This window comes from Coffea arabica, chromosome 3c (assembly GCF_036785885.1).
Source record: "Coffea arabica cultivar ET-39 chromosome 3c, Coffea Arabica ET-39 HiFi, whole genome shotgun sequence".
Classification (NCBI taxonomy): domain Eukaryota; kingdom Viridiplantae; phylum Streptophyta; class Magnoliopsida; order Gentianales; family Rubiaceae; genus Coffea; species Coffea arabica.
Genome location: NC_092314.1, coordinates 42,667,320 through 42,731,873, shown reverse-complemented (window position 1 = coordinate 42,731,873; position 64,554 = coordinate 42,667,320). Strand labels below are relative to the sequence as shown.

Below are 64,554 nucleotides of genomic sequence, written 5' to 3'. Positions count from 1 at the left end.
CCAAAGGCATAAGTTAGCTAAGACATCCAGATACATTTCATCAGAAGACACCAACTCCAAAATCCAAACCAATTCCAGTCAAAATGGCCAATTACTATCGCAGTTTTCGCATTTTGATCAAAGCAGAACAGCTACAGTAATTTCGTCATATCTCACTCTACACTAATCCAAATGACCTGAAATTTTGTAGGTACCTTTAAAATGTCATTCCCTACAACTTTCATGTTTTGAGCTAAGGCCAATTCAGCCTCTATCTAGTACCTAAAAATTCGGACAGAATGTACCCTTAAGAACCCTAGATTTTCCAATTTTCTTCCAAAACAGAAATTGGTTGCAATTAATCACTTTTCCCACCTCCTTAAGTCATTATAGATCATTTCTATACATCATAGAGAGCCACACCATCATGCTTGAATTAAAACAGAAAATTCCCCAAAAATAATAAAAAATCATCAATTCAACCACAAATCAAGAATTAATCCATAAACTTGCATCTTCTACTTCCACTAAGCATGATTTGAGCATCAATTAAAGAAGGAGGGTGGTTCTTCACAACTTACCTTTAAAACAAGAGAGAAAGAGCTATGGGTCACCTTAACCTTCCAAATAACTTCACACAACAACTCACCACCACTACTTGAAGGTGTTTTATGGAGAAAAATCAAGGTTGGATGGTTGGTTTTGATGATTGAAGCAAGATTGAAGCCAAAACTTGAAGAGGTTTTCTTTCTTCCTTTGAGAGAGAGGGCCGGCACTTGAGAGGAGAAAATGGTGCAATTTTTGGTTAATTTTGTGATTTATTTGGTCAATGGTAAGACATGGAATAGTAGTCTTAAAGGTAACCCAATCAAATGGTGACACTTGTCACCCAATTTAATGCAAGTCTATCACTTTGTTCCCTCTCACATCAATCCAAATAGCTTCCTCTAATTATCTCTTAACACCCGATACAATAATTCCAGTATCCAAAACTTAATCTAGTTGGCCGAATTTTTCCGGACTTTTCGCACTAGTGGGTCCCACGTCCGGTATCTGCTCTTAATTTCTCAAAATCTATTCGATACTAGAAAAATCATCTAAAAAATTATAACTGCTCCTTAAATTTATCTAGAAAAATTTTCTAATCACGAAAATGCAAAAAACAAGTCATGAAAAAAATAATAAAACTTAGAAAAATGAAAATTACGGGTTCTCACAGGAATGGATTCTTATTATCTCGGATTGGCATAGTTAATTCTACAACTCAAATGGAATATAAAGAAGCCCTACAAAATTTTGAGTATATTTATACAAAAAAGAAACATGCTTTGGATTACATTCAAACTACTTGGCTACCTTATAAAGAGCATTTTATGAGTGCATGGACAAATGAGTATGCTAATTTTAGAAACGTGCTACTTCAAGAGCTAAAAGTGCACATGCTATGATCAAGAAATACTTGCAAGTATCTAGTGGTGATCTATGTGAGGTGAAGAACAAAATAGGTCATGCTATGAAGCATCAATTTCAAGCAATCAAGATACAACTTGAAAGTGAAAAGACTAGAGTTCTGCATCGCTTTCTTATTCCTTTTTCAGTGAACCTATCACTCGCGTGCCTTTGTTTGCATTAGATAAACTTTAGAAGTAGTATGAATTAGCTAAATCTGACGATGAGTTGTTACCTTGTGAAAATTAATTCATGACTACGATGGGTCTTCCTTGTGCACATGAGATGAGGAACTTGAATTTAATTCAGCTTGACAGTATTCATTCATAGTAGAGACTTGATATTATGTCATTCAAGGATAATGAGAAAGTCCAAGATATTGAGGAAATTCCTTTCAAAGTTTGATTGGAGAAGTTACATGACAAGTTCAAGAATGGCCATTTGACAGAAAAAGAGAAACAAGAAACAAGATTTCTGAACTTGTGAATGAAAAAACTCCAGTGGTTTATGAACTTGAGATTCGCACTCAAAAAGGATGTCCATCTCTATTGAAAAGAAAAAGAAGTACTAATCAACAAGGCGTAATCCTTCAACCTTTGAGTATGTTGAAAATTCAAGAAGGTGTAGCAAATGCAAAGGTTCTGGTCATAACTCTTACACATGTGAAAAGATCACAGACTTTTATATATCATTATTTCATAGTGAAATGATAGAAAGCAACTCAATTGGCACTATATCTAGTGCAGCTGATGACTTCTTGTGGAGCTAGATTTTGGTATGATTTACAAGAATTGGTATATGTAAACACCAAAATTTTACTATTCATTTTATTCATATTTTTGTTTATTTTACTCATTTTTAATTTTTAATTTTTCATTTTATATTGAAGAAAATCATTTCTTTTATCAAACACAAAAATTTTAGCATTTTTATTTCATTTTAGTTAATTTGTTTATTCCATTTTTTAAAGAAAATCATTGAAAAAAAAAAGAAAGAAAGCCCACGCGCGCGTGCAACCTTCATTTTCACAAGCCAGCGACGCTACAGTATTGAAAATGCAGAGGCAAAATTCCAGCTCCTTTTCCACTTGTTTTCTTTCATTTTTTTTTGCTCCATTGGATCACTCTAGTACCGGCCATCTGGCCTTAATCCAAGAAGCTTAAATTCTTGTGGAACAAGAGCCATCTAAGGGCTCAAAACAATCACGAGAAAGGAGGAAGCAAATTTCAAAATCCTAGCCTTCTCTCTCTAGTTGCAGAAGAAGAAAAATGGTGTACTACTTCAAAGCGAGACCTGAGGCTGGTGATTACACCATCTTCATGGGTCTCGATAATTACGAGAGCGAGGAGCTCATCAAATACGGCTTCCCTGAAGACGTTTGGTTCCATGTGGATAAAATGTCATCCGCCCATGTCTTTCTAAGATTGCACAAGGGCCAAACATTTGATGATATATCAGAAGGTGTACTAGAAGATTGTGCACAATTAGTCAAAGCAGATTCCATCCAAGGAAATGAGGTGAACAATATTGATGTTGTTTATACTCCATGGCATAATCCTAAAAAAACTGCCTCCATGGACGTTGGCCAAGTTGTAATAGTTAGGTTTATTTTATTTCATTTTCCCCATTAGATTGTAGTTAGGGCCCCAAATGTAATAGTTAGAACTTTTATTTGCTTTAATTACTTGTGTGTTTTGTATGCTATGTGTTACTCGCTTTCTTAGAATTTGCATCTAGATATCATACCTATGTGTTATGTGTTTATGTGATATTATGTGTTTATATGTTTTTATTATGTTTTACATGATTAGTTAGTTATAATTAATGTGTAACATCACCACACTAGTCCAACGTTAGTTGTGGCACCTTTTTCGACTCCACACTAATCCAACGCTAGTTGTGGTCCTTTTCCCAATTTTTTCACTAGTTCAATGCTAGTGAGGACTCATAGATATGGGTTAGTCCAATGCTAGACCCTTAGGAGCCCTGCGAACTTTAGATCATGATTGTGTGATAAAATCACTTCATCTCCTGCATATTTTACTTTCTAAGGTTTTTATCATGTTTGCATGTTCCCCTTATACATATAACTCTTATCCCATATTCCCCCTTATATAGAACCCTTATCCCATATTTTCCCTTATATATATCCCCTATTTTTATATTTTTCTTTATATAATCCTATGCATGAGACATGACATTAGATTTGCATTTCATATAGGGAAAATTAGAGATAGGTTAGTACATTTGCTTGATAGATTAGGAAAAAATCCTTTGGATATGAGATATAGACGAGTTTGGTTTTCTATCTTTAGCACGCTCGTATTCCCTTTATTAAAGGGAAAATTGAGTCACGAACATTAGTTTCCCGTACCCGTTATGATGCATCCTTTTAGATCATGTATATTTGTATATTATTATTTTTCCTTTTCTTTTTTTAGAGTCTCATATTTTTGCATTATTCGTGACTTCTTCAAAGAGTTCCTATTGGGCATCACAATTAATGTGATTGGCACCAATTAAGTTTTGAAAAGATATTTTGACCCCCGATACCCTCTTAGATCTAGGGTTTACATTCATATAGTACATCCAAATGTGATAAATCTTTAAGTTAAAAATAAGAAAATCTTTGACTAAATCACGCAACTAGCCGTGGTTAGGTCGAAAGGGTGTCTCGGATTTTTATCCTTGCCTTCCTTTTCTTCAAATGTGACTCCCGAACCTTTTTTTTTTATTTACGTAGACTTAGAGTCGTTTAAAAAGGGTTTTCTACTTTTTCTTTGAAAATTCATTTTTAGGTGATTTGGTACACCTTATCTTGATACCAAATGGCGACCCTGATTTTTATTCAATAACCTTTTTTAAAATATAATCTGGGCCCAAATTGTCGCATTTTTAAACCCCATTTAGGCCCTTTTTATTTTTCTTCATTTATTTTCTTTAAAATCAAAAATTCATTTTTCAATCAAAATTAAACCAAAATTCATTTTTTCTAAACACGTTATTTTTTCTTATAAAAATGGGCCGCGACAGTTGGCGATTCCACTGGGAACTTAGAGAGTCTGAGCATATTGATTTAGTCAAACCTTTTGACGGGTATTTTACATACATGCAAGTTAAAAAATCGAATTACACCCGTTTACTGCAAGTATACAGGTCAACTAATAGTTTAGGGTATATATCGGATCGATCCCACAGGGAAGAGTGAACAATTATCGGTATTACTAAAACTTCTTTATTATTTAGACTATCAATGAATTATAACAAATTTAACCTATTGAAATTATACAAAATGATAAATAAAAACTCCTTGGGTTGTGGTATCCCTAACTACTCATGCAAGTGCTATATTTGGATCATTGAGTGCTACATCTAGGCTAGTTATGGTGTAATTTCCTTAAACATGTGAAACCTACTTTCATAGTGAATCAACTATACTCATAACTAATCCATACCTATTTTCATGGTTATGGAATTAGCTACAAGTTCATTTCTTCAATGAAATTACATGAAATGAATCACTAAAAACCACACAGGTGCATCTCTACTTTCGTGAGTGTACTCCCTATGTTTAGCACTTCTTGAACTAGTGTTAAATCTCAATTTTCATTGCAGAAATAACACCTTAGATAATCACAATCAATGGTACCAGATTAATCATGATTTAAAGAGTCAAAGTGCTAAATAACTTGCTCAAATCATAGCAATCAAATAATCAAATAATAAACACTAACAATTATAGAAAGTTCAACCAAACCCAAGGCATAAACTTTAGAGACATATATTAAACACAAAATCCAGAACTTGTATATTAACTAAACTTGGAATCAAGTACAAAAGATAAAGAGTTTGGAAGGAATGTAACCCTTGTCCCATGAGCTTTCTTCCTTGCCTTCTTCATCCTCTTTCTTCTTCTTTATCTAGCTAATAACAAGAATGGATGAACTATCCTACTCTATACTAAGCTAAACTAACACTAGGAAGATGAAAGAGCTACATTTCTGCAACTTCAAGCTTCTCCCGTATGTCTCTCCATCTCCCTTTGTTTTACAATGAATTTGACTATATAAAGATGAAAGATTGGTCAAAACTTGAGGTCTACACTTCCCTTTTACAGTTGAGAATGTTTCTCACATGTCTAGCATCACATGTGAGTTGGTGGAGGTGAAATTGAGTTTTACGCGTACAAATCAGCCTTTTCTGACCACAATCCAGCCAGAAATCTGGCCAAATTCCGGCCGGATTGCTACAGTGACCATTTGGTCACTTCTGGTTCAATTTCCAGCTCTGCTCCGATTTTGTATCAACTTCCACTCAACTTTTCTTGATGATAAAAGCTGATTTAGCTCTTGACCAAAATATGAAACTTGTAGCCCCTTGAGTTAGCTTTCCAATGCATCAAGAATCACCTCATTTGGATCTGTGTAGGCTGAGAAATACCGAAATACCCTTACCTGCTCATTGCCCTGTTTCAGCTTCGACCAGTAGAAATTTGCTACTGTAATTCAGCTTTTTGACTTTGAAAACCTTCAAACTGGATTTAGATGCCTTCACCAAAGCAAGAAAAATAAATGCAAAGGAAATGCAAAAAGATTTGATGCTGAAAGCCCCTGTTGAGTGATGATAAAAGTCAAACAAAGTCCAAGATCTTCAAATCCAAAATTGGGGCAATTTTTGGGAAGAAATGCGATTTTCAGTGCAATGTTCTTAAAAATCTTATTTCTTTAACTATCATTTTCAAGCCACATTACAAGTTTATAAAGTCCATAGCTGACTTATCTTTCATGACAACTCAAAATAAGGATTATACTCCTAAGAAATCTACCAATCACTCATGATCATAAGGTCATAACCAGTTTCCATATGTTTAGCTGTCGTTTCTACCCATATGTTACAAGCTTATAAAGTTTATATGTTGACTAAGTTTTCTTAAGAAATAAGGGTGACAAACTATTTGTTTTCATTAAGATATGATATTGAATGGATTACATACAATTTGGACACAAAAATAAGACAGATCCTAACATCTTATTTTCCTTAATCACATCAAAATAAAAAATAATACCCACTTGATTGGTCCTGAAAGATGAGCTAATAAAAAGTGGTGATCCATTACCCTAGGCATCGATGCTAAAGTGAGAAAGGAATCTTTTGTAATTTGATATTATTTTGAGAGATTCATCATGAAATTTGCTGTATGAGTTTAAGTAAGACTTTTAATTTTTCTTCACATTATATGTTGGTATGTGATTACTTGCTAGATTTTAGGAAACGCAGTTTCTTATTTTGTTTAAATAAATGGAGAGTCATTCAAACAAATTTTTGCAATCAAATGGGCCCACACTGGGGCAAAATTTTTATTTGTGAGATTTCGCAAAATAAGCCCACACTGGGGCAAATTTTTTTGTAATACATTTGAGGATTTTGCACAAGAGTCAAGTAATATACTTTCGAATCAATCACGCTACTCTTTTCATGAGTAGTAGTTGCATTAATTTTTAAAATAAAAAATTTAAGTGCATGTTGTACTTTCGTAAGCCCCCTGTGCAGGTATTCATGGCTGAAATCGATGAAGAAACATCTAGTGATGTGGAAAGCCGATACCGAAAAAAAGAGAAGAAAGAAGAAAGAAGGAAAAAGGGTCCGACACTGGGGCAAATTATTTTTGAAAAGATTCTCTCAATCAAAAAATTCCAATAATCAAAAAATCCCAAAAATAAAAAAACCAAAAATCAAAAAGTCCCAAAAAAAATCAAAAAATTCCAAAAAAATCAAAGATCCCAAAAAGAAAATAAAAAATAAAAAATCAAGTTTAATTTCTTGTTATTGACAAATCAAATTTAATTTCAAGTTTAATTTCTTGTTGGTGAAATCTCAGCGTCCGCCGCGCACCCTTCTATCCCCCCTTCTTGACAATTACATTTAATTTCTTGATCAATGTTACGGCAGACTTTAGTTGTATCCCACTGACCATTTTATTGTATTGAATTGGGAATCTCAGTAGGTTTGGGAGTATTCCACTGACCGTTTTATCGTGTTGGACTTGGTTGTTGAAATTGGAATCTCGGTAGGGTTGGGAGTATCCCACTAACTGTTTTATCGAATTGGAATCTCAGTTGGAGTTAAAATTTCGGCTGGTTTGGGAGTATCCCACTGACCGTTGTTTATGGAGTTGGATTTGAAAATTTGGCAGGTTTGGGAATATCCTACTGACCGTTTATCGTATTGGATTTGGAATCTCGACAGGTTTGGGAATATCTCACTGACCGTTGTTTATGGAGTTGGATTTGAAAATTTGGCAGGTTTGGAGTATCCCACTGACCGTTTATCTTGTTGGATTTGGTTGTTGAGGTTGAAATTTTGGCAGGCTTGAGAGTATTCCACTGACCGTTTTATTGTATTGGATTTGGAAATTTCAGCATTAGATTTGGAAGGACTCGGTAGGCTTGGGAGTATCCCACTAACCGTTTTATCGTGTTGGATTTGATTATTGAAGTTGGAATGTCGGTAGGCTTGGGTGTGTCCCACTGACCGTTCTATCATATTGGATTTGAAATTTTGACAGGCTTGGGAGTATCCTACTGACCATTTATCATGTTGGATTTGACTGTTGAAGGTGGAATTTCGGTAGGTTTGGGAGTATCCCACTGACCATTTTATCGAGTTGGATTTGAAATTCCGGTAGGTTTGGGAGTATCCCACTGACCGCTTTATCGAATTGGAGTTGAAAAATTGGCAGGTTTGGGTGTGTCCCATTGGCTGTTCTATCATTTTAGCAAGCTTGAGTGTGGCCCACTGACCATTCTATTATATTCTATTTGAAATATCAGCAGGACTGGATTTTATCCTGCTGGTCGTTTATATCCCACCAACTCACCTTTTATGTTTTCATGTTCCAATTCAAGACAGAATAATTACAGGTAGGTATTTGGTATCTACGTCTTTGTCTCGAGTTTGTTCGAAATTTAGACAAAGAGGGGCAAACTGTAGACACCAAAATTTTACTATTCATTTTATTCATATTTTTGTTTATTTTATTCATTTTTAATTTTTAATTTTATATTGAAGAAAATCATTTCTTTTATCAAACACAAAAATTTTAGCATTTTTATTTCATTTTAGTTAATTTGTTTGTTTCCATTTTTTTAAAAAAATCATTGAAAAAAAAAGAAAGGAAGCGTGCCATTCCTACATTTTCACAAGCCAGTGATGCTACAGTATTGAAAATGCAGAGGCAAAATTCCAGCTCCTTTTCCACTTGTTTTCTTTCATTTTTTTTTTGCTCCATTGGATCACTCTAGTATCGGCCATCTGACCTTAATCCAAGAAGCTTAAGTTCTTGTGGAACAAGAGCCATCTAAGGGCTCAAAACAATCACGGGAAAGGAGAAAGCAAAATTTGAAACCCTAGCCTTCTCTCTCTGGTTGCAGAAGAAGAAAAATGGTGTACTACTTCAAAGCGAGACCTGAGGCTGGAGATTACACCATTTTCATGGGCCTCGATAATTACGAGAGCGAGAAGCTCATCAAATACGACTTCCCTAAAGACGTTTGGTTCCATGTGGATAAAATGCCATCCGCCCATGTCTTTCTGAGATTGCACAAGGGCCAAACATTTGATGATATACCAAAAGTTGTACTGGAAGATTGTGCACAATTAGTCAAAGCAAATTCTATCCAAGGAAATGAGGTGAACAATATTGATGTTGTTTATACTCCATGGCATAATCTTAAAAAAACTGCCTTCATGGACGTTGGCCAAATTGTAATAGTTAGGTTTATTTTATTCCCCATTAGATTGTAGTTAGGGCCTCAAATGTAATAGTTAGGGTTTTTATTTGCTATAATTGCTTGTGTGTTTTGCATACTATGTGTTACTCGCTTTCTTAGGACTTGCATCTAGATATCATGCCTATGTATTATGTGTTTATGTGATATTATGTGTTTATATGCTTTTATTATGTTTTACATGATTTGTTAGTTATAATTAATGTGTAACGTCATCACACTAGTCCAACGCTAGTTGTGGCCCTTTTTCCAATTTTTTCACTAGTCCAATGCTATTGAAAACTCATAGATGTGGGCTAGTCCAACGCTAGACCCTTAGGAACCCTGCGAGCGTTAGATCATGATTGTGTGATAAAATCATTTCATCTCCTGCATATTTTACTTTCTAGGGTTTTTATCATATTTGCATGTTCCCCTTATACATATAACCCTTATCCCATAATTCCCCTTATATATATCCCCTATTTTTATATTTTTCTTTATATAATCCTATGCATGAGACATGACATTAGATTTGCATTTTATATAGGGAAAATTAGAGATAGGTTAGTACATTTGTTTGATAGATTAGGAAAAAACCCTTTGGATATGGGATATAGACGAGTTTGGTTTTTTAACCTTAACACGCTCGTATTCCTTCTATTAAAGGGAAAATTGAGTCACGAACATTAGTTTCCCGTACCCGTTATGATGCATCCCTTTAGGTCATGTATATTTGTATATTATTATTTTTTCTTTTCTTTTCTTTTCTTAGAGTATCATATTTTTGCATTATTCGTGACTTCTTCAAAGAGTACCTATTGGGCATCACAATTAATGTGATTGGCACCAATTAAGTTTTGAAAAGATATTTTGACCCCCCGATACTCTCTTAGATCTAGGGTTTGCATTCATATAGTACATCCAAATGTGATAAATCTTTAGGTTAAAAATAAGAAAATTTTTGACTAAATCATGCAACTAGCCGTGGTTAGGTCGAAAGGGTGCCTCGAATTTTTATCCTTGCCTTCCCTTTTTTCAAATGTGACTCCCGAACATTTTTCTTTGATTTATGTAGATTTGGAGTCGTTTAAAAAAGGTTTTCTACTTTTTTTCTTGAAAATTCATTTTTAGGTGAATTGGTATACCTTATCTCGATACCAAGTAGTGACTCCGATTTTTATTCAAAAACCCTTTTTAAACTATAATTTGGGCCCAAATCGTTGCATTTTCGAACCCCATTTAGGCCCTTTTCATTTTCTTTATTTATTTTCTTTAAAATCAAAAATTCATTTTTCAATCAAAATTAAACCAAAATTCATTTTTTCTAAACACGTTATTTTTTCTCTTAAAAATGGGGCGCGATAGTGTACAAACACATTCCTTTTCATTGATTATGTCTATCCCTAACATGAGATTTTTTTTTCTTTTTTAGACTCAAATGCATTAGCTGCATGCATCATGGAAGACAACACACGAGAATTTTTTATTCAAATGGCATTATGGGGTTGTGATGGGTTTTATTTTATATAGTAGGGACATTTAGATTTCAATTTTCTATAGAGAATTCATATTCAGTATTTGTTTGGATATCCAGTAGATATCCTTACATATGTTAATTTCTAAATTTCTTGATGTTTTTCTTCATTCTTTTTGTTGGCATTGGTTGAACAACATTATTATCTCTTATTATGTATGAGAAGATAAGAAATGTTTTGATAATTTTTTGCTATGCTCTGGTACATTTTAGTTGATGATGATAGTTGCTACTATAAGTTTTCAATATTGGAAGGTAAGGACAAGGGATGATAAAAGAATGCAGTAAAGTGGGGGGAAAGGATGAACTTAATTAACTCCATCTTTGTCGACCACAAAAGGTTAGTTTTGGTAGTGAAGAAGTTCCTATGAAATCCTGATAAATATTATGGGTTTCATAGACATTTTGATGTAAATGGTGTGGATTTAAACTAGAGGGGTATGGATTTAGCCTTACCGTATGTTATTTTATATTTTTCACTTAACATAAGATCCAAATTATTCTTTTCAATCATATACTCATTCTCAAACAAGATCAACAACAAAAAATCAAAAAATTTGCAACCAAAATATTATAAAGAACAAAGTTTAATATCATAAATATTCTTGTCAACATATTAACATTAGTTGCTAAGATTTTTATGGTATTAAAGTTCACTCTTTAAAATATTTTGGTTACATTTTTTTAATCATTTGTTGTTGATCTTGTTTGACAATAAGTTTGAAACTAATTCGGATTTTACGTTAAGTGAAATATATAGAATGATATACTATTTTTGATACCATATATGATTTTATTCCTTACGATAAATAGTAAATTCTAGTATTTTCTTTAATGTTTGGGTTAATATTAGATTAATTAAACAGTTTAGTAAATGAGGGACGATGGTAGAATCATATTATCTCGCTCTCCTAACATAACTTGTTAATTGTTGGTTGGATCTAAATATTACAAGATAATAAATCTTTGGGGAGGTTGACAAAATTTTCAAAATCTTAAGGGAGGACAGTGAAATAATCAGAATCCTCAGGGGAGTTTCCTAAAATTATCCCACAAAAACAATTGATTAGGTGGTAGAAAAATTATAAATATTATGGGTTTCATAGACATTTTGATGTAAATGGTGTGGATTTAGACTAGAGGGGTATGGATTTAGCCTTACCCTATGTTATTTTATATTTTTCACTTAACATAAAGATCCAAATTATTCTTTTCAATCATATACTCATTCTCAAACAAGATCAACAACAAAAAATCAAAAAATTTGCAACCAAAATATTATAAAGAACAAAGTTTAATATCATAAATATTCTTGTCAACATATTAACATTAGTTGCTAAGATTTTTATGGTATTAAAGTTCACTCTTTAAAATATTTTGGTTACATTTTTTTAATCATTTGTTATTGATCTTGTTTGACAATAAGTTTGAAACTGAAAAGAGTAATTCGGATTTTACGTTAATTGAAATATATAGAATAATATACTATTTTTGATACCATATATGATTTAATTCCTTACGATAAATAGTAAATTCTAGTATTTTCTTTAATATTTGGGTTAATATTAAATTAATTAAACAGTTTAGTAAATGAGGGACGATGGTAGAATCATATTATCTCGCTCTCCTAACATAACTTATTAATTGTTGGTTGGATCTAAATATTACAAGATAATAAATCTTTGGGGAGGTTGACAAAATTTTCAAAATCTTAAGGGAGGACAGTGAAATAATCAGAATCCTCAGGGGAGTTTTCTGAAATTATCCCACAAAAACAATTGATTAGGTGGTAGAAAAATTATAGCCTGGCTAAAAAAGAAAATAAATTTTTATTCATTTATTTTTTATTCATTTATTTAGTTTCCCGTATGTGTCGTCCGGAGTCCAATCCCCTCCTCCTTCTCTCTCTCACACAACAGACAGTAAAAAAACCTCTAAATTCTGCAGCTCATCTCAGAAGCCTCTGATTCACTATAATATGATGATGGCTCCAATATAGACTTATCACCTGTTTTGAATACCTGGGTTTTCTTCCAAATTCTGTAATTTTCCTCTTATTTCCCCATCTGGGCTCTGTTGATTTCCTTATTTTCATTGGAGAAAGAAAGAAAGGAAATTAAAGAGAACATTTCAACAAAAAATGGGGAAAAATCAAGCTTACAAAGCTATGCAAAGAGCAAGGCTGGGTGCCAACTCTGCTGCTCCTGAAGAGATCAATGACGGCATGGTTCGTACCCTTCCATTCTATTTTTCCTTTTCTGTTTTTTGTACCATTTTTACGTTGTAGCAAATGAAATATATGCCTTGTGAATGATTTTTTTTTTTGGTTGATGAACTACCATGGCGATCGCTTTTCTTCTTTTTTTTTTCTTTTATGAATAACGGATTTTACTCTTGGTCTTATCTGGGATGTTTGCAGAATTTTTTTCATTTATTTTTTTAGATTTGTGGATGATTTCAAGAAATTGGGCCGAGAGTTTTGGTGCATGTGAAAAATTGGACTAAAAGGTTAAAATCAAGCTTGAATTTGGATAGGCTTAATTTGCTGCTAGTATTTAGCTGTCAATGATTGGATAACTTGCAGTTTTGGGCCTTGAATTAAATGGATGACATAAGTGCTTTGTTACTTTTTTGTTTTGATGCTTTTCTTTTTGTTTGTGGCTTGAAATTTAATTGGGGTTTGTTTGAAAGAGATTTGGTCAGTCTATAAGCTAGAAGAAGACTTTATTGCTTGATTCAGGAAAGAGTGAAAACTAGGTAAATGATGCGATTCTATGAAATCTATGAGGATGTGATTAATGGTGTTTGAAATTACTAGTAAAGTGCGCCATAATTCTTGAAGCATTGGGTGTTTGTATATTGGTATTATGTTTCTATTGAAGCCGATTCATATCTTGTATTAGCAGTGAAGTAGACTAGTCTTTGTATTCAGTTCTTCCTTTGGTTGGTCTGATTAAGATCGTTGTCAAGCGCATAACCTTTCGTTTACTTGTAATGGATCTAGATTACTTAGTTTGAGTTGGCAAAGTGGTTTTGCCCTGTGCATTTCTGATGAGGACTGTCGCAGGTGGATGGTTCTTTTCATTCACCAGAGTGGCATGCTGCTCGTTTGGCAAGTCTCAATAAATCTCATACTGTTACGTGGGAAGAGTTCAAAAGGAAGCAAAAGGTATTCTGCTGGATGTTCTTGTGTTTGATCTTGTCTTAGTACTTCCACAGTTTGACCGTTGTGATTTGTTGCAAGGGCAAAAAAGCTCGATTAGACTACTGCTCAAAGGTGTTGAGTTATTGCAACATACAACATGGAAAGATTTACCTCATGATTGCTTCATAACTCATTTTCGTTTTGCATTGTTTGCTGTTGTCAAAGCATATATTTGTTATCCTTACATTTGGTGAAACATTATAACTCAAGTTGTGTGGTATTCTTGTTCTTTAACTGTTGTTGGTGCCATAACTGTTGAAAGATGTTATGCTTTTAAACAAATAGTAATAGTTTGCTCCTCTAATTTTGTTTCAAGATTCCTGATATTGCTCTCAAAAGAAAATCTTGAACAAAGAAACAACTGGCTTTACAGCTTACTAATGTCAAAATGCATGAAATTGCATTTAAAGATTGGGGAAGACATACTGGGCTCTTGAGATGTATGAGATAGTATGCTTGCATTTCTGTAATGGTGTTGGGATCAACATAAATGAACTCTAAAGGTACACAGACTATTGACCCTTCAGATTTTGGACAGTTGTAGGAATTGTAACTGCTGGTTTTCTCATTGTGCCTGAGTGGCTTACAAGTTTAATTCTAACTTCCTGTGGACAACAAGTCACATACATTCCGTCAAAAAGGGACCTGAGACTAGATGTTCAATTCTATGTTGTGTCCTGGGTTGTGCCACTAGGTACTCTGATCTTGGGGGTGTATTATTATCCTTTTCTTCTGTGAAAAGGATTCCATATAATGAAATTTAACTTTGGTTTTGGTGGTCTTAAAGAATTAAAGTTGCAGTATTTGTAGTCATGTTATGGATGGTCCAGTGTGCAGATTAGATTGGGGTGGGCAAAATGGCATTCTTGAGCATATTCAACTTAAGTTTTGTGACTGTTATGAGATATTTTGGCTTGACATTTGTTGTTCTTTGTCTACCGAAGATAACCAGATAAAAGATTCTGGTTGTGATGAGGTTTAATGTGGTGAGTCTCGTAATTGATTTTGTGAATTGCATTCTCTTGTTGCTTTCTCATGGGTTACTCTGTTAGGAAGAAGAAATGAAAAAGGGGGAGTTAGAAGCAGACAAGGATAGAATGATGAGGGAGTACAGGGCTCAACTAGATGCTGAAAGGGCTCTCAAACTTTCTCAAGGGAAAAACCACTCAAGCAGGAAATCTGGTCGCAGAAAAGGTAATGTATTATGTAGTGAAAGGAAGACCATATTCTTGTTACTAGTTACATAATTAGATTTCTTGAATGGTGAACTTTTATTCTTCCAGAAAAGAAAGATAAGGATTCAAAGAAGCGCAGCAGCAAGAAGAGAAAGGTGCGCTCAAAAGTGTTCTTTATTCTTTTTCCTCTTTTTTCAAATCTTTTTTGTGATTGTGCTTAGAGTAAAGTAGAAACATATATAACCATACATATTTACTAGGTAAAGTACCAAAACAGTCTTTTGGAATTAAGAAATTTTTTTTATAACATCCACGTGAGGCATTTAACATATAAGCAGTTATTTTGAGTTTGGCCCTGTCCACATGGTGCTAAACTTGTGATAAGGTTTGTCCTCCTTCATGGTTTTACTAAATCTGATTCTTATGCGTACATCTATAATGAAAATTCTTATGCGTATATCTATAATGAATGTAGAGTTTTCTGTAATTATCACAACGCAAGATCTGTTAGGTAATCTATTCCTTGTTGACGGATGCCCTTCATGAGAACATTTTGCATGAGAAAAAATGGTAGCGAACTTGGAAGGTATTCTTTTTGCTCAATCGTAGATAATGGAAGTTCCTGTTGTCACTTCTTTTCATAAGCAGTCAATCAAATAGAAGATTGACTGGACCCTGGTTCAAATAGTGCAAATTGGGGGGTTTTTTTTTTTTGGGTGGGGGATTTCTTGCTACCAGTTTAACAGACTGAAATTTAACGAGTTTCTGCTCTTCACAAGATGGGGATGTGGTAGAGGTGACTTCTTCCATCCTTTCCACTTCTTTAGTCAACCATTCAGAAAGCTCTGAGTTCATATTCGGTGAAAGAGTTTTATTCACCTGCTCAACCGCAATTACAGTTCCAATATAAAGGTTTCTTGGCAGTCACTTAGTTCATCTGTTTTCCACATTTTTGCTCTTAAGTAGAATGTTTTCAATCTTCGTCTACAATAAGATAGCTGGTTTCAATGGGTTAACCAAATTTCACTGCCCTTGCAGGTGTATGTAATCTATAAGTTGTAAGCTACCTGAGATAAATTGGTCTATGGAGCTTCTTTTTGAGGTTCTCATCATTGGAAATTTTCTACTTTTATTTTTGACATTTTAAGGTTCAGTGGATTAATATGATTCTCCATAGTTGAGGAGCATCGATTAGTGCAAGGGTTCATCAAATTACCTGAAAAAGCTGTTTGGGTGCACATAAATGGTTTTCATTTGTTTTTCTGTTGCTCTTTTGATGCTGTACAATAATGTCGCATACTTGCATTGCAAGATGTAGATTCCACTTAAGTTTTGACCAATATGTTGTAATTTTATGCTCCATATGCATGAAGAAATGAAAGATTTAGTATTGGATTTTAACTCAGCCCCTACCTCAAGCATTTTTCAATCATTCAGGGAAGAAATGCTATAGTGTTTTTGGTATTACTTGTGTCGTGGTGTATTCTTTGATTCTTCTCTCAGCAAGCAGGGAAGTACAAGTACTCGTAGAGAACTTATGACTTTTGTTATAGCCATTAAACAATTAATCATCTGAACAGAATCTGCCTGTGTGGTTACAGTTAACAAATATGAATGAAGCCGACTATGATCTTCTTTGTTTCATGTTATGAAATACCTGATTTGGATTATATATTCTTAGCATTCGAGGAGATATTCAGATTCTAGTTCTTCAAGTTCGCCCTCAGAGTCTTCAAGTAGTGATGATGAATCAAGAGGATCAAAGTCGAGGTCTAAGAGAAGGAAGAAAGAAAAAAAGCATCGATCAAGATCCAAGCAATCCAGCAGTGATAGTGGAGAAGCTGACGGGCCTTTGCCACTTTCTAGATTCTTTGGGAAAAGCTGATTTTATTGTACTTGTACCATTAATCTTCTCTTAGATTAGCGGTTGAGTGGATTCTTCCGAAGTCAACAGAATCTAGGTTGCAACTTTTTATTACTGTATGTATCCATAACCTTCTGTCTCATTATTACAGATCAATGCCTTCCTGAGCTAGAGGTTATGTAGTGAATGTGGGAACAACTTCTATATTTCTTGGATTACTGTCTACTAAAATTTGAAACTTCTTACATTGTGATCTTATAGAATCTGATAGAACTTTTTGGAGTGGAGGAGGTTAACTATTCTCCTTTTCCAAACTTAAAGCCTCTTTTGTTCTCATTTGAGTTTGGACGCTAAGGTAGCTGCGCTGCAAATGTTGAACGTGATTCTACTCTTGGGATGGATTACAGGGAGCAGCAAAAGTTGCCATTCAATTCACTGTGGTAACATAATGCCTTTCTGGATATATGTTCGTCAGGTACAAAGTGTTCTCAACGAATATGCAGAGTTCTATGTCTTGCATCACTGTCCTTTGCAACTGAGTTCCCTTGCGTTTGTCTCTGTTATCACGAGTGGCTGCTGGATTTTCTTCTAAAAATGCCATTAGTTTTATAACTCAATGACAAAGGTTGAATGGTTGGAATCTTATGACTTCTTGTCAGATCTAGCGGATGAGAAGTTGCAATGAGTACGAGGTATATGTACCAATGGACTTTGATCGATACTTTTTCGCCAAATATGTTCACCACAATCTGGACAATGTATGACCTTGTAACAAATATATTCAGCTAGAGGCCCCTGTACAATCCAATATTTGCACATCCATCCATCCATCCATCCATGTGTTTCAAAACTCTCTTAACTGGGATATGGTTGTTTGTACTCTAACAAACTGGAGGGATAAAAACATTAAACTCCCTTGAATTTTACCCTCAATTGCATTTTACTCGCTCAACTCAATAAATAGGCACTTTGTTCCTCTGTTTCATGTTTTAGGACAAAAGTGCCATTTTCATGTTCAACATTATTTTATTTTATTTAATTTTTTTGGTTCTTTTTCTACTTGTCCTTTTTTATTTTTTATTTTTTTTATTTTTTTTCCTTCTCTTATGTGGTTGACTACTATTTTCTCTTTGCTGTTATTACCCATATATTAATTTTCATATATGTGTGTGTCTATACATATATATATATTCTGTATCTAATATTATGGTTGTATGATAATTATATAAATGATAGATAAATATTATAAAATATTATACATAATATGTAATTGATAAGAATACAATTAGGTGTATATTATGCATAAAAATTATAATCGTTAATCACCACAAATGAATTTGAAATCCATGCGCATCAACTTGAGAGAAGCCATTACCGATTCCACACCTAATTCTAATTCGATTTATTAAAAGTGGTACATACCAAATTTGTACAGTTCATCAATTTACCAATTTCATTTTGGATGTGGTTAGCAAATCAATACCACCGATTTATACAGTTTTTCTTTTGTGATAAAACATCATAATTTTATTAAAATCTGCGCTAGTGATAGAAGTTGCATCATAAGAAACCCTAGAAAAAGAAACTTAATCACACAAACGAAAAGAAACTATAGAGAGAATTCATCCCATGGAAAAAGATCAGAAAAATCTTTTGGCTAAAGAGTTGGAGGAAGTTTTGGCTAAAGAGAAGGAAGAGAGAAGTAGTTTAGCTTATACAGATTTAGATGCCAAAGAAACAGTCAATAAGGATAAAAATAAAGGAAGAAAAATGAAATTAGAATGACTTTGCTAAATATTTAAATTCTAATTTTTGTTGATGATTTGATCATTTCATTTTCCTCCCTTAAACTAGGGATGTACGCGAGCCGAGCTACTCGCGAGTAGCTCGGTCAACGACTCGGCTCGAACTCGGGTTGACCGAGTTCGAGCCGAGTTTCGAGTAGCTCGAATGAAAATCGAGTCGAGTTTCAAGTCGAAATAGCCCAGCTCGAGTTGAGTCGAGTAGCTCGACGAGCCGGAGTTATTTAAATAATATATTTATAATTTAAATAATATATATGTATTATAATTATAAAATGATCATTATGGATATAAGTTATATGAAATTTACAATATATCCTTCTTTATAATAAAATCCTATAATGGCAAAAAAGTAATAACATAATTGTAAAAAGACCTAAAATGAAAAAAATTTTCGAGCCTCGAGTATCGAGTCAAGTCTCGAGCCTAAAGAAAATTTTTCGAATCGAGTCTCGAGTATCGATTTTTTGGGCTCGCTCGAGCTCAAGTCGAGCTCGAGCTTTGGTGTATACGAGTCGAGTCGAGCTCGAGTATAGCAATACCCGAACTCGACTCGGCTCGATTACACCCCTACCTTAAACCCGTTTGTGCATGTATTATCAGTAGTGCTCGAGCAACTCTAATAATGCATTTGCTTCGCCTACAAAAAGAACAAAGAAAAAACTTAAAGCTTAACCATTTCAATCGAGTATTCAGGACCATCAGCAATCTATATTTTGGCATCCTGATATCTGTTCTACTGTATGTTAACCAGAACTGGAACTTGCAGCCATAAGCAGAAGTAAAAAGGAAAGTGAAAAAGGTCATAATTAGAGATTTTCGTACATTAGAAATTGGACGTCAACTAGTAGTACAGGAAGGAAAAGCAACCCTTACAACAACATGACAATGGTTTCAACCTATGCCCCCGATCCAATGTCTTCAATAGCAAATCCATCCAGGTTTTGGATGGATAATATATACATAAAAAGGAGAAAAAGAAGAGTACAAATTATCACAGCGTTCAAATCACACTAATTAACTCAACAACAAGTTGACAGCAAACAAGTCTCACATTTGCTGATATTCTGGATTGAATGCGAGAGCCTCTCGATAAATCAACTCCTTCATCTGTTCCTCAGTCAAGGCATGCTGCTCAAAATCGAAGCTAAAAGGAGTCATGCAAATAGGTTCATCACTGATGTCATGGAGTGATGTTAGATATGGGTGTGCCAGTGCATCTTCAACTGAAACACAGAGACAGAAAAGAAAGGATGAGATGTCAAAACAAAAAGTCTCGTCACCATGCACTGAGGTAAGAAAAGAATTGTAGTGGGACAATGGTAAGATAGAACTACACTTTTGCAAGGGTTCAACAATTAGTTCTTTAGTGCTAATTTCATGTTTCACAAGAAACCTTATCCGGGACAGAATACTAACTTGAATTCTGCGAAGGATCAGTGATTTACAGCACAGGCTAAAATAAAAGCTCTAGTTGCTTTATCATGTTTTGAGCCGTGGACATCTTTACTAACATTCACACAATAGGCAAAGGAGTAAAACCTTCCATTTCAACGTTAAAATGCATCTTAACTCATGTCTCTTCAATTGCACTCATTACCTGCCTGACAGAAGAATGTAGATTTGCAGAAGTGCTAAGCACGCATTTGTATAATTAGTCAAGATTAAACACAAAAGTTTCCAATATAGCATGTTGAACAGGACACAAAAATATCAAGCCATGAATCATGTTAAGTTGCCATTTCACATAATTACCAAAAAACAGCATTTAGGGAAAACCCAATGTTTGACGCAACATATATTTGATTTGCACATTGCTATAGCACCTTGGGGTTGCAGTGGCACATAACTACTGCAGATCTCTGTTCAAAAAAATTTTTAATCTACTTTTATGGCTGTCTTTGGAGTTCTTCTTATAAGGTCATTAGTACTATAATTTATATAATTTACTTAAAAATAGTTCTTCATCATTTCTTCATAATTGGCAAAATTTGCTTCTTGACCCAGGTGGAAAACAAAACAGAGATTGATATTTCAATAACCACACATAAACCCCATGAGAGCAATAAAAAAAGGCATTGCCAAGGAAAGCCACAACAGGCATACCTTTCACTTGTTGGATTTTAAATAGAAATGTGTTGCCAGGCAGCTATAATAAATTCCTAGTATTGGTGGTGGACTTATAAAAACAGTTGTCAGAAAGTATATATACAGCAACATAAGAAACTCTAGCTTGATCAAATATGCTACATGACATGAAACATTTACGTCCAATCCCCTGGAAAATATAACATATTCAAGGAACCATTACTTGTGGCCTTTTAGGGAACTGGAGACATACATCTTATGCTACATTTCAAACAAATATGCAGCAGAACCAGCAGCTCTAAGTTAATCTATCCCAATTCAAGAAGAAGTAAAATAACCAGTGTTACTAAGATCAAAGCAACTCTGGAGGTTAAACTTAACTGGAGTCCATGTTGCCAAGGTGTTAGGTCTACAGGTGACTAGTTTTTTTATTGAAGGGGTTTCACAAAATTAGGGAGCACGAGGTAACATCTTAAAGAAACATAGACTGGGAGGAGAAAGTGCCAAAAATGGTCAAGTATAGTGATGCCTGTAGAAGGAAAGTATAGTTCCTTCCTGGCTATTGATTGAGAAGGTAAAGCTGGCGTGTTAGCTTCAGAAAAGATTAAGTCTGGTACTTTAGAAAATAGTAATGCAACACATATCCAAAGAGCACACATAGTGAGAGCACAGTGGATAAAGAAGGGATTTGTTGAAATGTGTTAAAATTTAAGAAACTGTAACAGGAAAAATTTAAAATAGGTGGTTCAGGAATGTTCTATCTCAGAGGAAACATCAGGACATGATCCCCAACTCCCCATGTAGGGTGATAATAATGCCATCGCATTTGTTCCTAACTTATAATGCACAAGGCTTCACCATCCTATATGAAGAGGAGTTACCATGGTATTTTTATTCACAAATGCATATAAGATTAGTATCAAACATGTAGCTCCCGGCAAGGCCAGTATGGTCATAAAATAGGTCCTGAAGTTAGTTCAACCATGGGACTGTTGGAATAAGTTTTAGCTACTTGTTAGGATCTGCTTTGGCACACCAATTTGGAAATAAGGAAGCTTCAATTCTAATAGGTCCAATCACCATTTTTTTTCTTTGGTCCCCGCTTAACGTTACCTTACATGATACAAAGTTGAATGTTACAGTGATGGTGATGTGGCAAAACACAGCACCTAAAACTTTTTTCAGAATGCCAATGCTCTCGTGGGGCCAGAATGAGCAGTCAGCAGCATCAAGTATTGAAAATGCCAGACTCTTCATGAAATGGATCATACATGATATTCAAAAGGGCCAGTGAATTACATGTATGCTCACTGGTGTGACTCTTGCAACTTTAGATGTTGAGAAAACACCAAACTTCCACAAAATTTTAGTAGGTTAGCTCAAGTACATCTTGTAGATTCTTATAGCTTTAGCTTAAAGGTCATTCAACACTCTTTGGTCAAAAATAAAACAGCTATATTGGGCAGTAGTCCTTGAGTATGGAATAGGAAAAAGAGTGGAGGACTATGATATTAACAACTCAATGTGTGTATTTTTCTATCCTCCAAGAGTGTCCAGGCTGCTCTTCTCCAAATTAGTTAAAGTGACTCAGCATTAACTGCTATTGTTGGCAAAGGGCAGCTGATTATTCTGGAACGCACACAAATGAGGTTAGTGAATCATCATGTGCTTGCATTTACATAGTTTTTCTCTCTTCTCTGTCAAAGAGAATCTTAGGTCTCAAAGTAGCAATTCCCCAAAACCATGCCAGCCTACATTCTCGGATCTACTATAGTTTGTTATCGCTGAAATCAGAATCTACATTTCTAACCAGACTGCAAACAATGCCAACAAGTAATGCATCTGTCATATCTGGGAACTGAATTACATATCTTGTCTCCTGACCTGAACATTGGCTGACAGGCATCAAAGAAAGCAGCTTCTATATTTTATTCTCCATGGCAGTGAAGAGCCTGCACCTCAAGCAAGTTAGCCTTTACTTCTTTTTTGCCATCATTTCCAGCTCTTTTTACTTCATGATTCTGGATTTCATAATTTTCCACGGAAAAGAAAAGTCACTAGAAAGCTCAAGTATTTCTGATGGTTCTCAGTGATTCTGGTATTGCTAAGGGAGTCTGATCAATCTTAGAGACTTTTCGTTGAGCTTTAGCTGCAAGGAAACTCTTTCATTTACTCTCCGTAAAGCTCAAGAGCTGCAGCCAAAGCAAGTCACGTTCTATTTCTGCTGCCAATATACAACACATTGTATTTCTGATGGATCTTAGTGATTCTGGGATTTTTAAAATTTTTTTTTGTTAGTCATTCTGGTATTGCTAAGGGACTCTGAGTATTACTCTACAGAGATTAATAACATATCATCAACATAATAAATTGGTTGATATTACCACTACATGACACATACCAAGGAAGTGGTTGAAAAAATTTAATGGCAATTAGCACATAAGTGCAAAATGTCAATTGCGATTAAACTTGCTCTCTCTGATGGAAAAAAGGATTCATTCATTTATCTTTTGGGTGAGGGCGAAGGGGCTCTATCGTACGAGCCACAAGATGGACACATATTATCAAGTTAATTCTAAATTAATGCAAACCAACTGAAATGCATACACTGCTAGCAAATGAGGAGGCACATTATCAGAAAGTCAAATGTCGAAAAACTCCATAGGATTGAGGATGGAATGCCAGACTAATCTTCATAAATTATTTGCTCGACAACATAATTCATAATTGTAAGGTGATATGATTCTTATACAAAATGCAGGATAACCTACAACTCAGACAAAGATCTGCATTAAACATACTTATTTTATGCTGTTAAGAATATATATATGATGCAGCAGCTATCAGGTATATAAAAAAGGCACAAACCCTTAGGACAGGTAAGACAAAATGGAAAAGGACCTTTTGGTCCAAGGGAAGGTGTCCAAAGTAGTTGTGTCTACTGGTGGTTTTCCCAGTGCTTCTGCAGAATTAGAATGCTGAGGAATGTTTGTCATTTCAGCAGTTGCGGAAAAAGCAGCAGCTGCAGTAGACATGAATTCTTTGTGCCAGTTGACGTAGTTTCTAAATTAGTATTTTTATGCAGTCAGGCTTTGAGGGTCAAGGTAATTCTTCATTTTTGAGTTCAAGGTGTACTGTTGTGCGTTCTTCAGGAAGCCTCACCCTGGTTGGACAATCCTAAGGAAATCTAAGTGCAAATCTACGTGGACTTCCAGAAATTTCTGTCTTTACCTCATCATGCTCTTCCAGTCTTGCTTTATACTTATTAACATTCTTATTTTTGCCCATCCTACCTACTCATCTGTAGTAATTTCCAAAGACCAAACATAAGATTTTGATATCCATAATCTCCAATATTGCTTATTTGGTGTTGCATCAATCAAATGGTGTAGGGGGATTTAGATGGGGTGGAAGAAATTCAAAGAAACACGATGCCTGTGAGTTCTTAAGCTTACCTATCCTAAGCCAAGTCTATCCACACTTTGCTCAGAAAACAAAAAAAGAGCAAAGATAAGCAACATTTCAGAGACTATATAACATATACAGATGAGAATTGCCAATTCCTTTAAAAAGCAAAGACAGCTCAACATACACCTTGCCCTTACAACAACTATAAAGCACTGCAATCAGCTCCAAATCAGTTACAAGTGGGTGGAGTGGGTCCACACCTATTTAACAACGCAATCATAAGCTGTGATATAAATTTTCACATTCTGCTTCTTGCTTAGGTTTCAATTCTATATCTACATTTCATTGATCCTTGTAAGCTGCCAACTTTGAATATAGATATACCTCTATGGAGTATATCATTTTTCCAACTTCAAAAGGTAGTACCCTTAGGTAGAGGAACATATCTATTTCTCCATTTCATCAAAGTTATTCATAAACTGTAACCTAAGACTGCAAAAAGGCAAACCCCAAAACAATTCAACTAACTAAACTACAAGGGGTCTATATAAGGTGCAACTCCAGAGTAAACGAAATAAGGGAACAAAAAATTACTAATAATAAAATCCCAAAACTCCTGTATTAACATATACAAGTCCACTAAATTCCTTTCCAGTCCTTATCTCAGTGTATGTTCCTGTTCTTTGGTTTCCTTTCTTAGTTTAACAATGAGACCAACTGGAAAGTTTGAGGCACAGAATCTCAAGAATGAAGTAGGTCCAAAATGAAAATCAATCTTAAGTCCAAAGAATAATGGACTACAATGTAATTTATGAGTTGTTGCATGTACAAATGGTTACTTTCTTTTCCTTTTTTAATTCAAGAAAAGAAAAAGGAAAGAAAACGTCAGAAAGAAATATAAGCCACCTAATATGGAATAAAGGATTAAGAAGGCAATTATCATCCATAATGTATGAAAGTCTACAATTAAGCAACATAGCACCAATAATTCAGCATGAAGAAAACCGCTTGTTTGAGCTTGTTTCTACATGAACTTACTATGCAAAAATCTTGATAGCACGTGTCATGATGGTTGAAAAATGAATGCAATCATTAGACAGTCAAGGCTATAAGCTCCTTACCAGTAATCCTCTGTCTAGGATCAAATGTCAGCATTTTCTCTACAAGGTCAATAGCAGCAGGGTGCACATGGGGAAACTTCTCGCCAAACGACTGCCGACGATAAAGAGGAAGTTGCCTGATGTATCTTTTTGCATTTTCATTCAAAAACCCCAGATCAGCCTCTGACGGAGTGCCAATTAACTGCAAAGGCAGAAATTCATCATGATGTTTTCATGTGAATGATGCCTACACTGCTCTAAAAGCCTTAAAGGCATGTATAATACAAAATCATACAAGTAATGATGGTTTTATTCATTTACAAAGTGTACTTATTGAAAGCCCTGTTTATCAACGGTATACATTGTTATAGGCGAGAGTATTATTAAAGTGGATTTTTGGCAAGTGGACTTTTGGCAACCCAAAAATGAAATAACTTGAGTTAGCTAATAAGTTTTTTCCAACACTTGCAGCTTTCTGCAATCAAAATGAGTTTATGATAATTCTTTGTGACCTAGAAATTGTCGCAATGAATTTGCAGTTAAGGCCCAGTGCTCATTTCTTTTTCACTCTCTTCTGAGCTTGTATACAAAAATTAGTTTGCAGCACAATTAATTAATTGGATATACCATTTCTGCTTAATAAATTTTACTTATTATATTATTAGTCCATATTCACCAATTAGATATGTGGACGAGAATCTGTTTTAGAAGCACCTTCCTAAATTGTCCAGGAGATGCACGCTTTTCTATATCCTCTATCAAAGGCTTCTTTAACCCAGGGTTGAGTCATCAAATTAGGCAATTTCAGATATGCTATTTGTTTATTTTTATCCTTTATGCAGTGTACATTTTCTACTAAAAGTTTTGCTGAAGTAAATATATTGAAAATCTCACACCTATAGGGCTGGCACTCATAGTAAACAAAGATACCCATAGCAACTCATAGATAAGTAATTAAGGTATCAAATGGGTACAAAGTAGGAGATAAGCAAAATTCACACACAGTAGCAATCTCCAAGACCAATGGAACCAAAGAAACCCCTTTTGAGTACAATAATTTCACATAGGGGATCAGCAGATAGACACCACGGCATCCCATTTTTACCTTGCAAAAATAAAAAACTGGATCTACCTCTGAACTAACGTTATTCATGATGCAGACGCATCAACATGTAAAGGTCTATGCTCTTAGTTATGGTAGCTGGCCCCAGAGGCTCCACATTTTCCTTGCTCGGACTCCCTCCCTCCTTTTTCTTAGCACATTCCCCAATTAAGCTCTGCCTTTCCACGTATTCATATTCTCCAAAGCATGCCCCCAGACAATTTCTTAAACAATAATTATGATAGTTCCGGTTATCAATGTGAGGCAATCAGATCAGGAAAGCAAGCATATCCTAATCACATGTACAGCTTGTAAACCAAGTTACGCCATGCCTACATCTAAATTGACGACAGCATTATAAAGTGGTTGTTAACAACAAGTTTATCCGTGCTTAGCCAATCAGGATTGAAGACAATGGGCACCCATTAACAACAAGGGCCTTTTGGACTTTAATTCTACAAGTCAACAATTGCTGGTTACTCTTCCCCAGTATCCTTCTCCAAACACTATCCCTGAATGACCCCTCTTTAAAAAACAGAAAAGGAAAAAGAAAGAAAAAGAGTATGAAGTGAACAGAAGAACAGAAATTAACTTAGCACACAAGATTAAAGTCATTTCCATAGGAACATAAGCCCACCTAACTTGGGGACCTAATATTCTCACTTGGTTACAATAAATCAACCAAGAAAAAGTCCTTAATCTAAAGTCAAGTTATCAAGGATGTGCCTTATTGGTAATCCATTGCAATGGTATAAGAACTGTTTATTGAGAACAATAAACTTAACACGTGCTGCTAATATTGTATTCAAAGAAATCACCAGATAATGAATAACTGCAACCTCCAAAGAAGAATACCTCCATAAGAAGACGTAGCTGATGCACATGATCTCTACCAGGAAACAAAGGCTTCCGATCCATCAATTCCATGAATATACAACCCACAGACCATACATCAATTGCGGTTGTATAATCAGAAGAATTCAACAATAATTCTGGTGCTCGATACCATCTTGTAACAACATATTCCGTCATAAAATCCGTTTCGGATGTTACACGAGCCAATCCAAAATCGCATATTTTTAGATCACAATTGGCATTTAAGAGGAGATTGCTAGGCTTCAAGTCTCTATGAAGAACATTTGCAGAATGGATATATTTTAACCCGCGGAGGATCTGATACAAGAAATACTGCACCCAGGATTGAGCTTTGGTGAATAATCAATCCTTAAATTCAATGGATTGTAACAAAATCATATCAAAAAGCTTGAAAGTAGAGATAAATATGTCAAAGAGGTTTGCTTTTAGATTTATGCCGGGAGGCCTCAGATCAAATTAGAGCTAAAGTGCAGACATATAAGGCAGTCACTATTGATGACCAGGATAACTAATGTGTGATTATAAATCACAAGATTGTCTCCATTAGGATGAACTACATCAATATCTTGTTAACAGCAGAAAAAATGAAAGGGGAGCATGGTTCAGGGATGAAAAAAATACTCAGGATAGAGGACATCAATAAGCTTAAGATCTTTCCAGCTGTCTCATAAAACAGACCAATCCAGAAGTAATATTAACTGATATATATGGTTGTCATTTTAGCCCTTAAGACTGATTACAGTAAAAGCAAATTATAACCTGACAATGCTCCTCTGATAGTGCCTGATTAGAACGAATAATCTGATGGAGATCAGTATCCATAAGTTCATAAGCAATGTAAACATCATTAAATGCTTCCCTCTGAGGTGGTGGAATTATATCTCTAATTGCAACAACCTGCAGGACCAAGCAAATGTAGGTTACCACACAAACAAGATGCACAAGAACACAGCACCCCCAAAAATTCTAATTTTCTTTCTGGTAGGCACTTTTGATGAGTAATGACATGGTCACAGAGAAAAAAATCAGGACTTGCTGTTATTAGGGTACATGCTTAACTACTACGCCACAAATACCTAAGTTTTAGGGTGTCTGGATATAGCTATTGACTTTGAACTACAGGATAAAAACAAAAATGATAGGCAACCAAAAGCTTTTACAATTTTTTTTTATGAGATAAATATCAATGAACATATTTTTGTTCTTCACTTGTTTAAAACCAAATAAGGTATCGCGACAAGCATTTAATGCAGAAAACATACTGTAACCATGTTTTCTCTTCACATATTTAAAACTAAATAAGTATCACTATAATTAGTGCAGAAAACATCCTCTAACCATATATCAAATGACAATTTATTCTCTAGATAAATAGGAAACTGTGGCATGAAGATGTGCATCAAAAGCCAAACAACAGAAATCAGTTCCAGTGTCGAGAACTACTAAAAGCAGATACGTAGTAGAGCTAATGGCATGTCTATGCGTTAAAAGGAGCACAGGTATCAAAAGAAAAGGATGTGCAGGGCACTTAGATTAAGCAAGAATCACAACATCAAAAATAAAGCCTTTGCGCTATCTTTTCCAGAAAAGTAACCAAAAAGCGCATATGAAAAGATCCAATCTGTGTCATAACGCTAACAAAATGGAATACAAGGTCATAAGCAGATGGGAACTGGCTACTGCCAAAAGACGAAGTTTCTTTAACTAAAACTGCATTAAACACTTTAGGATTTCAATCAAAGGAGATCAAATGGAATAGCAACTTAGGGAACTAAAAATACACGCAGACATGTCTACGAGAAATCAATAGAGGACTTCAGTTGGACATATTGGAATGCCTCTGGTACATCTTATGCAGTCACCTAAGGGTCCTTTGTGTAGCTAATGGAACACAAAACTTATATATTTTCCTGCTCTGTAAATGTGTACAGAGTAGATACCTACTAAATTTTCTTTAGTCCACATCAATTAAACATCATATACCCGAAAGCCACGATCTTTCTATGCGTCCATAGAGTTAGAAATGCTATCTTTTCCAAAAAGATCAACTTTAACAAACTTAGTTTCACTTTATTTCCATGCTACTGCTGTAGCCTAATAATCTTGAAACGGGAAACCGGCAATTAACTTCCTCACTACTATATAAAGAGTTCCATCATAGAACCAAAGATAGATGACATAACAAAAGGTGGTTTCTTATTGCAAGTGTGCAGGATACCTATCAATACCTTAGTTTCTCATTACGTGTCTGACTACGACATTCAAAGCAGAAAAAGGACACTTGCCAAAGACTGTAACAAAGGATACCAATGAGCAGTCATAAATGAATAGTCATGACGTCACATCCAGCTTTACATTACATACGCACATTGTCACAAAATAACACTCAGCTTCCAATTACATTAAAACATTCTCACAAATCAAACAGCTCCCAATTACATGCACACACCCTAACAAGGTCACAATAAGCTTCAAATTACACACACACACTCTCATGAGGCCAACTCAGCAAAACACTAGCTCCAAAAAGCATCTAGCTAGATGCACATCACCAGACAATTCACACTTCACTCCCACACATCATATCCAATCTCCAGTCTTTCCGCTGTTTGCAATTTTACCTACTTTACTCAATAGTTTTAAATTATTCACTGATCTCAATCACTCTTATCAACTGATCCAATCTTCAAAAAAAAAAAAAAAAACCCCCAAAATTCAATCTTTCATCCTGTAATCCACTTTAATCCAGCTCAAATGCCAATATAGTAATTTCGCAAACACACAATTTTCCATCTCCTGACGAATCTAACTCAAAAATTGCGCTTTTTACTAAAATAAAGAAGCTCCAGAAATTCATAACCCAAAAGAAATGACTCACTGACGTTTTCATGATCCATATGGCGAAGAAGCTTGATCTCTCGCAAAGTCCTCTTCGCATCGATCCTGTTATCAAAAGCATTCGCAATCTTCTTCAGCGCCACATGCTCAGTGGTCTCCGAATTCAACGCCGAGCTTAAAAAAATCCCCAAAAAAATAAAATAAATAAAAATAAGTAAATGAATAAATGAAATGATCCGATGAAACCACAAAGGAAAAGCGAATTGGATTTACCAGACGATGCCGTAGGCGCCTTTACCAATAGGCATAATTGGGGGCTTGTATTTAGCAGTGACCTCAAAGATATTTCCGAAGATATTATACTGAATAAACCGTCCGCCGTGGCTGAGAACCGCCGGGACATTCTCCACCCCCGCCGCCGCGGCGTACGCCTGATGCTGCTGTTGCTGTTGAGCTTGAGGCGGTTGTGGTGGCGCCGCCCCCGCCTCCGTCATCACGGTGTCCGAGGGCTGAGTTCCTCCCTCCATTTCCATTATTTATTTCTCTCCTTTAAAAGTTTATTCGAAACAAAATCAATAGCAAAATCCAGTTACGACTTTTATAGCACAAACAATAAATGGAGAGAAGGAGAAATTTGGCGACTACCAAAATAAGAATAAAACAAAATGGGGGATGAAAATAAATAGCAAATTATTAAAAATCAATCGCTCTCTCTCCCTTTTTCTTTTTTCCCTTTTTTTCCCTTTCTATTTTTTTCTGCTCTAGACTCTAGTGTGGTTTCCTAGCTGTTGACCTTAGTGGTGTATTGTTGTTGGTGGACAAATGGTGTGGAGTATATATAAAAGTGTGTGTAGTATGTGTTGTTATTGTGCGTTAGGAATATGGAGGCTTTTGGTGAAGAGATCCGCCAAGTGTGTTTTACTTTGGGTTGGGTTTGGTGGTACACTTTCTAAATTTAAATGGTGGTATTCTTTAGGACATGAGTAGGGTAAGTTATAATTTTCTGGAATTTTTTTTTCTCGTTTGCTAATCTTGTACTAACTTTTTATGCATTTGTGATTATTTAGTTTTTGATAATTGCACTTTTGTTCCTGTGCTTTTGTTTGAATTTTATACGAGGAAGTAAGTATTTTCTTTCGAATCCTTAAAAATATTTTTAAGCCAAGAGACCATAAGCGTGGAGATTGGGCTAAAGGTTGAAGCCCTTCCAAGTGAGATTGTTCATATTTTGGACATTATTAAGTTAGATGTGAGCTATTAGGTGAGATTCATTTGGGATAAACCATTGTAAGTGAAATGAAGAAGGAAAATTAGTTGTATTGAAGTAGAACAAAGAGAAAATACCTACATAAAATATGTATATGACATAGGTTTAAAAGCATTAAATCTCTCAAAACTTTACCCCCTTAACTTAATAAATAGGCACTTTGCCCCCTTCCTTTCTTTATATTTTAAGATAAAATTATGAAAGTCCTTTCTTTATATTTTAAGATAAAATTACAACTTTCATATTAATTATTATTATATTTCTTTTCTCGCTTTTTTTGACCTTTTCTACTTGTCAATTTTCTTCATATTTTTAAAATTTTTCTCCCTTCTCTCACATGATCAATTACGTTCTTCTCTTTGCTATCATCATCTATATTTTAATATTAATCTTCTTAAACTTAATTTTTATTTATTTCTAACTTATTTACTTTTTGTTATTGAAAAAAATGACCATAAAATCTATGTCGTAACAAAGTATATATTATCTCTGTACATAAACTATTTTATACATTACTTAAATCAGTATGTCTAGAGTTTAGAATAAATTAATTGTTAATAAAAATAGTAACAATCAATCAACTATACACAAAAAAAGTAAATAAAATCATTAATTACTTTTATTTGGGATATAATTTTAAATATTAAGTAATTTAAAGTTGTAATTTGCTAATATCCTTTTAAATATGCAAATTGCTAGTAATATATACTTTTTTATTTTGATTGGCATATGTTAATTTTTACACTATATAGTTTGTTTTAAATTTTCTAATAGTGTAAATAAATAAAACAAAATGAAATTGTAAGTAAATGATGATTATAATATTGTAATAAGCATACAAATTAGTAATACTAATAGGAAAGTGAAACAAAATGGTCACATGAGATAAGTGAAAAAAGAAATTAGTAAAACAGAAAAATAAAAAATAAAAAAAAAGTATGGAAAAGGAAAACAAGGGAATGAATAAACAAAAAAGAAAATAATAAGGGCACTTTTATCTTAAAATATCAAATAAGAGGACAAAGTGCTTATTTAATGAGTTTCGGAAGATAAAGCGCAACTAAAGGTAAAGTTTAGGGGGATTTAGTGCATATAACCCTACGAAATAATGAAGGAAAGGGTTAATCACATTTTATTCTCTTAAAGAATACTCTATTTCTCAGTTTACCCCCTAACCTTTAATTTTGCTCACTTAACCCCCTTTAGAACAAAATTATCATTGTATTATTTTGACTTTTTATTTACCTTGTTTTCCTTTCTTTTATTTCTTTTTCTCTTTCTTCTTTATTTAATTCTTCTTCTTTCCCACAAAAATCTTCACCTTAATGATTGAAATTAAAAAAGAGGAATTGCAGAGATCTATCTTCTCCTTAAATGATTAAAAAAATATTCAAATCACTTTCCTAAAATACAATTTTTTTAGCCTTTCAATTCTTTTAATTTTGGGTTTTCCTCTTTTCTTTCTAGTTTCTCATTTTATTCCCAAGAAAATATCTTAAGATGAAATTGTGACCTGATTAATAATCATCAATTGAAATTTGTGACACGTGGCATCATACAAAAAATCAAAATTAGTTTTTGATACCTTTTAAACCTTCACCCACAAATATGCAATTACAAACTCAAAACAAAAATTTTCGTTGAAATGGAATTTCTATTGGGAAGGATGAAAGAGAGAAGAAAGAGAAAAAGAAATAAAAGAAAGGCAAACAATTTCATCTTATGATATTTTCTTGAGAATAAAATGAGAAACTAGAAAGGAAAGAAAAAAACCCAAAATTAAAAGAATTGAAAGGCTAAAAAAATTGTATTCTAGGAAAGTGATTTGAATATTTTTTTTAATCATTTAAGGAGAAGATAGATCTCTGCAATTCTTCTTTTTTAATTTCAATCATTAAGGTGAAGATTTTTGTGGGAAAGAGAAAGAATTAAATAAAGAAGATAGAGAAAAAGAAATAAAAAAAAAGGAAAACAAGGTAAATGAAAAGTCAAAATAATGTAAGGACAATTTTGTCCTAAAGGGGGTTAAGTGAGCAAAATTAAAGGTTAGGGGGTAAACTGAAAAATGAGGTATTCTTTAAGGGGATAAAATGTGATTAACCCTGAAGGAAATCTTGCAGGAATAATCAATTTCTTAAGGGTTAATCACATTTTATCCCCTTAAAGAATACCCTATTTTTCAGTTTACCCTCTAACCTTTAATTTTGCTCACTTAACCTTCTTTAGGACAAAATTGTCCTTGCATTATTTTGACTTTTCATTTACATTGTTTTCCTTTTTTTTATTTCTTTTTCTCTTTCTTCTTTATTTAATTCTTCCTCTTTTCCACAAAAATCTTCACCTTAATGATTGAAATTAAAAAAGAGAAATTATAGAGATCTATCTTCTCCTTAAATGGTTACAAAAATATTCAAATCACTTTTCTAAAATACAATTTTTTTAGCCTTTCAATTCTTTTAATTTTAGATTTTCCTCTTTTCTTTCTAATTTTTCATTTTATTCTCAAGAAAATATCATAAGATGAAATTGTTTTCCTTTCTTTTATTTCTTTTTCTCTTTCTTCTCTCTTTCATCCTTCCCAATAGAAATTTCATTTCAACGAAAATTTTTGTTTTGAGTTGGCAATTGCATATTTCTGGGTAAAGGTTTAAAAGACATCAAAAACTAATTTTGATTTTTTGTATGATGCTACGTGTCACAAATTTCAATTGATGATTATTAATCAGGTCACAATTTCATCTTAAGATATTTTATTGGGAATAAAATGAGAAACTAGAAAGGAAAGAGGAAAACCCAAAATTAAAAGAATTGAAAGGTTAAAAAAATTGTATTTTAGGAAAGTGATTTGAATATTTTTTTTAATCGTTTAAGGAAAAGATAGATCTCTGCAATTCCTCTTTTTTAATTTCAATCATTAAGGTGAAGATTTTTGTGGGAAAAAGGAAGAATTAAATAAAGAAGAAAGAGAAAAAGAAATAAAAGAAAAGAAAATAAGGTAAATGAAAAGTCTAAATAATGCAAGGGCAATTTTGTCCTAATAGGGGTTAAGTGAGTAAAATTAAAGGTTAGGGAGTAAACTGAGAAATGGGGTATTCTTTAAGGAGATAAAATGTGATTAACCCATTTCTTAATAGAAAGTGTATGGACTAAGGTAAATTTTTGTTTTAATATCGAGACTAACATTGAAAAACAATGTGCGGCAGATTTAAATCAAGATACTTAACTAATAAAATAAGTAGAGAGGAGAAGAAATTAGGTGGCACCAAAAGTAAACATAGAATGGGAAAAAGTAAGTAGAAAATTGATTATGTTTGATAGCTTTATCTTTTATCTTTATCTTTTTCTCTTTTGTTGGTTTTTTAATTGTTAACTTGAGTGGTGTTTTGTTGTTGGTGGAAGATGGTGTACACGTATAAATCTGTCAATGTATAGTGTTTGTTTTGGTTAGTTACAAGTAAAATGAGAGCGATTTTTTTGGGATTGGTTTGGTTTTAGGGAATTGTATAGTTGTATATTTTACATGATTTAGTGTATTTACATTATTTTGTTGTACATATAATTTCATTTTTATACACTAATTTCATATATTAATATAATTACAACTTTAAACATACACTATTTTTTTAAAAGAAGTGCAATAATTATACCAATTATATAAAATTTGAATCGTATCTGCCCTGAGTCCCTAATGATTTTGTGTTTTCCTTGATTTCAAGTATGGCCACAGCATTTGGTGACTCATCCTACGTCTTGCAGGTAGCTTTTTGGATTAATTACACTTTATGCAATGAAATTAGTGCTTGGAGTCTGTAACTGGTTGTTGGTTGATATTATATTTATATCTTTAATGGTATGGAGAATGGTCATTAAATGCCCATGTAATGAAACATATTCCGATGTTGTTGTATTTTTGTTTTTTGTTTTTTTTTTGCTTAATGAGTCAATGCATACATCATGCTTGGATTTGTTTTTGTAGTTCTCTTGGCTTTTTGTTTAAGTAAATCTATCAATAAAAAATAGTACCACATTGTTTTTATATTAGTTAGTCTCCAAAATGATATGAAATGGTTTCTTCATTTTATGTTACAAAGTATTATTAAATACATCAACATACATACAGCACTATTACATTCCATTGCATTTTTAGGAAATTAAAAAAATTATTTGTAAAGATAACTGATGGATAACTATTTAAAAGTACTTTAAGATTGGAAAAGATTATAAGTGTCATCTCCAAATCATATATATATATATATATATATATATATATATATATAATAAAGTCGTATTCTCATCCTTATCCTTTTATTTTGTCTCTTTCCTACGTGGTTTAACAACATAGAAAGTAGTTTCAACATGCTTTATAAAATAGCCTATGCTCTTCCATCTCTATCTTTTTTTTGCCTTTGTTCATTTATTTCATGATTTCTTGGTGTTTTTTTTTAACAAATTTTGTATGGAATTATCTCTCTCCTTTCATAAGCATGTAATCAATTATAAATATCTATCTAAATTTAATTTCAAATATAAAATCCTCCTTATCATCCAAGTTCTATAAAATCATCCTTATCATTCTATCCTATATTTGCTCTCTCTCTTCTTGTGCTTTGTTCGTTTATTCCATGATTTTCACCTTTTTTTTTAACAAATACTATATGGAGCTTATCTCTTTCCTTTTCATAAGCATGTAATCAATTATCAATATCTATCATATAATCAATTATTAATATCTATCTAAGTTTAATTTTAAATATAAAATCGTCCATCATGATTGTTGGAAGTAACAACCAATACCAACCTGAAGCATCGTCTTCCTAGATTCCAAGTACAACAAATGATTCTGATCAACAGCATTTCAATGTCATTCATCAAAGGGTTCAACAAAAACAATAGAGGATTGGAATCATCATAAAAAGATTTGCATGAGAAGGTAGATTTAACATAGTATTTTCCTTTCTTAAATTATAATCTTTATATATTGTCTTACACAACTTTGAATGTGATACACAACTTTGAATGTGACAAATCATTTATTTTTTTATACTTAATTATTGTACTTTGTTATAATGCAGTGATAATGGAAAATTAATAAATGCTGATTTGCACCTCAAAATGGAGGAGAATGCTAAAAAAGAAGAAAAATAAAAACAAGTTTCTAAAGAGTAGAATATTTTTTGATACTATTTACTGCATTTTTGTCTATTTTCAAGTTTTAAAATGTTATCATATTGTCGAATGTCATTATTTTCATCATAGATGTAATTGTAGGAGATTGAAATTTACTAATTGTCCTATTACAAAAATAAACTCCTAACTCAACCAGTATGATGACTCTTTATATGACTTAATCTGGATGCACACTTAATTTGTGACCAGTGATATAAGTTCGGATCTAGTCCATGTAATTTATTGTGACCAGTGATTCATGACTTCCCAAATACTTGTGCACATTCTCCTTATGGAAAATAAACTCCTAACTTTTGATTTATAAACTCCTAACTCAACCACAACTTTTTACTAACTAACATTAGTAACGAACTCCAATGGCATAGTTTTCCTACATTAATGTTTCCTTTATAGCTGCAAATGATAAATAACGCATATTGCCATTTGCAATATGTTTTTGTATATAATATATTATAAATTTAATAAATTTTAACAAACTGATAGGCATCAACAAGTGACATTATTTTTAAATTAACAATATTCTAATATTTAAATTATTTTTAACTATTTATAGTTGCATGGGACATAATGATGATACTAGTATATGTGTGTGTCTTTATATATATGGCATAGTTCCAGTTTAATGACTTGTTTGGTAATTGTTTTGACATAATTTTTCTTAGTCACAATATTATTTCGTTATATGTTGAGTGAATGATGTAAAATATTTTGTAATGAACATAAGCTTCCTTTTTCCTAAAATAAATTTTAAAAAATATAATAACCACCATGACTATTGATTGAATCAAATTGTACTTACAATTAAATAGAGTGAAAATACCTTTGTCAAAAAAATTGAACAAAGAGCGTGTGTGAAGTAATATCTCCAATTGATGATAGATTCCAAGGATTTGATGATTCAAATGTTCAAATGTTTCAAGGATTTGGTGGGTGATTTAGACGTTCCAAGGATTTGGTGATAAGATAAGGCTTGGTGTAGGTGTGTCATTATATATTCCTCTCCAGAGATACACAAGGTTTCCTATATTTTTCTCTAGGTACAAAGGGTTTCTTATATCCTATCTTTAGATACAGAGGGTTTCTTATATTTCTCTCCAGATATTGAGGGTTTCTTATATCTTGTCCACATAAAGGATTTCTCATAAAATAACAACTTTATATCTAGATAGATTGGTGACCATCTTTGCTGCCTACCCAACTGCTTCAACAATATTTGCACTTTGCGAACATTGGTTGACATTACATTCCGGTTTCCAACATGAACCAATTCAAAGCTGAAATTCAGTTATCTATTTGGCATATGTTGATGTGATTTTTGGTCTGATTTGATATTTTCTATTGATAATGTTTTGCTTTCATTGGATGCAACCGAAATGAGTCTATTTTGGGTTTAACATTGTGGTATTTTTGGTATTAATGGGAAAGAATTTTCCTGGTTTAACTTTGATATTTACTAATGATTAATGTTTTGCTCTCCTAACGTCTATACTTCGATATTTACTAATGATTAATGTTTTGCACTCCTAACGTCTGTACAAAGTGCACATCTCATTTTCGCTTTTTCCAACTCAAATGTGGCATAAGACAATCTCAAATGATGAGTTTTGCTTGTTAGATTATATCATAGAATAAATTGTAGGTCATATAGCTGTTGATACGTATTTTGCATGGTAACAATGACTAATATTTTTTAACTTGTGTGTCTCTTAACAGGTCCAAATAGGCTCATGCAAGTGGAAAAGGAAAAGGTGGAAAAGGAACATGCACTTTTAGATATTGACAGCTTGGTAAATGCTGTGGTGCTTTTTGTGTGTGGAAAATGTCACTTTTTATTGATTTACAATATAGCTTTACAATGGAGTTATAACTCCAGCTACATTTGGGACTCATTGGTGATTAATCATTATACACTATGGATCATTGTTAATAACTAAAACTTGACTATCTACAACTTCTGAAGCAATTACTATTCATTTGCAGATAAGCTACTGATGAGTATCATTCTAGCTCCATAAATTCCAATGGCCGATTTGAAAAGATTGGGGCCACCTTACCATGATTTGAAAAGATCACCTTAGTAGGTAAGTGTAACTATGAAACTGCGGAAGTGTACATCTCTGGGAACAACCCTTTCGACAAAAATTCCTCATCGTCTTTTGATGATTTGCTGTATTTTCCAAAATTGGTAGTATTCCTTATGTGATAGCAAGCAAGGCTCCTATTGCCTAAGGGACTACAATGACCAAGATATTCTGATTTCACATCACTCCTCATTTCCTGAACTTCTTGTTCTCCACTGCTTTTGAGTGCAATCAGAAGTTTAAGTGCTAAGTTTGATACGTCAGCTTCTAGAATGAAATTCACATGATTCCAGTGTACTTTATTTTATACAGAATATTTATGAACAAAAAGATTTCAGAGTTGACAATTTTGATTGAAGTACATTTTTAATACTAATTCAATTACATTCTCTATAAAAGGTGCACTATGCAGTTGCTGATTCAACAGGCAAATTTTCTACTTCACCACTAACGTTTGTAGTTTAGACTTTTATCTCCTTATTCTTTGCCCACAGGAAAGAACAGATGCTCACGATGATGAGAGACATAACAAGCAAGCTACAAAAATAATAATTGCCAATTGATTGTGAAAAAGATGAATATTGTCATCCAAACTTTTTCATGTTATTGTCACTCCAACTTAATTTAACAATCCTCTGGATTGTAAAAAAAAAAAAGTAAAAGTTAAAATACAACTGGGTATACCGTATACAAAAAAGGGAAAGAAAATTACATAGTCGGGAAAGAAAATTACACAGCCAGTTAGTGCAGCCACAAAGAGTCACAAGAAAATGCACTAGCTTGCCAACTTGAACCAGCCGATTGAGCCAGCTTGAACGTTTCTAGAAGCATTTGTTCAGCAAATCATTGCTGATAATTCTTCTGATGCTTCTCTGACTCATTCCTTGTAATACTGTGTATTGACTCCTTGTTTTAACAAATGTTTACTGATAATTCTTGCTTTGTTTCATAAATCATTTTGTCAATTTCAGGTGCTTCCATTCCCCATTGGTTTTTAAGCCAATGTTTGTGAAGGATTAATCTTTGAACTTTTCTTCTTCTTATGAAGCTTTGATCCTTCAAGCTGCGAACTGTATAGTTTGTTAGTTTTCTAGCAATATTATCATGTTGGTGCCGAAGATGTGGAGGAATGTGTTGTCCAGTTTCAATTTTTACAACATCAAAATATCGGATTCTGTCTTCCTTGCATTGTTGTTTGTAAGATAATAATCTTTTGCAATAGGATTATTAACAAGATTGGGAGGTATCCAATTGTTGACTGGTCTGGATGTTGAGCTTGCCATTTTCCTGCAAAACAGAATTTGTCAGTTTTAAGGGATTAGAGAAGGTTGAGGTATTATGCCCTCATCAGAGCCATGATAAATATATATATATATATATATATATATATATATATATATATATATATATATATATGAATTTTTAGGGAGGGGTTGTACTTTTGCTGAACATGAAATGCTCGTGACGAGCCTACCAAGCTAAGATTTATCCGTCTCGAATTCCCTCATGTTACCCATAAAGTCGGATCAATATCAATAATGAATTTCATTTTTTTCGTTCAACTAGAGACATGTTTTTGTTTCCTAAACAAACTGAAACTCCTAAGTATAAGAAAAATGAAAAATGTTCATACAGATCATCCGAACAACCAACTTAATTTGCGACCAGCATAAGTTCGTTAGGACATGAGATGTTTATTTTGTCTATCTCTCTCTTATTGCTTCTACTTGACGTTGTACGTGATAGTATTGGTAATAGTATAAAGACCACTTAACGTTGTAGGTGATAGTATAAAAACCATATATTTATATTTATATAGGTGATACACCCGTCTCAAATTCCCTCACCTTACCCAGGAAAGTCGGATCAATATCAAAAATGAATTTCATTTCTTTCGTTCAACTAGAGACATGTTTTTGTTTCCTAAACAAATTGAAACTCCGAAGTATACGAAAAATGAAAAATGTTCATAATGATCATCCGAACAATGAACTTAAATTGCGACTAGTACAAGTTTGTTAGGATATGATATTTATTCAAGGTTTGTTAAGAGATATTTTCGTCATAGATGTAGAAGGAAGCTTGTTAGGAGTTTGAAATTTGTTAGGGAAGCATTATATTCTGTGACCATCTTTGCTGCCGACCAAACTTCTTCAACAATATCTGCACTTTGCTGACACTAGTTAATATTGCATTCCGGTTTCCAACATGAACCAATTCAAAACTGAAATTTATTGATCTATTGGGCATATGTTGATGTGATTTTTGGTCTAATTTGATATGCTCTATTGATTTTATTTTAATCTCATTGGATGCAACCGAAATGAGTTTATTTTGCGTTTAAGTTTGTGGCATTTTTGGTGTTAATAGGAAAGAATTTTCTGGTTTAACTTTGATATTTACAAATGATTAATGTTTTGCTCTCCTAACGTCTGTACGAAGTGTATATCTCATTTTTGCTTTTCCCAACTCAAATGTGGCATAAGAAAATGTCAAATGATGAGTTTGTCAGATTAGATTATAGAATAAATTGGAGGTCATATAACTGTTGATACGTATTTTGTATGGTAACAATGACTAATATTTTTTAACTTGTGTGCCTCTTAACAGGTCCAAATAGGCTCTTGCAAGTGGAAAAGGAAAAGGCGGAAAAGGTGGAAAAGGAACAGACACTTTTAGATATTGACAGCTTGGTAAATGCCGTGGTGCTTTTTTTTTGTGAAAAACGTCACTTTTTATTGATTTGCAATATAGCTTTACAATGGAATTATAACTCCAACTACATTTGGGATTCACCGGTGATTAATCATTATACACTATGGGTCATTGTTAATAACTAAAATTTGACTATCTCCAACTTCTGAAGCAATTACTATTCATTTGCAGATAAGCTAGTGATGAGTACCATTCTAGCCCTATAAATTCTAATGGCCGATTTGAAAAGGATGACAATTATTCGAAATTCAAATAATATCACAGCATTAATAAGCGAAGGTCATGGGGTCAAGGGCCTGTCGGAGATGGACCTTAAAACTCTGCCACAAGAATTCATTCAACCACTTGAAGAACGGTTCAATGTTTGACAAAATTTTGGAAGAATACATACCCATGATCGATATATCAAATTGGAATGACCCTAACATTGAGAATATGGTGTGTGATGCAGCTGAGGAACGGGGATTGATCCGACTTGTTAATTATGGGATTTCTACTAAGATATTTTTAAATTTAAGAAATGCAGCTCGTGAATTCTTTGAAATGCCACCAGCTGAGAAATTGAAATATACCATAAACAACACTCCAAACAAAAATCTTTCTCTTCGAACAAGTTTTCTTTCAGAAATTGAGAAGATTCATGAGTGACATGAATCTTTAACTTTACAATGGAGTTATAACTCCAACTACATTTGGGACTCAACGGTGAGTAATCATTATACACTATGAGTCATTATTAATAACTAAAACTTGATTATTTCCAACTTCTGAAGTAATTACTATTCATTTTCAGATAAGCTAGTGATGAGTACCATTCTAGCCTCATAAATTTCAATGGTCAATTTGAAAAGGATGGCAATTATTTTGAATTCAAATAATATCATAACACTAATAAATGAAAGTCATGGAATGAAGGGCCTGTCGGAAATGGATCTTAAAACTCCACTAGAGGAATTCATTCAATCACTTGAAAAACGGTTCAATGCTTGACAAAACTTTGAAAGAATACATACCCGTGATTGATATATCAAATTGGAATGACCTAACATTGAAAATATGGTGTGTGATGCAGTTGAGAAATGGGGATTGATCCGACTTGTTAATCATAGGATTTCTATTGATGTACTTTCAAATTTAAGGAATGCAGCTCGTGAATTCTTTGAATTACCACCAACTGAGAAATTAAAATATACCATAAACAACTCTCCAAGCAAAAATCTTTCTCTTCAAACAAATTTTCTTCCAGAAATTGAGAAGATTCATGAGTGGCAGGAATCTTTAGCTTTGCAATGGAGTTATAACTCCAGCTACATTTGGGACTCACCGGTAATTAATCATTATACACTATGGGTCATTGTTAATAACTAAAACAAGACTATCTCCAACTTTTGAAGCAATTACTATTTATTTGCAGATAAATTAGTGATAAGTACCATTCTAGCCCCATAAATTTCAATGGCCGATTTGAAAAGGATAAAAATTGTTTTGAATTCAAATAATAGCACAGCACAAATAAACAAAGGTCATGGGATCAAGGGCCTATCGGAGATGGACCTTAAACTCTGCTACAGGAATTCATTCAACCACTTGAAGAACGGTTCAATGTTTGATAAAACTTTGAAAGGATACATACCCGTGATCGATATATCAAATTGAAATTACCCTAACATTGAGAATATGGTGTGTGATGCTGCTGAGAAATGGGGATCGATTCGACTTGTTAATCATGGAATTTCTATTGAGATACTTTCAAATTTAAGAAATGCAACTCGTGAATTTCTTTAATTGCCACCATCTGAGAAATTGAAATATACCATAAACAACTCTCCAAGTAAAAATCTTTCTCTTCGAACATGCTTTCATCTAAAAATTGAGAAGATTCATGAGTGGCATGAATCTTAAACTTTACAATGGAGTTATAACTCCAACTATATTTGAGACTCAACGGTGAGTAATCTTTATACACTATAGGTCATTGTTAATAACTAAAACTTGACTATCTCCAACTTCTAAAGCAATTACTATTCATTTACAAATAAACTAGTGATGAGTACCATTCAAACCCCATAAATTTCAATGGCCGATTTGAAAAGGATGGCAATTGTTTTGAATTCAAATAATATCACAGCACTAATAAACGAAGGTCACGGAGTCAAGGGCCTGTCGGAGATGGAATTTAAAACTCTGCCACAGGAATTCATTCAACCACTTGAAGAACTGTTCAATGTTTGACAAAACTTTGGAAGAATACATATACCCGTGATCGATATATCAAATTGGAATGACCCTAACATTGAGAATATGGTGTGTGATGCAGCTGAAGAATGGGGATTGATCTGACCTGCTAATCATGGGATTCCTACTGAGGTACTTTCAAATTTAAGAAATGCAACTCGTGAATTCTTTGAATTGCCACCAACTGAGAAATTGAAATATATCATAAACAACTCTCCAAGCAAAAATCTTTCTCTTCAAACAAACTTTCTCCTGAAAATTGAGAAGATTCATGAGTGGCATGAATCCTTAACTTTACAATGGAGTTATAACTCCAACTACATTTGGGACTCATCGGTGATTAATCATTATACACAAAGGGTCATTGTTAATAACTAAAACTTGACTATCTCCAACTTCTGAAGTAATTACTATTCATTTGCAGATAAACTAGTGATGAGTACCGTTCTAGCCCCATAAATTTCAATGACAGATTTGAAAAGGATGGCAATTGTTTTAAATTCAAATTATATCACAGCACTAATAAACGAAGGTCACAGAGTCAAGGGCCTATCGGAGATGGAACTTAAAACTCTGCCACAGGAATTCATTGAACCACTTGAAGAACTGTTCAATGTTTGACAAAACTTTGGAAGAATACATATACCCGTGATCGATATATCAAATTGGAATGACCCTAACATTGAGAATATGGTGTGTGATGCAGCTGAAGAATGGGGATTGATCCGACTTGTTAATCATGGGATTTCTACTGAGGTACTTTCAAATTTAAGGAATGCAACTCGTGAATTTTTTGAATTGCCAGCAACTGAGAAATTGAAATATACCATAAACAACTCTCCAAACAAAAATTTTTCTCTTCAAACAAGCTTTCTCCCGAAAATTGAGAAGATTCATGAGTGGCATGAATCCTTAACATTACAATGGAGTTATAACTCCAACTACATTTGGGACTCACCGGTGATTAATCATTATACACTAAGGGTCATTGTTAATAACTAAAACTTGACTATCTCCAACTTCTGAAGCAATTACTATTCATTTGCAGATAAGCTAGTAATGAGTACCGTTGTAACCCCATAAATTTCAATGGCCGATTTGAAAAGGATGTCAATTGTTTTGAATTTAAATAATATCACAATACTAATAAACGAAAGTCATGAGGTCAAGGGCCTGTCGGAGATGGATCTTAAAACTCTGCCACAGGAATTCATTCAACCATTTAAAAAACGGTTCAATATTTGACAAAACTTTGGAAGAATACATACCTGAGATCGATATATCAAATTAGAATGACCCTAACATTGAGAATATGGTGTATGATGCAGCTAAGGAGTGAGGATTGATCCGACTTGTTAATCATGGGATTTCTACTGAGGTACTTTCAAATTTACACTATGGGTCGTTGTTAATAATTAAAACTTGACTATCTTCAACTTCTGAAACAATTACTATTCATTTACAGATAAGCTAGTGATGAGTACCATTCAAGCCCCATAATTTTCAATGACCGATTTGAAAAGGATGGCAATTGTTTTGAATTCAAATAATATCACAGCACTAATAAACGAAGGTCATGGGATCAAGGGCCTGTCGGAGATGGATCTTAAAACTCTGTCACAGGAATTCATTCAACCACTTGATGAACGGTTCAATGTTTGACAAAACATTGGAAGAATACATACCCCGGATCGATATATTAAATTGGAATGACCCTAACATTGAGAATATGGTGTGTGATGCAGCTGAGGAATGAGGATCGATCCGACTTGTTAATCATGGGATTTCTACTCAGTTACTTTCAAATTTAAGGAATACAGCTCGTGAATTCTTTGAATTACCACTAGTTGAGAAATTGAAATATACCATAAACAACTCTCCAAGCAAAAATCTTTCTCTTCGAACAAGTTTTCTTCCAGAAATTGAGAAGATTCATGAGTGGCATGAATCTTTAGTTTTACAATGGAGTTATAACTCCAACTACATTTGGGATTCACCGGTAATTAATCATTATACATTATGGGTCGTTGTTAATAACTAAAACTTGACTATCTCCAACTTCTGAAGCAATTACTATTCATTTGCAGATAAACTAGTGATAAGTACCATTCTAGCCCCATAAATTTCAATGGCCGATTTAAAAAGGATAAAAATTGTTTTGAATTCAAATAATATCACAGCACTAATAAACGAAGGTCATGGGGTTAAGGGCCTGTCGGAGATGGACCTTAAAACTCTACTGCAGGAATTCATTCAACCACTTGAAGAACGGTTCAATGTTTGACAAAACTTTGGAAGGATACATACCCGTGATCGATATATCAAATTGGAATGACCCTAACATTGAGAATATGGTGTGTGATTCTGCTGAAAATGGGGATCGATTCGACTTGTTAATCATGGAATTTCTACAGAGATACTTTCAAATTTAAGAAATGCAACTCGTGAATTCCTTGAATTGCCACCAGCTGAGAAATTGAAATATACCATAAACAACTCTCCAAGTAAAAATCTTTCTCTTCGAACATGTTTTCTTCCAGAAATTGAGAAGATTCATGAGTGGCATGAATCTTTAGTTTTACAATGGAGTTATAACTCCAACTATATTTGGGACTCAACGGTGAGTAATCTTTATACACTATGGGTCATTGTTAATAACTAAAACTTAACTATTTCCAATTTCTGAAGTAATTACTATTTAATTGCAGATAAGCTAGTGATGAGTACCATTCAAGCCCCATAAATTTCAATGGCCGATTTGAAAAGGATGGCAATTGTTTTGAATTCAAATAATATCACAGCACTAATAAACGAAGGTTACGGAGTCAAGGGCCTGTCGGAAATGGAACTTAAAACTCTGCCATAGGAATTCATTCAACCATTTGAAGAACGGTTCATTGTTTGACAAAACTTTGGAAGAATACATATACCCGTGATCGATATATCAAATTGAAATGACCCTAACATTGAGAATATGGTGTGTGATGCAGCTGAAGAATGGGGATTGATCCGACTTGTTAATCATGGGATTTCTATTGAGGTACTTTCAAATCTAAGGAATGCAACTCATGAATTCTTTGAATTGCCTCCAACTAAGAAATTGAAATATACCATAAACAACTCTTCAAACAAAAATCTTTCTCTTCAAACAAACTTTCTCCCGGAAAATGAGAAGATTCATGAGTGGCTTGAATCTTTAACTTTATAATGGAGTTATAACTCCAACTACATTTGGAACTCACTGGTGATTATTCATTATATACTATAGGTCATTGTTAATAACTAAAACTTGACTATTTTCAACTTCTGAAGCAATTACTATTCATTTGCAGATAAACTAGTGATGAGTACCGTTCTAGCCCCATAAATTCCAATGGCCGATTTGAAAAGGATGTCAATTGTTTTGAATTCAAAAAATATCACAACACTAATAAACGAAAGTCATGAGATCAAGGGCCTGTCGGAGATGGATCTTAAAACTCTGCCATAGGAATTCATTTAACTACTTGAAGAACGGATCAATGTTTGATAAAACTTTGGAAGAATACATACCCGAAATCGATATATCAAATTGGAATGACTCTAACATTGAGAATATGGTGTATGATGCAGCTAAGGAATGGGGATTGATCCGACATGTTAATCATGAGATTTCTACTGAGATACTTTCAAAATTAAGGAATGCAACTCGTGAATTGTTTGAATTGCCACTAGTTGAGAAATTGAAATATACCATAAATCACTCTCCAAACAAAAATTTTTCTCTTCGAACAAGATTTCTCCCAGAAATTGAGAAGATTCATGAGTGGTATGAATCTTTAATTTTACAATGGTGTTATAACTCCAACTACATTTGGGACTCACCGGTGATTAATCATTATACACTATGGGTCATTGTTAATAATTAAAATTTGACTATCTCCAACTTCTGAAGCAATTAATATTCATTTGCAAATAAGCTAGTGGTCAGTACTATTCTAACCCCATAAATTTCAATGACCGATTTGAAAAGGATGGCAATTGTTTTGAATTCAAATAATATCACAGCACTAATAAACGAAGGTCATGGGGTCAAGGGCCTGTCGGAGATGGATGTTAAAATTCTGTCACAGGAATTCATTCAACCACTTGAAAAATAGTTCAATATTTGACAAAATTTTCGAAGAATACATACTCGTGATCGATATATCAAATTGGAATAACCCTAACATTGAGAATATGATGTGTGATGCAGTTGAGAAATGGGGATTGATCCGACTTGTTAATCAAGGGATTTCTACTGAGGTACTTTTAAATTTAAGGAATGCAACTCGTAAATTCTTTGAATTGTCACCAATTGAGAAATTGAAATATACCATAAACAACTCGCCGAGCAAAAATCTTTCTCTTCGAACAAGTTTTTTCCCAGAAATTGAGAAGATTCATGAGTGGCATGAATCTTTAACTTTACAATGGAGTTATAACTCCAACTACATTTGGGACTCACCGGTGATTAATTATTATACACTATGGATCAATGTTAATAACTAAAACTTGATTATCTCTTATTTCAGAAGCAATTAATATTCATTTACAGATAAGCTAGTGATGAGTACCATTCTAACCCCATAAATTTCAATAGCCGATTTGAAAAGAATGTCAATTATTTTGAATTCAAATAATATCACAGCACTAATAAATGAAGGTCATGCGGTCAAGGACCTGTCGGAGATGGATCTTAAAATTCTGCCACAGGAATTCATTCTATCACCTGAAGAACGGTTCAATGTTTGACAAAATTTTGGAAGAATACATACCCGTGATCGATATATCGAATTGGAATGACCCTAACATTGAAAATATGGTGTGTGATGCAGTTGAGGAATGGGGATTGATCCTACTTGTTAATCATGGGATTTCTACTGAGATACTTTCAAATTTAAGGAATGCAACTCGTGAAATCTTTGAATTGCCACCAGTTGAGAAATTGAAATATACCATAAACCACTCTCCAAGCAAAAATCTTTCTTTTCGAACAAGATTTCTCCTAGAAATTGAGAAGATTCATGAGTAGCATGAATCTTTAGCTTTACAATGGAGTTATAACTCCAACTACATTTGGGACTCACCGGTGATTAATCATTATACACTATGGGTCATTGTTAACAACTAAAATTTGACTATCTCCAACTTCTGAAGTAATTACAATTCATTTACAGATAAATTAGTGATGAGTACTATTCTAGCCCCATAAATTCTAATGGTCGATTTGAAAAGGATGGCAATTGTTTTGAATTCAAAGAATATCACAGCACTAATAAACGAAGATCCTGGGTCAAGGGCCTGTCGGAGATGGATCTTAAAATTCTGTCATAGGAATTCATTCAACCATTTGAAAAACGGTTCAATATTTGACAAAATTTTGGAAGAATACATACCCGTGATCGATATATCAAATTGGAATGACCCTAACATTGAGAATATGGTGTGTGATGCAGCTGAGGAATGAGGATCGATCCGACTTGTTAATCATGGAATTTCTACTGTGGTACTTTCAAATTTAAGGAATGCAACTCGTGAATTCTTTGAATTGCCACTAGTTGAGAAATTGAAATATACCATAAACAACTCTCCAAGCAAAAATCTTTCTCTTCGAACAAGCTTTCTCCCAGAAATTGAGAAGATTCATGAGTGGCATGAATCTTTAACTTTAAAATGGAGTTATAACTCCAACTATATTTGGGACTCACCGGTGATTAATCATTATACACTACGGGTCATTGTTAATAACTAAAACTTGATTATCTCCAACTTCTGAAGCAATTACTGTTCATTTGCAGATAAGCTAGTGATAAGTACCATTCTAACCCCATAAATTCCAATGACCGATTTGAAAAGAATGGCAATTGTTTTGAATTCAAATAATATCACAGCACTAATAAACGAAGGTCATGGGGTCAAGTGCCTGTCGGAAATGGATCTTAAAACTCTGCTACAGGAATTCATTCAACCACTTGAAAAATGATTCAATGTTTGACAAAACGTTGGAAGGATACATACCCGTGATCGATATATCAAATTGGAATGACCCTAACATTGAGAATATGGTGTGTGATGCAGTTGAGGAATGGGGATCGATTCGACTTGTTAATCATGGGATTTCTACTGAGGTACTTTTAAATTTAAGAAATCCAACTCGTGAATTTCTTGAATTGCTACCAGTTGACAAATTGAAATATACCATAAACAACTCTTCATGCAAAAATCTTTCTCTTCGAACAATCTTTCTTCCAGAAATTGAAAAGATTCATGAGTGGCATGAATCTTTAGCTTTACAATGGAGTTATAACTCCAACTACATTTGGGACTCAACGGTGAGTAATCATTATACACTATGGGTCATTGTTAATAACTAAAATTTGACTATCTCCAACTTCTGAAGCAATTATTATTCATTTGCAGATAAACTAGTTATGAGTACCACTTTAGCCCCATAAATTCCAATGGCCGATTTGCAATGGATGGCAATTATTTTGAATTCAAATAATATCACAACACTAATAAACGAAGGTCATGGGGTCAAGGGCCTGTCGGAGATGGATCTTAAAACTCTGCCACAGGAATTCATTCAACCACTTGAAAAACGGTTCAATATTTGACAAAACATTTGGAATAATACATACTCATGATCGATATATCAAATTGGAATGACCATAATATTGAGAATATGGTGTGTGATGCAGTTGAAGAATGGGGATTGATCCGACTTGTTAATCTTGAAATTTCTACTGAGGTACTTTCAAAATTAAAGAATGCAACTCGTAAATTCTTTGAATTGCCACCAACTGAAAAATTGAAATATACCTTAAACAACTCTCCAATTAAAAATCTTTCTTTTAGAACAAGCATTCTTCCAGAAATTAAGAAGATTCATGAGCGACATGAATCTTTACCTTTACAATGGAGTTATAACTCCAGCTATATTTGGGACTCACCGGAGATTAATTATTATACACTATAGGTCATTGTTAATCACTAAAATTTGACTTTCTCCAACTTCTGAAGCAATTACTATTCATTTGCAGATAAACTAGTGATGAGTACCATTCTTGCCCCATAAATTCTAATAGCCGATTTGAAAAGGATGTCAATTATTTTGAATTCAAATAATATCACAGCACTAATAAACGAAGGTCATGGGGTCAAGGGCCTGTCGGAGATGGATCTTAAAACTCTGACACAGGAATTCATTCAACCACTTGAAGAACGGTTCAATGTTTGACAAAAGTTTGGAAGAATACATACCCGTGATCGATATATCAAATTGGAATGACCCTAACATTGAGAATATGGTGTGTGATGCAGTTGAGGAATGAGGATTGATCCGACTTGTTAATCATAGGATTTCTACTATGATACTTTCAAATTTAAGGAATGCAACTCATGAATTCTTTGAATTGCCACCAGTTGAGAAATTGAAATATACCATAAACCACTCTCCAAGCAAAAATCTTTCTCTTCGAACAAGATTTCTCCCAGAAATTAAGAAAATTCATGAGTGGCATGAATCTTTAGTTTTACAATGGAGTTATAACTCCAGCTACATCTGGGACTCACCGGTGATTAATCATTATACACTGTGGGTCATTGTTAATAACTAAAATTTGACTATCTCTAACTTCTGAAGCAATTACTATTCATTTGCAGATAAACTAGTGATGAGCACCATTCTAACCCCATAAATTCCAATGGCCGATTTGAAAATGATGACAATTGTTTTGAATTAAAATAATATTACAGCACTAATAAACGAAGGTCATGGGGTCAAGAGCCTGTCGGAGATGGATCTTAAAACTCTGCCACAGGAATTCATTCAACCATTTGAAAAACGGTTCAATATTGATAAAATTTTGGAAGAATACATACCCGTGATCGATATATCAAATTAGAATGACCCTAACATTGAGAATATGATGTGTGATACAGCTCAAAAATGGGGATTGATCCGACTTGTTAATCATGGGATTTCTACTGAGTTACTTTCAAATTTAAGGAATGCAACTCGTGAATTCTTTGAATTGTCACCAGTTGAGAAATTGAAATATACCATAAACAACTTTCCGAGCAAAAATCTTTCTCTTCGAACAAGTTTTTTTCCAGAAATTGAGAAGATTCATGAGTGGCATGAATCTTTAACTTTACAATGGAGTTATAACTCCAACTACATTTGGGACTCACCGGTGATTAATCATTATAAACTATGGGTCATTGTTAATAACTAAAACTTGACTATTTCCAACTTCTGAAACAATTACTATTCATTTGCAGATAAGTTAGTGATGAGTACCATTCTAGCCCCATAAATTTCAATGACCGATTTGAAAAGGATGGCAATTGTTTTGAATTCAAATAATATCATAGTACTAATAAACGAAGGTCATGGGGTCAAGGGCCTGTCGGCGATGTATTTTAAAACTCTGCCGCAGGAATTCAATCAACCACTTGAAGAACAGTTCAATGTTTGACAAAATTTTGAAAGAATACATACCCGTGATCGATATATTAAATTGGAATGACCCTAACATTGAGAATATGATGTGTGATGCAGCTGAGAAATTGAGATTGATCCGACTTGTTAATCATGGGATTTCTACTGAGGTATTTTCAAATTTAAGGAATGCAACTCGTGAATTCTTTGAATTGCCACCAGCTGAGAAATTGAAATATGCCATAAATAACTTTCCAAATAAAAATCTTTCTTTTCGAACAAACTTTCTCCTAGAAATTGATAAGATTCATGAGTGGCATGATAAACTTATATTTATGTATGTTTATGATGAAGAGGCCTTGGGGGTTTAGCTTCCAATTTGCAGGTATTATACATAGAATGGAAACTTTTCTTATATACTTTGCCACTTTGCCTCTCATGGTATTAGATTCTTGAACTTTCTCATTTGGATTCCTTTACTTCAATAAAGTAAATTTCTAAATGATTTTTCATAAAGATTTTACAATCACGATTTGCCAGTATATTGTTATTTATTGCCCTAATAATTCTTATATAAAGATGTCCTTTTTGTTGGGTTTCCGGAAAGAAGTGTTGGAATGTATAAAATCATGCAAAGTGCTTGCTAAAAAGTTACTAAAAATCCTCCTAAAGCGGTTGAATGTAAAAGAGATTGAATAAAGAAAACACTCAATGCTTATGGGTACAAAAAGAATCAACTTAAATTATTATCCGAAATGTCCCTAACCTGAGCTTGCTATTGGCATAGGCCGTCATTTCGACTCATCAACTATCACTATCCTTCCTCAAGGTGTGATAGGAGGTCTTTGGGTTCGAAAATCAGAAAGTGATCCATGGATACATGTCACTCCAATAAATGGAGCTTTAGTGATAAATGTTGGTGATGCTCCAGAAATCATGAGCAATGGGCGTTACAAGAGTATCGAGCATTTTGTGACTGTCAGTAAAAATCACAATAGAATTTCAATGCCATTTTTTGTAGGTCCAACACCTTGTGCAATTATCGCACCTTTTGAAGAAGTGCTTGAGAGCACCGGAGAAGAACCACTCTATAAAAAGTGTCTCTCCTCAGAGTATGCAGCACATTTTTACTCAAAAGCTCATCCTGAAAAAGACAAGATTCAATTTGTCCTGATATGAGATTCTGCATTTTGATGTTAAAGTGTTATAGGATGTTCGCATCCCATATTGAAAAATAAATCATGTAATTTATATTCTAAGAACACAAGGACCGTGAATTCAAGAGCTTGATAATAGTAATGATTTTTAATAGTAACAATAATAAAGCAAACCTCTCAATTTGAAGCACAACAACTTGTAGGTGAAAAATAATAGAATCAAGTTCTTGCTAAACAAACCACACCAAAAAAAAAAAACACACACACACACACACACACTCAAAATACTCATTTTGAGTACCAAAATTTTACTTATCTAAGCAACCAAAAGAGTCTAAAAAAATCAAAATTTCAAAAAATAGAACATGGAACCACAAGAAAACATTAATTTTTGTTCTATCAATACTCATAATTAGAATTCTTGGGGGAGCCCATACTAATGTGATGATTATATTCACGGGCAAAGGTTTCTTCCCACTGATTATAAGAATATTGTGTTTGTCCATGCTGGTGATCTTCTCAATTCCCATGGTGCGTAGTTTGCTGATTCCCCTAATAACTATTATGGGCAGACTCTTCTGGAGCCTTTTGCTTCTTCTCTTCCTCCTTAGTTTCACTATCCCACTCAACCAACTACAATATCCATCCCATGGTCGTCGTAAACATGCTTATTTTCATCGTAGTCTGTCTCCCATTTCACCTCCGGTGACTTCTCATCAGACTCCGAATCCTATTCCAAACCTGAATCCTCATTCTTTCTGCTGTACTCTTCATACTACCTCGTACTGGAGTCATAGTATGGACTAGTAATCCGTTCATATGGTTCATTGTTTGGATGGATTCCAGACAAGGAAGTAAAAGTTTTCTTCACCCCTGACTTCCATTCTTTGACGACATTGTCATGTACAAAAGATTCAATTTACCAAGATTTCTCGATAGGAGAAGAAAAGAAGCAGCAATGCTCAGATAATAAGTTTAAAGAAACAAAGACGTTACAATGTCGAACCTCAGTACACAATGTTGCCATTTTATTCCAAGTTCCCAATTTCGTATAGTCACTGTAACACCGGATATGGAAACTTCTTGAAACTTAATTTTTAGTAACAATCAAATATGGAAGCTGAAGCTTAAAAATGTTGTACCAAAGGTTTCTATAAACGAGTCTTACTTAGTTTTACGTTAAATGACTCTGACCCAACCGTGACATAGGAAAAAAATACGGTATTTACTGATCCCAACAACTTTGTGGCATTTCCCTTTGTTGTGGTACCATATCTTTAACTTAATAAATGGTTTGACTTATTTTTCAAATGAAAATGTCAAATAATTGAACATGAAATTGTTTTTAGGAATCCGACATGATCATTTTGGTTTTCAATTTTTATCAAAATTTTTAATTTTTACGAGGAAATATATAGTAAGTTATAATTTTTACAATGGTAAGTTTTGGAAGTCAAATACTAAATTTGCGTAATAAAATAGTCAATTTAATAAGTGATAAAAACTTACTAAATTTTAAAAACTTACCATTTTATTTGAGAAACTTACAAATAACTAGATAAGTAAGTTCGACTGGAATAATAGTAAGTTTTGGAAGATGAATGGTAAGTTTGTGTAGTAAAATGGTAAATTTTATGAATGACTAAAACTTACGGTTTATTGCACAAACTTATTACTTTATTTGAGAAATTAACATATAACTGGATTCGCTAGCAATAATGGATCGGCTAATAGGTATCCAATAAGCACTCAATTACAGAGGTTTTAGACTCTTAGGCATTAGCTAACTCGTGAAAATGTCTAAATATGAGAGGCCCGCCTGGGGGGATGTTGGGGAAGGTGCATTAATTGTAACTCTGTGTATCAACATCACAACTTATATATAATTTAGGTATATTAACAAGTACCTACTGAGCATCCATTAGAAAAATCCTTAAGAGTAATAGTAAATTTTAGGAGACAAATGGTAATAAGTTTGTGCAATAAAAAGTTAAATTTTATAAATGACTATAGCTTACCATGTTATTGCAGAAACTTAGCATTTTACTTGAGAATAAAATATATCTGGAGTCTTAGACCCTCTTGGCCAGTCGTGCTTGATGCGTCATTCCCCATGTCTTTCTGAGATAGAGGCCACCTTACCATGATTTGAAAAGATCACCTCAGTAGGTAAGTGTAACTTTGAAACTGCAGAAATGTACATCTCTGGGAACAACCTTTTCGACAAAAATTTCTCATCGTCTTTTGATGATTTGCTGTATTTTTCAAAATTGCCACTATTTCTTATGTGATAGCAGGCAAGGCTCCTATTGCCTAAGGGACTACAATGACGAAGATATTCTAATTTCACATCACTCCTCCTTATTTCCTGAACCTCTTGTTCTCCACTGCTTTTGAGTGCAATGAGAAGTTTAAGTGCTAAGTTTTATATGTCAGCTTCTAGAATAAAATTCACATGATTCCAGTGCACTTTATTTTCTACAGAATATTTATCAACAAAAAGATTTTAGAATTGACAAATTTGACCGAAGTACATTTTTAATACTAATTCAATTACATTCTCTATAAAACATGCACTATGTAGTTGCTGATTCAACAGGCAAATTTTCTACTTCACCACTAACGTTTGTTGTCTAGACTTTTATCTTTTTATTCTTTGCCCATAGGAAAGGACAAATGCTCACGATGATGAGAGACATAATAATCAAGCTACAAAAATAATAATTGCCAATTGATTGTGAAAAAGATGAATATTATCATCCCAACTTTTTCATGTTATTGTCACCCCAACTTAATTTAGCAATCCTTTGGATTGTAAAAAAAAAAGTAAAAGTAAAAATACAACTGGGTATACCCTATACAAAGAAAGGAAAGAAAATTACATAGTCGGGAAAGAAAATTACACAGCCGATTAGTGCAACCGCGAAGAGTCACAAAAAAATGCACTAGTAGATATCAACAACAAGGATTTGTCAAAGCTATTTCCAAAGTCTAGTAGATATCAACATATATTCCTGACAAGGTCAGATAAAAACAAGGTTCATCCCTCTGGCTCTAATACCAGATGGGTCGAGGGGGTAGGCCATTTGTTTAGCAAATCATTGTTGATAATTCTTTCGATATTTCTTTGTTCCATTCCTTGTAATGCTGTGTATTGACTCCTTGTTTGTCAAGCAAATATTTGTTGAGAATCATTCTTTGAATATTTCTTCTTTGCACGAAGCATTGTTCTTTCAATGTTTGTACTAAGTAGTTTGAGCTTGCTGCCTTGATGTGATTGTATCTGTGAGTGTTGTAATAAGGGATTCTTTCTCCAGTATCCCTGTTAAAGTATATGATGTCAAAGTTTCTAATTCTGGATTCTTTTTTCTCGTTTTGGAGATAGTGATATTCCATCCAGAGTTGTGAGAAAGTATCATCTCTGAGTTTGATCTAGAAGGATTGAGTAGTAGGATCTTCAGGAGTTAGAAATGGATTTTCATCTTCTTCAGTTTCCTGGATCCAGTTTATTGTTGAAGTCTCATCAATTACTTGGAATTGATTTGAGATTGCTTCATCAGGCACCCAATTTGAAGTAGATTCTGTAGGTATCCAGTTTGAGCATGATTCCTCAGGGATTCACTCCTAATTAGCTTTATTCTGATCTAAAGATGTTTGGTATTTATTAGTTTGATTGCTGGATATTTCTCCGTAGGAGGTTTGTTCCCAAGTTGAGTATTCATTGAAGAGACAGTTTTTCTCTTCTGAACTGTATGATGATGAACTTCCTTCTCCTACCATATTTCTGCACAAAGAAGTAGTTAGTTTAAAGAGTATAGTATTATATATATATATATATATATATATATATATATATATATATATATATATATATGTATATGAATTTTTAGGGAGGGGTTGTACTTTTGCTAAACTTGAAATGCTCGTGACGAGCCTACCAAGCTGAGATTTACTCGTCTCGAATTCCCTCACGTTACCCAGAAAATCGGATCAATGTCAATAATGAATTTGATTTCTTTTGGTCAACTAGAGACATGTTTTTGTTTCCTAAACAAACTGAAACTCCTAAGTATAAGAAAAATGAAAAATGTTCATACTGATCATCCGAACAACCAACTCAATTTGCAACTAATATAAGTTTGTTAGGACATGGGATGTTTATTTCGTCTGTCTCTCTCTTACTGCTTCTACTTGACGTTGTACGCGATAGTATTGGTAATAGTATAAAGACCACTAAACGTTGTAGGTGATAGTATAAAGACCATATATTTATATTTATATAGGTGATACACCCGTCTCAAATTCCCTCATCTTACCCAAGAAAGTCGGATCAATATCAAAAATGAATTTCATTCTTTCGTTCAATTAGAGACATGTTTTTGTTTCCTAAACAAACTGAAACTCCGAAGTATAAGAAAAATGAAAAATGTTCATAATGATCATCCGAACAACCAACTTAATTTGCGACCAGTACAAGTTTGTTAGGATTTGATATTTATTCAAGGTTTGTTAGGAGATATTTTCGTCATAGATGTAGAAGGAGGCTTGTTAGGAGATTGAAATTTGTTAGGAAAGAAAAAGGTATTTTCGTTCACATACTTCAGGATTGTTACAAATATAAACATGCTATCACCTTTATAAATATAAATATATGGTTTTTACCCCAACTCTATTATATAAAAAAGAGTTTTACTAATTGTCCTATTACAAAGAGTTTAACAAAGAATATAATGCTTTTAAATTATACAAAAAAATTAATTTCACAATTGCCAAATTAGTGTGTATATCTTATCTTTTCAAATTAATTACTTCCAACTCTACATAGATTAAATAGTAGGGAAAAAGCTTATACATTTTAAACATTAATGTTTTCATATTTGTACTGAAATCATAGCATCTCCTTAAAATCACATTTCATCACAAGGATTTCATAATTTATTCAATTTATTGTGAAAGTTGTAAATTAATTTTTGAAAATTTGTTACTTCTATGCGTTTCACCAGTTCAAATTTTCTAAACGCTTTCCTTACTAATTTTATCAAGTTTACATTTATTTTTAAATTTTCATAAATTTTAGTATACACGATATCATATATCTTTACAAATTACAAAGAATCACTAATTGCATGTAATTGTAAAGATTTTAAATAGATTCTACAGCTTTCTATGATAATAAAAGTATTAAGTACAATATTCTAAAATTTAAATTATTTTTAAATATTTATAGTTGCATGGGACATAATGCTAGTGTGTGTTTATGTGTGTGTCATAGTTTCAGTTTAATGATTTTTCATAAGGTGTAATTGTTTTGATATAATTTGCTCAGTCACAAGATTATCTACCAACTAGATAAGAGAACAACTGCAGTTCTCCATTGAATGCCAAGTGTCAGTGTGTTATTGGAGAAAGCAAATTTTTTTTTTTTGAATTTTGGGGTATAAGGAGTGAGAAATGTCTATTTGAGACTTGGTATCCAAATTCAAAGGCTTAATAGTTCCTTACTATTTAGGGGCTAATTGGTAACAATGGTTTTATTATTTTCATTTGTTCCTTTTGTTTGGTTTTTAATTGGTGGGAAAGGTCAATTAAATCCTTCTATGAAAACTAACTTTTTGAATAGTTGCTAACTATTTAGGGTTATTTTTGTACATTTGAAATTATTTCTTTTATAATTTTCTAGTCAAATGCAAATAGTTGTAGACTATTTGTGGGCTCCTTTTATCACATGGGCTATTTTTGAATTAATTAAAATAATGGAGTCATGCCTGTTAGAACTGATGTTGTTGTGTCATGCCCGTTAGTATAACTCATGTAAGTTAGTCAAGACCACCTTAATGGTCTTATTAGTCAGTGAAGTTCCTTCCCTTTCATAAGTCAATCTTGTTAGTATAATCAGAACTTCCTTCCCTTTTCTTTCCGTGGGATAGGTACCTATGGGCCTGCAAAATCTTTACTTTTCTATCAATTCTTCCAACAACTAATTGTCCTTCCTTTTGATTGCAACCCAGAAAATCCTCCACATGCACGTGAAGTTTTCTTTGGCCTTAAAAATCAGCTCAGTGAAATTTCTTTTCCCCCAAAATCTATGAGCCTGCAAAATCTTCAGTTTTTTACCAATTCCTCTAACAACTAATTGTACTTCCTTTCGATTGCAACCCAAAAAATCCTCCACATGCACGTGAAGTTTTCTTTTGCCCCAAAAATCAACTCAGTGAAATTTCTTTTCCCCCAAAATCAACTCACTTTAGGGATGACTGTTATACCAATTTATCATGTATGGTACAGCTTTCAAAACCTACTATTTAGACAAAAGAGATACAACAAGCCTTATATATACTTCTGTTTCTGACTTTTGCCAGCATTCAGACGAGCAAAGAAAATATAGGTATGTTTCTATTTTCTCTCCTTCTATTTTGAACTGCAATTTTTTAGTTTGAATGTTGTTGCATTCTATTTATTGCCTTCCGTTAATTAAAGACTACCATGTGTTTGATGTTATGCATAAAAGAATAATTATGATGGTAATTTTTTGGATTAGCTTATGTTTACTTTTTCCTCTGTTTTTAATTTCAAATGTTGCATGATGATGTTAGCTGTTTATTTATTCAATAATTACATAATTTAGTATGATTGTAGTTTGGGTTATTAAGGTAGTCATTTTATATATATTAGTTAGTTTTAGCTATTTGAGGATGCTTTCATGTTGTCATTGTTGTGTGCCTTTTGCTTAGTATCTTAGTTTCTTTATAGTAAAATTAGATTTTGATCTTTTGTGTTTCAAAATGAAGAAAAAAAGAAAATTTAGTACAAGTGTTAGATTGATGGATGAGTTATTTGATGATACTTTTGATCTAAGAATGTTAGAAAGAAACAAAAAGACAAACTTAAATATGCTCACAGAGCATATGAAGTTTACTGTTAATTCTTCTGTTTCTCAGGCATATGAAATAAATGATCAATTGATCAAAAAATTTCCAGAAGATTTGACTGAGTACTTAAGCTATGATGAAATGTTGAATGAAATCATCAGTCTGAATATATTGATCTCCTGAATACTCTTACACCTAGCAACTTACCTCCACATAGGTTGCTGTTAAAACCCAATGCCCTAATAATTCTTTTAAGAAATCTTGATCCTATTAAAGGATTATGCAATGGAACGAAACTCATAATAAGAGTTTGAGTAATAATGTTATTTGTGCTAAAATTGCAGTCGGTGATTTTTGTGGCAAAGAAGTTTTTATACATAGAATTTCTATGCAGCCACCAAGTGATGAACAATATCCAGTTCCATATAAAAGAACACAATTTTCAATTCGTTTGTACTTTGTAATGACAATAAATAAAGTACAAAGCCAAACATTCGATTTTGTTGGTATTTATTTGAAAGAACCTGTGTTTTCACATGGCCAATTATATGTTGCACTTTCAAGGGCCAAAACGGCTTCGGCTGTAAAAGTGCTTATCATGCCAACTTATTTTGATGAATCATGCACTGATCATACTAAAAATATAGTATATGAAGAAGTTCTTGAAGCTTCCCAGATTACATTACCAGGTTTGAATATTCATGGCCTTTTTTGTTTTGAAATTTATTATTTTGTTTAATTGACTATCTAATTTCTCTACGAATATAGGTCATCATACCTAGACATATATCTTCAGTGCTAGACATTCAGAAAGGAGCAGAAAAATGGATTGTTTTAGCACAAGTTGTTCATAGAGGCCACAATCAATTGACTAGTGAAGTTCCGCCTAGGCAAATTATGCACTTTCTGCTCACAGATACTGAGGTTAGCAAATACTTTCCTATTTGTCTGCTCATTAAATTCATATATGAGAACATTTCACGATCTGTATAAGAACATTTCATGATTTGTCTACTCATTACATTTGCTTAAGAAAAAATCTTTAGTATTCATGTAAGTTTATACATACTATGATAGCACAACTATAGTTTCATTGTGAGTGAATAGTCACCTAACTATTAAAGTATTCATACCTATAATTTTAATTTTTGTATGATAAATATGATGTTAGCCATCAACATGACACTTATGGTTTTAACTCATGATATATATAAAACTAACTTTTTGTAATCCTAATCAGGGAACAAAAGTTTCTGTTGTGACTTATGAACAACACATTAAGGTTTTCAGCAAATTTCTCTAGCATTATCAAAGATATTATGTTTCTAATGCAACTGTCATTCCTGCTGACCCAACATACAGAGTTGGGACCTATGAATGCTCCTAGATTTTGAACCACAAGACTTTGGTTGAAAATTATACTGAACCTGTGCCGCCTATGTTGCCTTGCATATTTGAGCTGACAAAGTTCTCTGATGTGTACAAATATGCTGATTCAGATAATCTTTGCAGTAATTTTTCTTACATTATTTTTTAATTTACTTGACAATCATTTGATATTTTATTGATTACGTACATTCATATCAATATTTTTATTTTAGATATAAGAGGCTTTGTGATTCAGGCATTACCAGTAAAACAAGCAGATCCAGATTGTACTTCTAGAGACATTATAATAGTGAATGAAGAGTAAATCAAAACTGAATACTACTTTTTTATTAAGTCATTTTAGATTAATGATAGTAGTTACAATTTTTTGTTATACCTAACAGGAAAAGACTCATGCTTATGACTCTTTGGAATGAATTTGAACATGATGAAGGGAGCAAAATAGCAGACATAATTAGCACTGCCCCTCTAATCATAGCTCTCCGTGTCAAAGTGACCACATTCAATGGTAAAATTTTCATTATGCATTATGATTGCTTTACTGTTTGACTTCCAAATACTTGATATGTTATATTACTAAAAATTTTCATCATTTTTACAGCTCTGTCATTCACTACAAGGTATTCATCTGGCATTCTGATAATTCCTCCACTCCCAGATGACCGCTCTTTTAGGCAATGGTAAATATAATTTTCTTTTTATTTTTTACCATAAATTATCAATTTATTTTATTGGTAAATTTTTTATTTGTACTCTAAACATAACCATTCAGGTATAGTTTCAACAAAGAAGAAATCAGAAATTTGCTTGATGCTAAAACATACAATGATTCAAACTGTTTACTTCCTCCTCCAAATGAAGAAGATATCAAAGCAATCGGCAATTTTCAAGCATCATTTTCAGTTGTAAGTGCCATTTGTTATTTAAAAATTTCGCTTAAATATAACTATTTTGTCTCTAACTTACATTCAAATACCATTCATACTTGATTCACTCAGCAAAAGACAGCTTGGGTGCAAGGAACTATCAAACTTGCACATGGATTCACCAAATATTGGACTACTGCTTGTGTGAATTGTCACAAAATTGTAAATGCTGACATTGACTGGACCATCCATTGTCCTTCATGCAAACAGCAAAGTGAAGTTGAACTCAGGTTAGACCATTAACTTATACTTCTAAATTAAACATTATTCCGATTTGTCACCATATATTAATCTTAATTCCTTCACTCAATTAAAGGGCTCGCATTCCAATTATTATAACTGATGCTTTGAGCTCAATACATTGCATTATATCTGGAGAAGATGCTGAAAAAATGATTGAGTTCACTCCACTGCAACTTAAGCAAGCACAAGAAGATGTAAGTAAAAATTTTCTGTCTTATATTCAACCATAAATACAAATATACATACAAAACAATTCACTAAATCTAACCAAAAAAATTTTCTAGTGTAGGGCTGTGGAATAGACACTCAACTAAATGATACTTTGAAAAAGTACACAGTGGTCTGTTTTCTGAAATCCTATGAGTCTTCCTTTTAAGGTCAACTCCAAAGAAAGAATACTGTCATTAAGGCTTACACTGTAGCTGAACTATCGCATAATCCACTTTCACTAGCACTTCCAGAAAACACTGAAGTTTCTTCTGCACTTGGTAGTTCATCAGCAAAGCATGCAAAAAAATCATCAAAGGATCAAATGTTCACACCAACCGCAAAGTTGGTACTTGAAGAAATTGCTGCAGCCAGTTCTTGCAAAGAAAGCCGCACATCTACAACCAGTGGAGTAAAAAGAAATCTTGAGTTTCCAGAAAGCCCATCTCAAAATCAAGCTTTACCAGTAGACACACTTGCTAAACATGCAACAAAGGCTCCTAAACAGTTTGCCAAAGAAGCTGCAAAACAATATATAGTCCACCTGGCAATATCAAAGACAGTCAAGCAAAGAAAGCTAAAGCTAAGCAAGTCTGATATGGCCTAATTCTGTACTTTTGTTAATTACCTTAGTGCCTGCTTTCATTGCTTAGACAATATGTTTTGAATTATATTATGATCCATTAGTAATGGATCCTAATATAACTATTAATAGTTTAACCAACAATGTTTTAATTCAATAGGTAATGAAGCGTATTTAAGCCTCCTAATATGTAATTGTGGCTAGTACTCAAGTATGTATTCTACTAAGACATGAATGACTTAGTTTATGTAATCTATGGTTGTGATTTGCATATTATTTACCTCTTGAACCTATATATACATTATGATCTTTTAGCAAATTATCCTCATTGTTACAGCAAATCCAAAAAATTTAGTTGGTCATATCAGTGGGTAGGCCACTGCGTAGCACAGCCAGACCCATGCTAGTTTAGTTATATGCTGAGTGAATGATGTAAAATATTTTGTAATGAACATAAGCTTCCTTTTTCCTAAAATAAATTTAAAAAATATAATAACCACCATGACTATTGATTGAATCAAATTGTCACTTACAATTAAATAGAGTGAAAATACCTTTGTCATAAAAATTGAACAAAGAGCATGTATGAAGTAATATCTCCAATTGATGATAGATTCCAAGGATTTGGTGATTCAAATGTTCAAATGTTTCAAGGATTTGGTGGGTGATTTAGACGTTCCAAGGATTTGGTGATAAGATAAGACTAGGTGTAGGTGTGTCATTATATATTCCTCTCCAGAGATATACAAGGTTTCTTATATTTTTCTCTAGGTACAAACGGTTTCTTATATCCTATCTTCAGATATAGAGGGTTTCTTATATTTCTCTCCAAATACAAAGGGTTTCTTATATCTTGTCCACATAGAGGGTTTCTTATATCCAAATAGATTGGTGACCATCTTTGCTGCAAACCCAACTTCTTCAACAATATCTGCACTTTGCTGACACTGGTTGATATTGCAATCCGGTTTCCAACATGAACCAATTCAAAGCCGAAATTTATTGATCTATTTGGCATATATTGATGTGATTTTTGGTC

General features: G+C 33.4%; 2 protein-coding genes and 1 pseudogene across 2 annotated transcripts; 2 read left to right on the top strand and 1 right to left on the bottom strand.

Moving 5' to 3' along the window:
• Positions 1 to 12,597: 12,597 nt before the first annotated feature.
• On the top strand, positions 12,598 to 17,220 carry LOC113735139 (uncharacterized). Its single transcript, XM_027262101.2, has 5 exons — positions 12,598 to 12,958; positions 13,799 to 13,900; positions 14,989 to 15,130; positions 15,220 to 15,266; positions 16,793 to 17,220. Exons 1-5 carry the CDS (start codon positions 12,872 to 12,874, stop codon positions 16,994 to 16,996), a joined length of 582 nt encoding a protein of 193 aa, XP_027117902.1. The 5' UTR covers positions 12,598 to 12,871; the 3' UTR covers positions 16,997 to 17,220.
• Positions 17,221 to 19,578: 2,358 nt separating this feature from the next.
• LOC113735138 (mitogen-activated protein kinase homolog MMK1) lies at positions 19,579 to 30,907 on the bottom strand. Its single transcript, XM_027262100.2, has 6 exons — positions 30,463 to 30,907; positions 30,234 to 30,363; positions 28,111 to 28,248; positions 27,331 to 27,663; positions 25,395 to 25,575; positions 19,579 to 20,003 (listed from the first exon to the last, which is right to left on the bottom strand). Exons 1-6 carry the CDS (start codon positions 30,720 to 30,722, stop codon positions 19,828 to 19,830), a joined length of 1,218 nt encoding a protein of 405 aa, XP_027117901.2. The 5' UTR covers positions 30,723 to 30,907; the 3' UTR covers positions 19,579 to 19,827.
• Positions 30,908 to 52,720: 21,813 nt separating this feature from the next.
• Positions 52,721 to 53,320, top strand: LOC140038005 (feruloyl CoA ortho-hydroxylase F6H1-3-like; annotated as a pseudogene).
• Positions 53,321 to 64,554: the final 11,234 nt, after the last annotated feature.

Coding starts and splice junctions, on each gene's coding strand:
- LOC113735139 (XM_027262101.2), top strand. CDS start 12,872: ATGGGGAAAAATCAAGCTTACAAAGCTATGCAAAGAGCAAGGCTGGGT. Junction 13,901..14,988: donor AGTTCAAAAGGAAGCAAAAG/GTATTCTGCTGG, acceptor TTACTCTGTTAG/GAAGAAGAAATGAAAAAGGG. Junction 15,267..16,792: donor GCAGCAGCAAGAAGAGAAAG/GTGCGCTCAAAA, acceptor ATATATTCTTAG/CATTCGAGGAGATATTCAGA.
- LOC113735138 (XM_027262100.2), bottom strand. CDS start 30,722: ATGGAAATGGAGGGAGGAACTCAGCCCTCGGACACCGTGATGACGGAG. Junction 28,249..30,233: donor GCCATATGGATCATGAAAAC/GTCAGTGAGTCA, acceptor TTGGTCCTGCAG/GTTGTTGCAATTAGAGATAT. Junction 25,576..27,330: donor AGCTACGTCTTCTTATGGAG/GTATTCTTCTTT, acceptor CTGCCTTTGCAG/TTAATTGGCACTCCGTCAGA.